Genomic DNA, 60,948 nt, shown 5'->3' with positions numbered 1-60,948 from the left:
TAACTGTATTGACATGATATATTTTTGTTGATGTAGTATTGAATATGATAACGCGATAAGGAGTAATTGTATAATTTAACCTAATTAAATAATTTTGCTTTTCTTCATTTTGATTTGAAGTGGTAACAAGTAATTGATTATATACGAAGATGACACGTTAACCTCATTTAAATCCTTTTATTAAGATTCAATATTTCATATATATATATATATATAAAAAGCATGAAGCCTAAACCAAACAGGCTTTTGTCATCAAGTATTTTTCTATTTTCATTGGTAATTTAAAAAAGTGCATGTACCTATATTTTTTACAAAAAGGAAAAAAACAACCAATAATTTATCTTTTTGTAAGGTTGTTGGTAAAAGGAACAAAAAAAGGAAATAGAAGAAAAAAAGGAAAGAAGATTCAAAAAAGGAAACATAATCAATATTTTACCGACTTTCCTTTTAATCTTACAATTTAAGGATTGACAATGAATCCTTTATAATTCGGTATTGTATGCCATTTAACCCGATTAAGTATATAATCATATACAAATTGAATAATACTTATCCGTTTTTAAATATTATATTTTGATTATATATTTTGTTTATAAGTTAATTCTAATAAATGTAATACTTATTAATTATTTTAACTTATTTGTATGAATTGATTTTAATTTTAAAAATTATTTTTTATTTTATTAATACTAATAACCGAATTCAAATATTAAATATTAATTTTTAATCGAATTGCAATAAAATATGAATAATTACGGACAAAGTCCACTCAATGTTGTACGGTTCGTCGGCACCAGAAAACATTTGTCAAGAGTGGAGCCCACTTTTCGGATCCAACCTAACAGATTTATATAAGTCCGAGTGCTTATCATTTTTTGTTCTTTTTTCAGTTTTTTCAGTATTAATTTGCCTCAGTCTTTCTACTTCTATTCCGTTTCAAACAGCGAAGACGAGTCGCGAGCGAGAAAAGACCTAGGCGGGAGCGGTTGAAGCTAGCTGGATCGCCGTCAGTCAGGGTAAGCCTTTGGGAGAAAGCTTTTTCTCTTATTTACTAGTACAACTTTTCTTTTGTTCCTTTCTCTTTTTGTATTTTTTGCATTTCTTTTTTATTTTCTCACTTTAATTTTTCTTTGTCTGATATATATCCGTTTTAAGCTTACAATAACGGCTCTGATCGGTCAACTTTTATCTTTTTATATTAAATTCCCTTTTATTAATAGTCGAACCTCGGTCGCTTCGGTAATTTGGGATTGGATTAACTTGTTTTTCTTTTTCTTTTTGGTTTATCTTTTGATCTGTCGCTTTTTTTTCTTTGAAAGGTTTTTAATCTGTTTTTTTTATCGTCAATCGAATCCTAAGTTTTGTTTCGTTAATGAGAAAATGGACGGATCAAGGACGTAGAAGACTAGAAGGAGTTTCGGCTTTCGCGGTAAGTTGATCGCTTTCTCTGTTTTCGATCGGAACTGCGTATAGTTTGCCTTTTTTTCGCTGTTTTTGTTGATGATCACTCTCGATTGTTGATCTATTTTACTTTGGATTAGCTGAATGTTTTTATAAAAGCTTTATTTTGTGTGTTCAATTGGCTAGGATTCGAGACGAGATTATCTATTGGAGTTTGAATTCTTGAAATCAAAGGTGAAACTTTACTCTCTTTAGTTGATAACGAAGAAATGAAGGACGAGAAGGAAATCTGAGTCATTTTCTGTTTCCGTTTTGAATTTTTTTTACTTGTTTGTGTAGCATATTTATATTATCAGTTCTTTTTTGTTGCGAATGTAACTCATGTGAAAATTTGGAGAAGTTTCAGAGAGGAGGATTCATGGCTACTGAGAAGAGGTCTACTCTCAATAAAGAACTACTTTTCTTAATCTTACAGTTCTGCAACGATGAAGGATATACAAGAACAGCTCATATGTAAGCTTCTATTCATCTTGTGCTTAAATTCTGATGTTTTTCCATGTATATATTCCGTTTTTCACCGATTTCATCTGTAGGCTTGAGCGTGAAAGTGGATGTTACTTTGACATGGAGTTTGTAGAAGACATGGTGCATACCGGAAAGTGGGACAAAGTTGAGAAATATCTTTCTGGTTTCACAAATGTGGACAGCAATAAGTATTCGACCAAGATTTATTTTGAAATCAGAAAGCAGAATTTCCTTGAGGCGTTGGACAAGTAAGCTATTGAGTTTTTCTAGACATTCAGATAAGCATCTTCATGCAGATATTATGTGTCTAGCTCTTACTTTTCTTGAAATTGGTTTATCGTGGTGCAGTAATGATCGTGCAAAGGCTTTGGATATCCTGATGAAGGACTTGAAAGTCTTTGCTGCAGGTAATGAAGAGCTATTCAGAGAGATGACTCAGCTTTTAACATTAGATGATTTCAGGTATATGTTTTGTACTAGTCTCTTAATTTCAGATTTTTTATAACATTAGCATGATGATACAAAGGAGAGTTAAAAGATCCATCTGGGTTTAACAGGGAACATGAGTCGCTCTCTATGTATGGAGATGTAGAATCTTCAAGGAAAGTTTTGATGGATGAAATTAAGAAACTTATTGAGGCAAACCCCAACTTCCATGGGAAATTGAAATTTCCAAGCATCAAAAGCCAAAGGTTGCGACGTCTCATTAATCAAGGGTAGCAGCCTTTCTCTCAATCTGTTGGTTTTCCTTCTCCTTTATGTTACATTAACCTTTTCTCAGTAAAAAGTTAAATTCATTCAACTCTTTAATTAAGTTAATTGTAATCACTTTTAAATCTATCTGTTGTATCTATTGAATTTTTCTTTATTTCTAGACTTCTCTGTTAGACATTGAGATAGAACTAATTTTTCCTTGTGATCTGACAGCCTGAACTGGCAGCACATTCAATGTAAATATCCTCAGCCAAATCCTGATGTAAATACCCTCTTTGAGGATCATGTTTGTCAATGGCAACAGAATCATTTGTTCATGCAGTCAACTGAGAATTTAGTGGTAAGAAAAGAAGGCAATTTTGAGGCCAGTGATTATCTTTATTATGATACTTATAGAACGTTTGAAATTTTCATGTTTAGCCTTCTCAAGATGCATCAGTGCCAGATTTCCCAGCCAGCTGGATTTCTGGTCCATCTGCTTTAACTCATGCTGTTTCTAATGAGGACATGTATCTCAGTGGTCCAATAACACTAGGTAGTGGTTGTAACACTTTTGTTGGTCTGTTGTTGGATCTCAGAATCGAGGCGATTTTGTGAATTCATTCTGTACATTGACAATGTTTTCTTACCTTTTTATTACCTCTTAATTGGTAGCTACAACTTCAAATAATATTGGGGATTCACATACTATGTCTCAAAAAAGCCTATTGGGAACTGAAGATGAGGTAACCTGGATCGAGTTTACTACAGCTTTACTTTTCACCACTATTTCTAAAATTATTCGTTTACCTGTATGCTTAGGTTACATCTGCTATTCCGCATCTTGGTCGAAATCACAGCCCTTCACCCAACATTTTTGATGACTTGTCCATTATCTCCATGAATAATGATATGTTACAAAATATTGTACCAATCAGCCATCCCGACTTGCCCAAGACTGTTGCACGGATATTGAATGAGGTGAATTCTCCAATGAGCATGGAATTTCATCCTGTATATCAGACTTTTCTGCTAGGTTAGTTGGTCTGCATGTCCTCCCTCCCTAACTTCTTGTCAGTTTTATAGAGAGATTATTTGATTGAATATTCTATTTTGACTGATGTTTACCTACTACGTTTGGTTCTTTCAGTTGGAACCAACATTGGGGACATAGTGTTGTGGGATGTTAATTCAGGGGAAAAATTGCTTTCAAGAAATTTTATGGTTTGGAATATTGGAGCATGCTCAATGATATTCAAGGTTTGTCCCCTTCATGACTTTGTTATATATCTTAGCAAGAAATTAGTTTTGTCACTTGCATGACGATAAACCTGAACCAATTTGAATACATGCAGACAGCTATGATGAAAGATCCATGTATGTCTGTTAATCGCGTTGCTTGGAGCCCTACTGGTTCTCTCTTTGGTAAGTTTAAAGAGATACTGGAAAACTTCATTCAGAAAATGATTCGGATATTGTTTTGATTGAACCACGTATTTTTGCTCTGCCTTTAAATAGGGGTTGCATATTCAAAACATATTGTGCAATTGTATTCTTACCTTGGTGACACTGATGTTCAGCAAAAGTTGGAGGTAGTTTCATGTCTTTGCTCCAATTCTACAATGATTGATTTCGCTAGTCTGGATCTGAAATTAAATTTTATTTTCTTTTTCTTGTAAAATTTAGATTGATGCTCATGTTGGAGGTGTTAATGATTTAGCATTCTCTACACCTCAAAAGCAACTTATGGTCATAACTGGTGGTGATGACAAGATAATTAAGGTAGTTTCTTTTCAATATCCTTTTATCTCAATAGTAATTTTGCATCATGGAGAAAGTGATCAATTAACTAGTTGATTCTTTTTAGGTGTGGGATGCAATTACTGGAGTACAAATGCATAATTTAGAAGGCCACGAGGCTCCTGTCTATTCTCTCTGCCCTCATTACAAGGAAGATATCCATGTAAGAACTACTCTTGATTCAACTATACTGATTTTTTTATGATGATAATGTGGGGCATTTCACTTATGTTTTATTTGTTGGTCATTGTATAAGACAATTTATACTTTTTCCTCCAGTTTATCTTTTCAACATCAGTGGATGGCAAGATAAAAGCATGGTTATATGATAACTTGAGAGCCAGAGTTCATTTTGATGCTCCAGGTCTGGCATGCACAACAATGGCATATAGTGCTGATAGTAGAAGGTTTGATTTGTTTTCCATGAACCTCCATTCATGATTTGTAATGTTATATTTCCAAATAAAAGATGAGCTAAATTTTTGGTGTTGTAAGTGAACTCTTTCACAGGCTTTTCTCATGTGGAACTAATAAAAATGGAGAGTCATTTCTTGTTGAATGGAATGAAAGTGAAGGTGGTGCAAAAAGAACCTACCAAGGACTTTGCAAAAATTCTTCCGCCGTTGTGCAGTTTGGTCTAACCAAGGACAAGTTCTTGGCCGCTGCTGATGACCACGTTATTAAAATATGGGATATGGATAAGGTTGAGCTTTTGACAACTATCGATGCAGAAGGAGGCTTACCAGTAAGTTGTTCAGTCTTTAAATTTTACTTCTTAAGAGTGTTATGTAGAGAAAGAAGGATGATAGAAGTTAAACATCTACTTCTTTTCTAATTTGAAGGCAAACCCGCATATTCGCTTCAACAAGGAGGGCACCTTGTTGGCTGTTGCTGCAAACGAGAACAAAATCAAGATCTTGGCAGCGGATTATGGTCTTCAGTTGCTGAATGCTTTAGAAAAGGATTTTGTTGATATGTCTTCAGATGTCTCTGATGCTTTGAGAAAGGTCAGCTTTTAATCGTTATCCTACTGCTTCTGGTAGAAAATTTATCTTCCCTGATTCATTTTGTTTGGTACAGCTTGTAATAAATCCAAGTTCAACTGTTGCTAGCTCTGGAGAAGCTGATGGAGAAGTCCCAAGTGTGAGTAATCATGAAATGATTCTTTCCATATGCTATCTTATTGTGCTAAATGTCCATTTTTATTGGAACATGTGTCATATGCTAACATATTACCCTTCATGCAGAATTGCAATGAAGAGAGCTTCAAGGATGTGAACAATAAATTTATGGACAATATCAACAACAAAACAGATGTTTGGAAGATTGTCCAAATCAACAGACCTTCTCAGTGCCAGTCCTTGCAACTCAGTGGTCATGGGAAAGCAGATAAGGTAAATATCGTCAATAAGAAGTAGTTTGATGTGTAGGAGAAGAATTTTACAAGTTCAAATTTTTTTTGCAAATAATTTCATCATTTTTCGCTTTCAACAATCAAGTTTCGGAACGTTTGCTTTGAGAGAGTGAAATCTCTAAGATGCAGAACCTTCAAAGCTTAATTAATCAGGTTACAAACTGCAGAGTAATGTTATGATAAGCTCTTTCTTTGACCACTGCAGATATCGAGGCTGATATACACCAATGCAGGTAATGCCATTTTGGCATTAGCTTCAAATGCCACTCATTTGCTTTGGAAATGGCCTCAGAATGACCTCAATTTGAGTGGAAAGGTAACAAAGAACCAAGAAATACTTAAAATGTTTCTGCTTTCAGTTTCTAGTTCTTAAGGCTTGGAAGTTCTGCAAGTGATTTTGTTGAGATGTTCGATGCAGGCTACAACCAATGTTCCCCCTCAATTGTGGCAACCAAGAAGCTGCTCACAACCAATGACCAATGACCTTACAGGCAGAAAGCTTGAAGAGGCTGTGCCTTGTTTGGCTCTGTCAAAGAATAATTCATATCTATTGTCAGCATCAGGAGGGACAATTTCCCTGTTCAACATGTTGACATTTAAGGTTACCTGAAAAATCCTATGCATTATGTTGAGAATTCCTTCCAATTTATGTTTGATTCAAACACGAATAATAGTTCATTAACCAAAGTTGGCCCTCTTCCATTGTCTTACAGACTAATGTATTGACTTGTGCAGACATACTAGTTAACTATAATCACACATGTGCTTGTTGGGTTACATTTATTACTTAATTAACTTCCATATAACAGTTTCTCATAAATTCAATGAGATTCATGCATCTGATCCTTCATGCGCGATCATGTTAGTTTTCATGCTGACCTTTCTCATTCTTTGTTGAGCACAGACAATGATGTCTATCATGCCGCCATCACCGGCAACAACAAGTCTGGCGTTCCACCCTCAAGATAACAACATAGTTGCTATTGGAATGGACGATTGCACTATATTGATATATAATGTCCGTCTGACAAAGGCATGTTTTCCCTCCTTAAACAGACCAATATCATTACCTGCACCTGTTACTGTTCTGAAGAGACATCCATAAAAGCTTGTTGCTCTTATTCACGCAGATTAAAAGCAGGCTTAAGGGCCATTCAGGAAAAGTCACTGGTCTTGCGTTCTCTAAAACCATGAATGTGCTTGTTTCTTCTGGAGCAGATGCTCAGGTTGGTTTTTTTATATTTATGGCATCATGCATACCTGAGACTTTTATAACTATATGAGAACTCATCGGTAAATTGTTGCGAAAACTCAACTCTAACTGCAGATTTTTACGTGGAATCCTGATGGATGGGAGAAATGTAAAAGCAAATCCTTGCAGTTGCCTGATGAGAGAATGCCAGTATTGGAGTCAAATACCCAGGTCCAGTTTCATCTGGATCAAATACACTTCCTTGTCGTACATGAGACCCAGCTTTCTATTCATGAAGCCAATGACTTAACATGTGTACAGCAGGTTTCTCTCTCTCAAAGCTCTGTTCTTGTCAGTATGCTGTTGATGATTCAAGTACAGCAACAATCTTCTCTCTTTTTGTTTCCGCAGTGGGTTCCAGAAGATTCCACAAGAATTTCGCAAGCAACATACTCATGCGATAGCCAGATGGTATATGCCTGCTTTACCGATGGAACCGTGGCAATATTCGGTGCTTCTGATCTTGAACTAAAATGCCAGATCATTCCCACCGCTTATCTTCCTACCAGTGCAAGGTATGTCACGTGGTTCATGCAGCAAACTCCCATTACGAGTGCCTAACCATTCATGTTTATGTCCACGTTTTTCCTGCTAGACAACATTCCTTTTCCCTTCCCCACGATAACATCAATGGAATCTGATTTCCAAGTAATTCTGCAGATTAAACGTATACCCCTTCGCTATAGCCGCACATCCCCAGAAATCAACCCAATTTGCAGTGGGACTGACAGACGGTGGAGTAATCGTTTTGGAGCCTCCGCAACACGGAAAGACATGGTATGTGGGTGAAAATGGGTCTGCAATTGCAAACAGCATGCTCGAAGAATGAAAAATCTTGGTAACTTTTGTATATATTTTGATATTTGCGCTTGGGATCCTATGTTTGAGCGTTGCAAATTATTTAAATGTTAAAAAGTTTTTTACCATATGGTTTGGTTTGATTACCTCAAGGAAAATAATAATAAAAAAGGGCCGTTCTTACAATAGGAAAAAAAGAATTTGTAATTCGGGGTTACCTAGACCAACGATACTACACCCTCCTAACAATTCAAACAAAATCTTTAGGTTCTTATTTATTGTCTTGCCCCTTCGAAAGTGTATCCACTTACTCCTTCGTATCTCTCTCCACAGATCACATGAAAGAGCAGTGGTAGAAATTGCTGCTTTTATACTAAGACAAAGCATGCCATTTTTGTCATGCTTTTCTAAACAACTTCTTAATAAGGAAACATTGAAGTCAGCCTTCTTAAATAATGCATCCGCATCAAACACACAATATTTAAAACTGAAACCAACAGAAAGCATATCCGTAATTTGCGTAAACGAGTAGGATTATTGGTCATGCAAATGCACGGTAATTAAGTTTAAGACATTACGTTCAAATCCGGAAATTCTCACACACCGGCAAGAATGCTGTATTTTACTTCTTCAAGCTTCCACCTTTGCTGCTGCGGATGCATAACTTACACTACTGTCTCTCATAGTTTTGCACTGACTTGATTGCTCGTACCGGAGGAATTTGAGCTTTATTTTTGTTGAGCTGTGCTTCAGCATCTGAAATATCCACAGATTAGCCAAGTAAGGCCATAGGCTGATTGATGTTTTTGGAAGAATAAAATCTTCATTTGTCAAAACCCTTTTGCTAGCTTTCAAGGAAGCTTTAGGTACTTACATGAAGGAAAACACTAATCGGATGGCGTCCACAGATAGTGTTGTCATACTCTAACAAATATTGTTTGAATGCATCTGCATCTCCTGTTTCTATTATATCCATGCCCATCTTGTCTAAGGCCTCAATTGACTTGTGTATGGCTCCATACTTTTTCTCGTAGTGCATGTAATTGAAACTGGCACTAAAACCAAAAGTTAGAAATTTGTGACACAATGTACAAAACCATAATTGGTATCTGTCTAAACATTTAATAAGCTTGGCTGGTGCATATCATATAAAAGAGCCATGGATAAAAAAATTGAACGATAAGATTTGTTTAAAAGAAAAGAAAGTATATATATACTTTCAAGGTATAGAGTGAATAAACATCATCTATGCACTAGCTGAATGAGTGGTGTCTGACACTTTTGAAGAGTAATAAGACCAGAAATACAAATAACATTTCATATAATCAGGATAACTTAACAGTCTCCATCACATGTGTGCTACCTCCCTTTCAGGGGTTTGGGGATGGGATAGGCAGGGTTGCTGGTAACTAGCCCACATCTATATTCTGAAATGTGGCTTGTATAAATGCAACGACATGTTTTAAGTGCATCATTCTCAATGAAGATGAAATTTATGAGGAAAAAGATACCGAATCCAACATACCGGGAACCCCAGTGACAAAAATCAGATGACACAGAGAAGAAATTATTAGGATCATCTACATATTTGGCCAACAACTTTCCGTACATTGTTTCATTTTCAGCACTAAGAGCACCAACCAAAATGGGTACAATTTTCACTGGATGCCTGTATCACAATCACCCAAAATCCGCTTCAATTAGAAACAAGTGGAGAACCTTATTTAATTTATGGAAAAAACTTACCCCTCAAATACTTTAGAAAGATATGGCAAGTGCATTTCCATGCTATGCTCAGCTTCATCAACTCGAAGATCCATCAATTCAAATTTTCCAGTAGCTTTCAGCTCTTCAATGACTGAAAGATGAAACAAATATGATTATATTTGGGTTTTATATGAATGAAAAAACGAAGCTTAGAAGGAAAAAAATAAGGAAACAGAACACGAGAACACTTAAACAAAAACGGCCCTTTCACAAGCCATTCAACAAACCCAGAGGGAAAAAAAATATAACAAAACCAAAAACCGCAGTCAATTAGCTGAATACAATATGTAGGAAATCATGCTGGACTTCGCATCAAAGCTAATCTGACAAGAAAAAAAATTCAGCTACAAATGGAAATGGTCATCACTCACCTTCCAAATCAATAGGTAGGTCCCCTATAGGTGTCTTGTAAACTGTAGCTATTGACAGCTCACATTTTGTAGTGTAATAATGGTGAGATGGTCCGAGAAGGAATACCCGAGAACTGAAATTGTAAATTTTCTCACATATCAGTAAGTTTTAGCAATAAGCGAAGCAGATGAAGTAATTAGTTTTTGTTCAAACACAATAATGTTCAGAAAGCAGTCCGTACAAAATATTTGAACAAATTTAGCTCAAACAATGAGTAATGATTAGAAAACAATGAGGACCTTTCCTTTATACAATATGATATTATACTTTACTTTATACAATATGATATTAAACTATAACAACTAAAAGAGGAGAAGTGTAATAAAATGGCGCACATGTTCATTGGGTCTATGTTTCCAAAAGCATAGGCAGCAGCACGACCTGAATATGAATAGCCCGCATGCCTGAAATTCCCAAGCCACCATCAAAACAGAAACAATAGAATACAATAAAATTTCAGTTTCTGTTAGCAGAGGAACAAGCAATGGGGTGACAGAACAACTTACGGAGCAATTACACCTCTTACATCAGAAGATTTAGCCAAGCCAGCCGCCCTAATCCATCCATCAAGCTCTTCAGCTAATTTTCTCGCTGAGAAAAGAATTAAGTAGAAAGCAAGGATGAAAATCAGCAGGGTAACAAAATTAAGAATAAAGCAATATTTGCATAGCCAGGAACATCAAGACTCTCCCTAAGCCATTTTATTCATCAAATTCTGGACTATATAAAACGATGATTTCTTTTCATTTGCTTTTTCCTAGAAGTTCGGATTGCAAAGGTAATAAGCTACATTTAAGGCATGAATTAACTCGAGCCTTTCGAACATAAGTTGAAATTATTCATCTTCTCAACTTCTGAAGATCAGTCCAGTGAACAATTTTCTACTTCAACACTTAATTCTAATTAAAATCTTCAATTCTTACAGCTTCATTTAACTAATGACTAATTTCATCCGAGAAAGATCACTACTTCAATTAACTCTCCAAAATTACGCAGCTCCTCATTGTTTCTCTCTCTCGCTCTCGAATTAAACGTCACCTTTTGTTTCCACTCGATCATTCGTAAAAGCAAGCAAAAGCACAAATCGGAGTTAGATCATGAAAATCGTTAGGGTTTCGCAAGCGCATGAAAGGACTTACGGTTATCGGTGTACCAAGATCCCGCATGCGATGCTCTTCTGATTTTGTCCATTGAACTCGAGATCGAGCAAAAGCCCCGCAATCTTTCGACGGAATTGGATTCAGATTCAGAATCGGTATTGCGGTTGGGCTCGCCTTCTCGTCAAAGGAAGAAGGATAAAGAAAGAAAGGCCTTTTTTTTTTAAATAATTCAAAAAAGGCACCCTCTCAAACACTCTGCTGAGTCTGGAATCGACCCAAAGTGTTAAAAGAAAAGAGACATAACTTCAACACGTTAAGTTGATCTCGGAAAATATAAGCTGCATTTCAGGTGTATTGCTCTCAATGCTGCACACGTGCATTTACCATCTTAGGATCAAAGTTTGGTTAAGTTGGTAATTTCATGCGCGGAATTATTTCCTAATTAAACCATTCTACACTGTCATTTTGAATGTATAAATACTCCTTCTGTCCCTTTATTTATCCATTTTTTTTAAAAAAAGTATTTTAAAATAATTTTTTAGATATTAATATTCTTAATTTTTTATATTATAAATTTAATTTTTTTAATTTTTCATATTAAAAAGCATTGAATATTTGTACTTTTAAGAAAAAATCAAAATTTAATATAAAATACATCAAAATTAAAATTTTTGAATATAATGCTTGAAAAAACTCCTAAATTATTTAAAAATATTCAAATAAATTTTTATTTTTTATTAAATTTAATTAAATCCATACATTATTATTTTAAGTCGAATAAATATTTATAATTAATAATTAATTAATTATTATTAATTAAAATATCAATTTAAATAATTGCAACATTAAATCACATCAGTACTTAATTGATGACATATCAACTTGATCAATCAATCATTAGTTATAAATAGTTATTTAATTTGAAATAAAAATATCAATATTTGATTAAACGTAATAAATATATAAACTTATTTACATTTTTTAAAATAATTTAAGAATTTTTTCAAGTTTGGAACTTTGCTCTAATCCAACTCCACCTTCCTGTCAAGCACCATCCCTTCATTAAGGATTTTGCCTTCTTATTCTTTGCGGAAAATAGCAAAAACAAAAGGAAATGGAATTGCCATCAAAATTATATATAAAATCAAATCCCAAATTTCACTGAATTCCACTCTGAAATATAACACATGAAAAACAAAGTATCAAGAATGCTACTAACTTGAATACCAAGAAAACATTCTTACACTGTATGAACAGCACAGAATATTACAAGCTACAACTGAGCAAACAAATAGAAATGTACAACAAATCGATGACCTACATGAATAACAAACATGGTGGTCTTGCAACCAATTATTACCCTTTGGAAATGAACCAATCAAATCATATACCACTATCCTCAAACTGTGAAAAATATCTCCCAAAAAAATGACAAAAAATGAATGACCAAACTGGCTACATGCCCAATCACAAACTGCACTTTCAATATGGAAACTAACTCTTGACAAACTTTTGCTCCTTGCTTCCTAATGCAACGAACGTGCCGGACAGAACAGTCCATAGACAAAAAGAGACCTGCAATTATGGAAAAGATCAAACGCGATATACGTCCTTAGTCCAATTAGCAGTATACATGGATTGAAAGGAATCATAAATCAAACGAGATTAAAGACCATGTAGCCAAGGAAAAGAAAAAAGGACAAATGATTGACTTAGAAGCCAGGACCCGTCTAAAACCACATATGTGAGTTCGGTTTGTGACTGATTAAAATGACTGGATCACATGCCATGTTAAAAACAGTTTCTTTTTTCATAAACGACTAGATCACACCAAAAATGATTAACAGTTAAAAGATTAAGGTAATCGTGGAAATTGCAGATAAACAAGCTGAACAGAATTAACCTTACCTATCATAGTAGCACACAAACACTGATCTTGGAAAATGAATTAAACAAAACTGACGGACTTGTCTAATGCCCCAAAAGAATACCCAATCAGCAGAAAACTTAAAGATGCTCCAAGACAGAATGAAGCTTTGGAGCCCGGCGACGGAACAATGGTTCTAGCCGGAATGATGGAACACCAATTTGCCACCTTTTCACATCATACATCTCATTCCATGCCTGTACGATCTCATCAATTTTGAATCCTAACCCTGCAATAAAATTAAGGGGATCAATTTTTCCTAATAAACAATTTTCCTAACGGCAACAGAAGTGACAACAAAACAGGTGCAATAAGAGAAGTTTACAGATGAATGCTTTGTATATACCTTTCAATGCAGTGTTGTTGGAACAGTGGTTCTTTATCATAACAGCTATATCCGTTGGAGAAGCTCCAGCAAGTTCAAATTTCTCAACTGCAACCTCCAAACATTCTTCCCAAGTTGGCAACCCAAGCTTGTACTCCACAACAGAACGCTCATAAAGCAAGGTACCCCATAACAGGTATATCTGTGAACTCATGTTCGCAGCCTGCTCAGCAGCTTCTTCAGCAGAGACATCTTTAAACAGCCCATCTAACCCCATTTTCTGCAAAAGGGCCTTATACTTATCAAATTTGGAGAGTCCATTCAGTCGTCGCTCCTCCATTTCCTCCCACATTTGCATACCCTTCTCCATGCTGTCCTCTGCCTTGTTATAAAGCTGCAGGACTTCCTGGGAAGGCCCAGTCTCTAGATCAATTTTGCTCCCAATTGCATGGTACCAACAGAGTTTTGCTTGCTCAAACTGCTGTTGCCCCAATGCAAGAAGACCTTCATAAAAATCAGGTTTAATTGTCAATGCTTCCTCATACCTCTTTGCTGCCAATACATATTCTTTCTGTGCCCACTCATATGCAGTCTTAATCTGCACCAGTACAGATTCTGTTGAACCATCTTCTGTAAAGAACACATGCTTCCTTGCCCTGGACATGTGAACATTTCCCCAATTGAATAATGCCAAAGCAGCCATCTCTTGGAACTTATCTGCAGCAATTTCAAAAAGCTCCTGTGCTTCTTCACTCGTGACAGCATCCTCCATTGCTTCCGAGTATAATTTCATCCCAAGTTCATGAAGATCCAAGTAAGAATCAGAATCAAACCCAACATGGTTCTTGAACAGTCGTGCAAACTGGACAATCCAATCCTCCACGCATGTTCCCTGGATAGCTTCTACACCATGATCTGCATTACCATTCCCAACAACATTACTCAATTTCTCTTCACTCTTGACGACCTCGTCTTTACTTACTCCTTCATAAGCTGGTTCCTGGTCAGGACTAACTTCAACTATATAGAACCTAAGCGATCCTCCTGAAACACCACTAGATGATTCAGCCAACATAAGTTCATCTGTTGTAGTGATTGTAACCAAATCACCCTCTGGATCCCTGTATTTCACAAGAATACCCTTCAACCCAGGAAACCTATCCCGAACAATATCCCTCACCAATTTAATAGTACATTTGACAGGTAACTGCGCCCACCTAATATCCTCACCAAACACCAACTTCACCGTCTTTGTAATCACTGTTTCTTCCTTAACAGCCTTCTTCTCTTCCTCAATAGTCTTCATAACAATCTCTTCATCCTTAACAATACTAACCTTCTTCTCCTCCACAACGACCTTATCCTCCGCCTTCTTCTCTTCCTTCACCTTATCATCACTCTTTACATCTTTCTCAACTTTTTTCCCTTTGTTTTTCTTCTTCCTCAACTTCTCTTTCACCACTTTTCTCAACCGTGAAGCCCCGGAAGGCTCATTATTAAACAACCCAATTTCATTTTCATTAACAGTAACACCCTTCTCATCCATAGCCTTCTTAACACTCTCTAAAATCTCCAAAGCAGACAAATTATTTGGCTCAATAGTTAAAACATTATAAACATCCCTATAAGCTAAATCCAATCTATTCAAAGCTTCATAACACCTAGCTCTTTTCAACAAAGCTTTGCTATATTTAGGTGAAACCTCCAAAGCCAAATTGCATTCGTTAATGGCGCGTGGGTACTCTCCGAGACCCATCTGCATATAACAAGCAGCCATGTTGCTGCGTAAATAAGCGACATCGATGTGGTTCCTAGGGAGGAGGTTAAGAGCTTTTTCGTACTTCAACATCGCGCCTTCATGGTCGCGTTTTTGGAAGAGTTTATTACCTTCTTCTTTGAGCTCTTGAGACATGTTGATGAAGATCGCCGTGTCTTCATCGAAAGCTTTCGACGTTCGATCGGCAGCGGCCTTGTTTTGCCTGCTGGCCTCGATCGCTTTCTGGGCTGCTTCTTGAATCTTCTTCTTCCCCGTCGGCTTCCCCATTCGAACCAAAAAAATTTCAAACAAAATATTAACCGAAAAGGAAACAATCCGATAATAACAAAAAAGGAAAAAAAAAAAAAAAAGAACAAACGCTAATTTCGAAAGGGAATATTATCAGATGCGATGGCGTTTTCTGGCAGAAGAAATGAAAGAAGAGATTTTTTTTTTCTTTTTTATATTTTTTTCATAATTTTTTTATTATTGTCTCTCTTAGGGTTTGCTTGTCGGGAAGAAACGTCAACGCTTTGCGTAGGCGCTGGGGGGAATGGTGGGGTCACTTTCCAAGTTAGCGCGTTTAGTGGACCGTCCAATATTCTCGTGCAGTTGTCGTGGGTCTCTTTCTTTGGAAAGTCAGGGGTGAAAATGTGGAGTTTTTCTTTGTATATTGTTCTCTTTACAACCAAAGCCGACCAATGCCCAACTCACAAAAAAGTGGCTTTGTTGGAAAATGTCTTAGAAAAAAAGCCATGTCCTTTTTTCTTTTTTTTTTTCTTTTTCTGGTTTTTGGCAATTCCAAGGGGGCATATATCGCATTGGACCAAGGAAAAAAACAGGTTTGTTTTTAACATAAAAAGGAATTAAAAAGTTTTTTTTTTCTTTTTTCTTTTTTAAAATGGTCGTATTTTTATTTTTTATATTATAATTTTTTTTACTTCTTTCATATTAAAATATTGAATATTTATATTAAAAAATAAATTTTAATATTAATATATTAAAATCAAAATTTTTTTTAATTTTTGTTAAATTAAAAAAACGTTTAAAGAAGGAAGAAATATTTGCAGAACTAATTTGTCAGTTAAACTAAATTCTGTAGTTAGTATATAATTTGCTTCTTTTAGCTGGAAAAGGGGGAGATAAATTGGCTTATTATGGTCACTCTGAAGCTTTTTTACTTTTCCTTTATTGTTTGATAAGTTAAAGAATGAATTAATTGGAGCTTTCCGATGCATCTAATGGCTGGTGATGATTTCAGATTTAAGATAGTATGGATGACAAATCTATTTGCTTCTTTGAAAAGAAGAAAATGGGTAAATGAATTTAGTATCAGATTATACTTCAATCAACAAAGGAACTAGATTTTACTGTTCTTTAGGGATTGGAAATGGATGGTAATATCATTAATATATAGCCAGGATTTTACACATTTTTAGCTCTGGGTTTTGCTGGTAATGTGGTGGGCATTTTCTTTCTATAACAAGGATGGAGATTTCTATCCATTCCGATTGGTGGACTTACAGAAACAAGTAGTGATGCAGGCATCAATCAGATGAAACCACTTCTTTCTCCAGTCCATGTTGATGTAGAGAGCAGCAATGAGCGTCACCACCACTGTTACGTAAGACACAAGGAAACTTAACCAGAAAGCCACCATCTCCATGAAACTGTTAGCTCCATGATCATCATGGCCGCCCGGTGATTCTTTCAGGGCTGAGTTACAGTCTTTCTTCAACACTAGCCCACAAAGAAAAGGATTTCCCTCGTAGCTGGTTTCCAGGAAGGTATCAAAGTGCGGTTTGTCAGGTATTTTTCCGGATAAATTGTTGTAAGCTACAGAGAAATATCCCAGCGCGTTCAGCTCTGTGAGCTGCTCAGGAATTGGTCCAGTCAACTTGTTGTGAGATAGGTCCAAGCTTTCTATGTCCTTCAGACCTGAAAAGTTTGTTGGGATTGAACCACTCAATTCATTATGTGAAATATCCAGTGCAAGAATCAGCTTCAGATGCCCCATTTCAGGTGGTATTCTGCCTGTCAGTTTGTTCCAAGAAAGATCAATTCCAGTCATGTTGTATAGAAAGTTGTTCCTGTAGAAGTCAGACCTGTTCTTGGTTGTGAACTCAGCAGAGGCTATTTCATAACCTACAGGGTTAGCATAAGAAGGCCTTTGAGATAACTTTACATAGCCGGTTTGATATGAATAGGCTGGCAACTCTTGATCAATATTCAAGGAAATAGATAAGCGAAATTTTCCGGAACGATAATCTATTTTGAACGGTATCTTGTTCAAGCAAGATGGAATAGGACCTGAGAGATTATTGTGAGAAAGATCTAGTATGGTCATCATGGAACACTGACACAACGCAGCAGGGATTCTTCCTTCCAACTGGTTTTCTTTCAGGAGAAGAATGCTCAAACTGAGATTGGAAATCCAACTGGGAATACTTCCTGTCAGGGAGTTGTTTCTGATGTCTAAAATCACTAAAGATGAGCTTCCAGAGAAGGATTTTGATATTGATCCTGTGAGCTTATTGTCATACAAGTGTACTCGAAGAAGGGATTTTGGGCTAAAGCAAGATGGGATTGAGCCTGAGAGATCGTTTTGTGAAAGATCTAGAATTTCAATGCCCTCAAGTGAACAGAACTCAACAGGAATTGGTCCTTCAAGGTGATTCCCGGCCATCAAAAGTGTTTGCAAATCAGTCAAATTTCCCATCCAAGTTGGCAGCTTACCTGATAAGGAGTTGTGACTAACATCTAGTGTCTTCAGAGCTGAGCTGTTAAGCAAACTATCTGGGATTTTTCCACGAAAGAGATTCCCATTTAAACGCAGAATTTCTAAGCTGGTCAGATTAGAAAGGTTTGGAAACATTTGGCCTGTAAGATGGTTTTTTGACAATAGGAGAGCATGTAAAGAGAAGCAACCTAAGACCAAGCTATCAGGTATGTCTCCTGAGAATTTATTGACTGACAGGTCCAAAACAAGCAGGGTTTTCATGTCACCAAACGAAGAAGGTATGCCGCCTTTGAAGGAATTCTTTGACAGATTCAGAAATTTCAGGTTTGGGAGATAGACACTAATGTTTGATGGGATATATCCTTGAAGCTGATTATTGGAGATATCAACTACTGAGATGAACGTGCTAGGACAAGATGGAAGAGGAAATTGGCCTTTGAAAGAATTATTTTTAAAATGTAGTCCTTCTATCCTTGTATTATTCTCCATCAACCAAGTAGGAAAATCTCCGTCCAAGTTGTTATTGGAGAGATCAATCACTCTAAGATCATATTGGTAAGAAAGAAATTTCAACAAGGATCCTTTATCAACTGAACAGCTTGCAAGACGGAGGATCTTCAGCTGGAAGCGTGGAACCCACATATGATCATCGATTTCAACCACTGATCCATTGTTATTACAGATAAGTTCAAAGACCTCAAGCCTTGAATGGTTAGCAAATGAGGAAAATGAGGCCAAACTTTGGAATTCATTGTGAGAAAGGGAAAGAAACTCAAGGGAAACGAGGCTAGAGATGAAAGATGAACTAATGTTCCCCGAAAACCTGTTCCTAGAGATATCCAAAACTCGAAGGGATGTCAAGGTTTCGATGCAAGGAGGCATTGTGCCTGTGAAACTGTTATAACTGATATCCAACTCTTCAAGATTCTTAAGTTTGCACAAGCCTGCTAAAATTGTCAGAAAACAAAATCAATAATAGTAAATAACTGTTAAACTTAATCCAACGAAAGCAAATCGTTTTGAAGTACAACTAGGGTTACCTAGTGAATGCAGGGTGCCATTGAGACTATTTTCTCGCAAGGATAAGCCTTTGAGAGATTTCATTTGCTCCAAAACCTGAAGAAAACTGCTGTTAAGATGACTGGAAGAGACATCCAAGACCTCCAAGTTTCTCAAACTGTTTAGCTCTAGAAAAAAAGGAAAGAAACAATCAAGATATGAGTAAACATTGATGGTTGGAAGGGGATGAAGAACTAATAATGAACTCCACGTAGTTGCGCATACCTTGAACAGTAATGGATCCTTCCAAGGAGTTTTCATTGAGATAAAGCTTCTTCAGCGAATGGAGATTCCCGAGTGATTGTAAAGTATTCATGTTGAGCTTATACGAGTTTAGATTTAGGACTTTCAGTTTGCTCATATTTCTAAGACCTGAATTAGAAATCAGCTAAACCACAGTTTTGACTAGGAAAACATTAAGTGCAAGACAGAATAACATCATAAACATTGGGTTGGTGTACCTTGAATCTCCATGAAGCTTTCTAACGGATTATTACTCAAGTCCAACTCCTCCAAGTTACGCAGAGCAGCCAGTTCTTCAAAGAACAATAATCATCAGCAAAGTTACATGACAAGAGTCTACTTCTCCTGAGTAATTTTCTAAAGAAGTGAAAAGGGTTCCTGGAGACAGAGTATATGAAGAGAAGAATGAAAAATACCTTGGAAATGAGTCGCTCCGGTCATTACATTGGCAGCCAGAGATAGAGTAGCAAGTGAAGAGATTGCTCCAACATGTACAAGAATGCTGTCATTAAAGTAGCTCTCGCTCAAATCAAGGAATCTCAGCTTGTTCAGTTTAGACAATCTTTCAAAGCCTGTTGAACAACTGAATATTTAAACCTCATTCCAATCTCACGGCAGAAAATCAGAATACTGAAATGATAAACTTAAAAAAGAAAGTTTCTTGTACCATCATTATCAACCAAACCAGAAAACATGTTTGAAGACAAGTTGAGGAAAGCCAGTTCTTTAAATGGAAGAAACAGGGAGGCGTTGAGATACACATCTTCAAATACTTCCATGGGATCCCATGAGCTGTTGAGAAAAAGCTTACTCACTCGTTGCGTCGCCTTGTCACACACCACATTTTCCCAATCACAACAGTCACCATCATCATCCTCCTCCCAAGAAGGAGGAGCATAGCTTTCGTCCGGATAGAAAGATGCTTTGAGGTCCAAAAGAGCAAACCTCTCTTCCTCATGGCAACCAAAGCAATATTTGTAATCATTAAACTGCACCAAGACCAAACAAAGCCAGAACCGGAAAACCCACTTCATGGTTTGAAAATATCTGTCGGTTGCTGCAGCTGAGAAAGAAGATAATCTTTTTTCTGACAGTAGGATTAGTTTATAAAGTGTCTCAAAGTCTTTAGGTGCTGGTTTCAAATTCTCCATTAGTCCATGATTGTATTAATTATATAGACAGAGATGGCCAACAGCTAAAGAGAATATTCAGACCATTTGTTTCCTTAATTTCTTGATAATTATCAGCTCACTGTAAAAAGGCTGATCGGATGATCTTCAATCAATCTCTAGCAGAGACTTGGTATAAGCTTAGACAAGGAGTCGTCGGAGCATTAACTAGAAAATGACGACAAGCTTGCAGTGAATTTCAAGGGTAGGCCGACAGTAGAAGGAGAGGTTTTACAGTTAGAAAACACGACCCCGATAATTAATTCCACACAAAGAGAAGTAAGTCAAAGCATTCCTACTTACTTCTTCGGTTCCTAGGAAGAAGGAAGAAGACACATTGACCTTATCTTCTTTGTTTGTTTAAAAGAGAACGGGGTGTTTTTACTGTAAGTAATATCGTATGGTCGAGCTTCTAAGTTAACTTCAAAATCCGCAAAACAACAAAAGCAAAGAAGTCAACCACGCGTATAAACCATACATTCTAGTCTTTGCCAAGAACTGACTACTCAACATTGTCTCCATATTCTTGAACAAGAATGGGTTACAATCTATCAAAGCTATATTCAAAGGCTTGGACTGGTATGCCCAGCGTCCAGGAAATTTCCTATGCATGTTTACATCTTACAACTGGCATCAACAATTAGCAATTTCCTTGTGGACAAGTAGAATCATTAACCCAGAAAAAAATGGAAAAAGATGAACAATTGTGCAAGCATACTCTTTCAAAGATGAATACTTATTCACTAAAACAATATTTACACAGTATAAGAAACAACTATACAGATTTGTGGTCTGCAGTAACGTGTAAAGGGGAAGGGACAAAAAAAAGGGGTTATAAACTGCATGAAAGGGCATACAAGGATTCGATATCATATCAACCCATGAGACAAGTCTATGCCAGGGAATATACATCATTTGTTAGCCATCCACCTCAACTTGTACAAACTTCTTATCACGATTTTGCAACAGCTTCTGATCACAAGGGATACTGATGACTAAATAGCAATCCAGATGTACCCAGATCAGCTAAGAAACAAACTGAGGCAGTTAATAGATCAGTTCTAGCCACAAGGTTAAGTAACCGATAATGCCTTGATAAGTTAACTGACAGCTATTTTCCCAGCTTCAAATCACAAGCACATTCCATAGTTGCAATGGAAGTCGGCTGATAACAGGTTCAACCTTTCGGAAAGATATCAGAAGCTTCTCCGTTGATGGAAATCCTATTGTGGAGACAGATTATGAGATCACCCGCCCAATGGAGCTATTATTTGAACAGTTCCAGCAGCAAGATAAAAGTCCCAAGATTCCTGACTCTACAGGTTGAGCAATATCCCTTTCTCTTTTAAGTAAAACTCTAACAAACTCATCTGAGCTTAAATGCCCATCGCGATTGGAGTCAAACACATGGAAAATGATCTCAACAACATTGTCAGTAAGATCTATGCCACAGACCTGTATATGCATAGATTACGTCATCATGATGTTTACTTTGAAAATTCCGTCATTTGGCAATTATTAGACATGGCAGGTTATTAAAATAAAAAACTAAATGGAAAGGTTTCTTATCAAGAAAAAGGGAAAGAATACCCAAAAAAATGATGAAACAGGGTAAGAAAATGAAAAGATGTATTATATGAATTCTAAAATGCAAAGTTATAACTGGTCAAAAAAGAAAAAACAAATCATAAACAACAAAAGACTTACATGAGATGCTGCTCGTTTGAAGTCATCCTTTGTCAATAGGCCATTTATTTTCCCATAACTAAAAAGAGCCAAAGAAAATGGCTGCAATTTTCTACGTAGCTCAGCAAAATGTTTGAATTCATCCAAATTAATTCGAATCTCCCTAAGCTGTGGCTCATCATTTAATTCATCAACCTGCTCAAGCAGCCTGCCTAAATGACTCATATCAGCAGAAGCAACCATGGATAATGCAAAATCCTTGGCTGATATGGTTCCTCGGCCTTTGTAGTCATAATGATCAAACTCCAATCTCAGCATCTACAGAATAAAATAAACATCACTTTGAATATGACAATCATCAAAATTTCTTTATGTGTGGGAGAAAGAGAAAAAGGGTAAAAAGGTAAAACACCGAAGATAAGAACAGACATTCAGTGCAATTTGCCATGCATTACAAGCATTCTATAAGTTAAAGGATCAATTTGATAAAAAAAATTCAACTCCTTCAACCATTAAAGAAAAAAAAAAGATGTATAGAAAATGCTTTTATTTTTTGTAAGGAATTTTTGGCTCACTCTTAACAGTTAACACCTATTACTCATGCTAGAAGAAAAAGCTCCAAGTTTCTCAAAACTTGGTATATGATGGACAAAAAGTCCCATGCCAAGTTAACCATGAACCATCCACGATAACCATACACATATTTTTGGGGAATTACACCAACATCAGACACAGTATAAGGACTAAAGACATGCAATCCACAAACATTATAAGAAAATGATTTCAATTTTGTCAGACTTGGGAGAAGGGGGCTCACCTCATCCTGCAATTTTTGCAAAAATTCAACAAATTTATCATGTTGTAGGCGAGCCTTTCCATCTTTGCCAAAAAAGTGCTCCACCAGACCTCCATTCTCCACAGACCCAGTAACTTTCAACCCAATGCGAAGTCCATCGCTATGGACTGCCCCTTGTCTATTATTAGCTCGCATCAAAGCCATCACTTTCTTAAATTCTTCCTTATCAATCTCCCTATGTACAGATATTTACAGTCAAATTACTAACATGTTAAGATAAAAAGGTAAGGGGAGCAAGACAGCTATTTCAAGAATATTCTCAACTAGATATAGAAATACAAACCCACTGTTGTCGACATCAAACATTTTGAATGCGGTAGAGAAGCTTGACTGAGGGATGCTGAGTAATGTAACAAAAAAGATATACCTGTTCCAAAGAAATTATTCAGACCTGTACCATCCAAATAAAGAAGAAAAAGTACATGAAAGTGTCTATTTAAATTGCCAGATATTGGTCACTTACTCTTTGAAAGATATAAGTCCATCACTGTTCGTATCAAAAAGCATGAAAAATTCTGAAGGATCACAACGTAGTTCACCAGGACTCCTTTCCCCTGACAAATAACCATCTCTAACGAGGTTGGATTCTGAAGGAGGAAAAACAGGAACAACTGCTCGCATCAGATCAGCCGGTCTCATGAGTAATTCCCCTTCCGGAGTTCGAAAAGAGGCGAAATACACAAAAACCTGCAAGCATAGAGATGCTATGAGGTAAATAACGAAACATTCATACGATACCTTATCAATACCAAACAAATATTACTAACTCAATGCAAAAAGTTGCGGGGAGTAAATTATGAATCTAAAACAAAAAGGATTGCAAGAACAAACATTATAAATAATCTGAAGGAAATAAACCCAAGATTTTCACCAATTAAATAAAGTCAACTACTTAGCAGTTAGAATTATGAGAAAGGTTACAGTTTTTTTCAACAAATATTCAGTAATTTACCTTTTCCGGTGGACTCCGCAATCTCAACCGCTTCTCATAGTTAAAGAAAACTTTTCTCCTATGCACCTCTGCAACGCTTAAAATGTAAATAAAAATACCAAAAAATATGTTTAACAATTAAAAAAGAAATTAGAACAACAGTAATAACCTCCGAAGATGAACTTCGAGCTGTAGTCAGGGAGGGCCAGTTTACGAAACGCGTTTCTCGAACCATCAACGGTGGATTCAGCAGTGGCCGTCGACCACTCAGCGAAAGACAAAAAGGGTTTCTTCAAGAAAGCAGATCTCCAATCCGAACCCGAGGTTGAGTACCAGTAGACTAATCCTAAGCTCGAACCAACCGCGATCCCCGAGATCCATTTCACGAAAGAGCTGGCAACGGAATCTTTTCGATCATCGGAGTCGATTTTTGAAGCGTTGATCGGAGGCAGCGACGAGAATTGGCGGGTCCGGAGTCGTTGTTGGATCAGGAAGAGACGGTCCGCCGACGGCGAGGATCGTCTGAGAGAGGTCAAGGAAGACATGGTTGTTGGGTGGTGAGAATTTTTCCGGCGTTTCCGAAGGCGGAGAGGGGAAGGGAGAGAGGTATCAGAGTCAAATACAAAGTGGAAAAATGGTTGAGATGGATGGATCGAGGATTTTTGGAGAATTTTATTGAATAAGGGAAACGCTGGTAGTTACTTTTAGTTGGAACAAAGGAGGCCTGAGCCAACGAAAAATCCGACAACCTGAGGCATCGAAGCTCTTTTTCCTGTTCAAGCTCGAGCCCAACCCCGATGGATACTTGGGCCTTGGCCTGACATGGCAGTGGGCATTTGCAGCTGAACAAGGAAAGGAGCATAACTCTATAATGCAATGAGCCCACATTTGCTGCTGCTGTCATCTGGTCATCAAAGGCCGGAGTTAACATTCCTAATCTAGCTTTTGTTAAAGATAATTATATAAATTATTTACTTAAATTTATTATATAATATCATTACCTAATTAGATTATAATATTTAATTAAATTAATACTACAATACTATTAGTTAATTCGAATTACATTATACATAAGATTAGTCTTATATATATAAATACATTCTTTATAATATATATAATTTCATAATATAAAATCAAAACTTCGAATACGTAAAAGAGAAAAATTTTAAAATCACGAGGTCAATTAAGATTTTGTTTCAAATATAAACAATGTTAGGCAATCTATTATTCATCATAATATCATCTAAGCTGCTTCATTTTCAATTCTCGTTGTTACTGCTTCAAACTCAATTGTCATCACTTGATTGGCTCTTTGATTTGCTTTTCACGGATTTTTTTTTTATTTTTTTGTATTTTGTATATTTTGGTGTGTCCTGTTGCCATTGATTGATTTTCCAATCTACTATAACCCTAAACATCCAAATTTCTTGTATGCAGGTGCGTCTTATCTTCAAAATAGTTTATATTGTCATTATTATAATTTTAGCCGCCTACTACACTGTTATAGTTTCAGTTGCTCACTTAAGAGAAGTCCATAAGCTTCTTGGCATCTCATTCGTGCTCTTGTACGTAGTGGTTTCAATGATGCACTTTTCCTTATCATCCTTGGATATTGTTTAAATACTGTAGTTCCAATTATTCCTTCTATGCTTGTATTAATTAAACATGGATCAAGAACAAGCAACTATGAAGCGAGGTAGGGCGAATTTGCAAAGCTAGATAGAATATAATATCATCATCTATACTGTTCTGTCACGTCCTCTTTTGTATCATTTTTCATCACGTCATTACTTACATTATATAATTAGTTTCAAAATTTACTAGTTAAAATTATATTATAGTATTTTTAATTAGTTAAAATTAGATTATAAATAAGATTAGTGTTATATATATATTCATTAAATTATGTAATTGTATACAATTTAAATTTTAATGTAATTGTATTTTAATTTCTTCACCAACAGTGCAAACTCGATCTGAAGGGTCAATAAAAGGATTGCAGAACAGAGTATACATGGAGACCAAAGGACCAGATTAATTGAAGTACATGGGTGGATTCTAATAATAATTAAAGAATTAAATATAATTTATAAAAGATAGTTTAAAATTTAAAATTATATTTGAAATAATTAATGAATTTGAATAAATATTACATTAATTTAAGTAATTTATAAAAAAATAGAATATATAATATTAAAATTATTATTTATAAATCTTGTTTGAATATTGATATGTTATAACCATTATATGATCTCGTGACGTGGAATAATTTTACTATTCAAATCCTTCTCAAACTCGATTATAAGATATTAATTAAGTACAAAAAAGGTTATCCATGGTCTTCCTTAAATATGTAGGTGTCGACGTTCCCAACAAAACAAAATCTTTTAATATCTGGATTTGGTTATGGAAGGTTTTCCATCTCAAAAAAGTGAAGCTTAAATTTTGGGTAAATAGGCCCATTTCATTTATGGGCCTCAACAAGAACTTAGTTGGGCTTTAACGTGCTCAGTCAATCTGTTTTGGTGCTAAGATCTTAGGTTCATTTTTTCAGCCGAACGTCTAACTTGACAGCTTGCAGGATGAACTGGGTTCATGAGTTTATATGGACATGGATGTTGTCAAGCCTACCAACTCCACGCCCCGTCCAGGGATGCATGAGACGCGTAGAAGGCCTGTCGTCGAGCAACCAAGAGGATTCGGCAGCAGGGAAATTACAGAGGATTTTTTTAGTTTAGAACACTTGCCCTTTCCAGACCAGCAGCTCCCGATGATCACTGTAGAAACATCTCTTCGAACCATGTCCCTAGCTAGAAACATAGGATCTCCTTACTGGAGGAAACAAAACTCAACAACCAGCCGTACTTTGCTTTTTCAGCCAGAACTGGATAGCACAACCCAGCCTTACATCCTTTTACAAAGAAAAAAAAGCGCAGCATTGTACCAACAGGAAGTGTCTCGGACAACAGAAACCAAACCAGACTATCATAACAAAGTAATGCTTGTTGAATGGAGAGTATCACTACAAGTTACTACTCCATTTAGCTATTTATCAATTTATATGTAAATATATATGCATGTACTATCTATATGTATTTTTTATACTAAATAAAAGTAGATTCATACAAAAATAAAGATAAAAGATGGTCCCCTTCAAAATACTATCAATCCCTTCCCAACCCTCTCCCATTCCAGTGATCACCCACATCTCAAGCAACCTCCTAATTCCTCCCAACAATTCACACTGCCGTAAGCAGAAACCAAGGACAGGTGATGATGCACCCCCAGGCCCCTTTCATACCCAACAATTCATTGAAAGGGCACCTTCACCCCACCCTTAAGATCTGTGATAATGCTCAAACCATCATCACCCCATCATCCCTAACACCCACGATCACAGTTCCCTCCCCCTTCCCCCCCTCCCTCCTCTCAATAGAAACCGTCCCGCCCTAGCTCACCACACACTGTCTAGAACTAAACATATACAGAAGAGGATTCCATCACGTAGGGAAGGAGCACCGTTCCTCAAAAGAATTGGGATCAAAAAATTGAAACTGAAGTTTCTTCCTTCATTTGGTTGTGGAAAGAAAGTAGTAGCAAGAACATTGAAAGGAATCACCATGGCCATGGCAGAGAATTTTTAACCATATCCACATGTAATGGAAATCCCCCCACAATAATTATACAAATTATTTACTCTTTTTTTTTTGTTAAGATAGCTTTAAATGTGAAACGCCCTCGATTTCGTCATCAAGAACAATCAGGTTTAATAGGGCAATATCCAAATTAAGAATAGGGAGACATCCTTTTCTCTACACTGTTTGCCTGTGTAGAGAAATTTATTGTTGTAGAATTGGGATGACTGTATCTGTATCCCACACTATATGAAATCTGTCGCTCCATGTAGTGGTACTGATATCCACACATCTATCATGCTGCCCTGAGTTTCTCTTTTAATTTGTTTTCCCTTTCCTCCTTTTTGCATCATGACGCAATCAGCTGCCCTTCTGAAAGAATGCGCCTCACTTCATTTGCAAGATCCATTACATGTTTATCTTTGCATCCAAGTAGAAGAAGAGCCTTTTTCTAGTTGGAAGAGGAAGTCTGTTTGGTCCCGGGGGGCCTTCAGCATTAATAATTTGTTTGGCAGTCTCTTCAAGAGAAGCAGGCCCCAAATAGTTCTTATTAAGCTTCTTGTCTGGAGATGCTATGTTCACCCCAGGAATGGCTAGAATTGTAGCTGTGGGATCAGTGAAGAAATCAAAATAAGCTTTCTTGTCATACTGCTTCTCCCTCACTTCTAAATGCGTTATCGCATTTTCTTTATCTTCTTTCTTGGATATCTTGTACGCAGCTCCCCAACAGACTTCCCCATTAGCAGGTTCCAGTGTGACGGTCCTGCCTGGATACTCCGGCGTCCCCATGTGGTCGGTACTCGCTTGGTAGAAGACATGGCGATAATCTTTGATGAAGCCAACAAGACGATCATCATAGTTAAACCCGGCTTTCCAAATAAGAGAGCCGTACCCAAATACCCACATCCCCATTTTCTTCTTTTCTTCAGTATTATTATTATTCTCTCCTTCGAGAGCTCCCACAACAGTGGAGAAAGTGAGATACAAATTATTTACTCGTAATTATTGTACAATATTATTACCTAATTAGACTATAATATCTAGTTAGACTAATACTATAATACTGTTAATTAGAATTACATTATATATAGGATTAATCTTATATATATACAGGTATTTACATTCTCTGTAATATACACAATTTCATAATATAAGATTAGAGCTTCATATTCGAAAGAGAGAGCAATCTAAAGATCACAAGGTCATTTAGAATTCTGTTTCAAATATCAGCAATGTCAGGCAGTCAATTGGTCATCTCAGATTCAATTAGCAGCAGCACATCAGCAACGGCAGGCAGTCTATTGTTCATCTCAGATTCAATTGTCATCACTGCTGCTTCAAATTCAATTGTCATCACTAGATTGGCTCTTTGGATTTCTTATCAAGGATTTTTTTTGTATTTTGTTTTTTTTGGCGTGTCTTATTACTATTAATCGAAATTTCTTGTCCCCATATGCATATACTCTTGAGTTTTTTCACTGTTTTATCCTTAAAATTTCCTAAATTCTAAACCCTAAACCTACGTACCCCGTGAAGCTAATAGCTGTGCAGACTGGATGGCTAGCAACCACAGTAACTTTCCACTGGGTCTTCATATATTTGAGACTCCTCCTCGTATAGGTTCACTACTGTTAGCTGATAAATTAGGCCTTGAGACTGAATGGCCCAGACTTTTGTAATGCTTCTTTATTAATTAGATTTTCCCATTAACCAAAAAAAAATTAGAATAATACAAAATATTATCCATTACCATTTAAGGTGTCGCGTTCCTAACAAAACAAAACCTTTGCATATCGGATATAGGCTGAGTTAGGCTTTGGAAAGTGTCCCAACTCAAATATGTGAAGGCCAAATTTTGGATATAAAAGCCCATTTTATATATAAAGAAATGGGATCAACAAACAGAAACTGAAGTTTCTTCATTCATTTGGTTGTGGAAAGAAAGTAGTAGCAAAAACATTGAAAGGAATCACCATGGCCATGGCAGAGAATTGTTAACCAAACGTCCACATGTAATGAAATCCCCCAAAACAAATCCTTTCAATCTGATTCTCTGCGAGTCTTTTAACATTACAGCATTACATATCCACACCTGAATCTAACTGCCATTTTCAGGCTCATTCCTGTTCTATGAATAGAGGGCCATTTTCCAGTAGCTGTAGCTTGACTCTATCGCGAAAGCCGGAATGTAGAACACCCATTTATGGTCCTGGATTCTTTGTTTTGTGGCGTTGATTGGTCTGTAACCAAAGCAAAGCAAACTATAGAAAAAGGCTTACAACAGAGTGAAGCTGCAAATACAAACCGCACAGAAAGAGTCCTCATTCCAGCACACAAAGTGAACTAAAAGCTTCTTTCAAGAGTCTTTGTCCGCTTCAGGACCCTCACTTAATTGTCGCCCATAGAGGCGATGGCGTCTCTCTCGCCCATAGATTACCCAGAAGATCAAAGAGAGCATAACTGCAGTTGAGACCATTACCAGTCCGACATAGATCCATCTACTATATCGCCGGAGACCAGGGCAGTGTTCGACATAAATGCCCGTAAAAGTTTCCCGCACAAATGTGCAGTCTTGTAGCTGAACAAGGAAAGGAGCATAATTATACAATGCAGAACCCACATTTACTGCTGCCGTCATCTGGTCATAAAAGGCCGGAGTTAACCGTCCTGTCGTGATGCATATTCCAGTTGCAGAAACCTGACAGACATAATTCCTCCATACCTGCAGCAAAAGAACACGAGTTTATATGCCTAATTCTAGCTTTTACCGATTGGGAGAAAGATTCAGTAAAGTTTCCTCTTAAAATAATTATACAAATTATCTGCTTGTAATTAATATACAATATTATTACCTAATCAGACTATAATATCTAGTTAGACTAATACTACAATACTATTAAATTAGTTAAAAAGAGACTATGAATAAGATTAATCTTTTATATATATATATATATACACGTTCTCTAGTATAATTTTATAATATAAGATTAGAGCTTCATTTTTTAGAGAGAAAGAAATCTAAAGATCACAAGGTCATTTAGTATTGTATTTCAAATATCAGCAATTTTAGGCAGTCTATTGTTCATCTCAGATTCAATTGTCATCGCTGCTGCTTCAGATTCAATTGTCATCACTAGATCGGCTCTTTGGTTTTCTTATCACGGATTTTTTTTGTATTTTGTATTTTTTGGCGTGTCCTGTTACCATTGATTAATTTTCCGATCTACTGTGACCTTGGATATTGGTTAAATAGCGTTAGCAGTAATCTTTCCTGCTATTCCTTCGATGCTTGCATTGATTAAACGTGGGTCATGAACAAGCAACTATGAAGCACCGGAGCACGAATTTGCAAAGCTAGATAGAATGTAACGTCATCATTTGTGTCATGTTTCGTCACATGACATCATCTTTTGTGCAGCTAATTTCAAGACTCAAGTTGGCACCTATTTACCTTGTTAGATTATAATAGCTAGTTATACTATCATACTTTTAATTAGTTAAGAGTTAAATTATGAATAGGATTAGTGTTAGTGTTTTATATATATACCTCTTTCACCTATGTAATTACATATAATTTAGATTTCTTTGTAATATATATAATTTTATAATAAAATATTTCTCTTCTTGCAACATACCTTATGAGATGAAGATAATTTATGCTGTAATGGTAATCTTTTTTGTCATAACATAACTTGAGATCAAGCAAAAAGAAGGAAAAAAAACCATATAGAAATTATGGCAACCTACTTTGTGAATGTTAATATTGTAGTCAAAGTTGCTAGATCCAGTAAATTTACCTCTGTTGCGTTATCTGCATTCACCTCACCAGCCGTGCAGACTCGATCTGTAAGGTCAGGAAAGAAAGGATTGCAGAGTATGGGGACCAAGGGACCAGATTGATTGAAGTACATGGGTGGAAAGTTTGGTGAAAAGTTGATGTTCGACACGTTGGTTATGACCTGGTTAATCACTTCGACAAGCTGAGAAGTAACTTCCTTGCTTTTCAACAATGTTTCTTGAGCTGTCGCATTGTCCACACAAGGCAGTATATCATCTAAAGCTGTCTGAGCAGTGGGATTTTGAACCCAATCATGCATTGCAACACAGGTATCTGCAGCCACACTAGCACGTACATCAAACAATAGATCAGTTAGGTCTTCAGATTAGAAGCAGTAAGATGTAGAAATTGTAGGTTCATAAGCTTCTGAGCTATGTCAAAACTTACTTATGGAGAAGAAGGAATGTACCGCAAAGAATAAATGTTCCAGTTACAAGCATCCATCCCAGTATCACCAGGCTGCAACAGATATAATTTTAAACCATTCCATTATGAGAAAACCCGGTTGGCATCCAAATAAAATCAGAGAAAATACCGTATAATGAAATTATATGTTTCCCTCATCATTAACTTACATGTAAACAAGAAGCTGCATCCCGAAAACTGAGAATACTGAAAGAAAATCACATTGCATAAACAAATTAACTTGCAAACTTTATAAATTCTGGAAAAGAATCAACAACTACTTAGTCAAGAAAGCAGAGGGGCTTACAGAATCCAAGAAATGTCAAGAGAAGCATAATAGCAGCTACTACAATAAGAGCCACTCTCCTGCAAGAGCATTGACATACAGCTTTAATGAACAAAGCTTTTTCTGGTAGCACGATAACGTAAACGTCAAATTAAGAATCCCTCACTCACACAGAATCTAGGAGGTCTCGAATGTCATCCGAATTATCCACTGTTTTGTCAGCTAGAGTGCTTGCAGAAGAATTAATTTTTGCTCCTATCTCATCAATATCAGTTAGGACATTAGAAGGTAGAAAGACTTTATCCACTCCAATCTGCTTAGCTGATGCAAGAGCGTCTGACACATCCCTTAGTTTCCCAACAGTCATATCTGCCTGATTTACAACATATTGCAATGTCTTTGTGGTACTATCGTGAAACCTCCCCTGACCAACATATAGGACAATGCAGCCAAGTCTGAAACCACAGAATAAAAGTGTTCAAATTTAGGAACACCGTGAAGCATCACTAAGCATGAAGTTGACACAAGAGAAAGATGCATTTACATTGCAGCAACAGCGAATAATATAAGGAAGATGAGAGAGATTGCATAAGCAATTCGAGAATATCCATATGGCGGCCTTTTACAGCAGAAATAGCAGAGAAAGATGAGCAATAAGCAGAGCCCGAAGCCAACAAACCAGATTGCAGCAATTGCAAACAGGGGAACTGCAGTAAATGCCACAGACTGCATTTAAACAAAAATGGAAATTAAGGATTAGCTAGGACATAAATCTTAAACCGATACTGACCAGCTAGATCAATTACATGTAATCCAACTTTTAGGACATGAAAATGGAGAAAAAAGGGTACGAAGATGAAAAAGTTGAAAAGAAAATTAGTGTCATATGAGCTAAATCCGAGAACAAATATGTTGTACTAATATGAAAGGGTCCACCTATCTCCTGCTTCAATAAGGGAAATAAGAAAAATATGGTATGCCTAAGAATGAGATCTTACAAGGATCAATCAACTTGCTTACATTCTTAACTTCACATCATCCAGCATCAAGAACCTGCCTTGTTCCCCCAAAGCAGGAACCATGTCTCATTCCTGATTTGCTCAATACTTACTAAACATGGAAAATACATAAAAAAAATACAACTCCAAAAGGGAATTGCAGCAGTAATGGCATCCTATTCCTGACACCAGCTCAGCATTTGTGCAAAGCATCAATGTGGCTAACTGGAGTACTTGCTGCGATGGTTATTTGGTTAGAAAGAAAGAATTAGTTTCTTAATCCTATGCTGTAGAATCTCTTGTTTTTCTCCAGATACGGTATTCTAAAATTGAAAAGAAAAAAAGAAGGGTATGATGGGGGATCTCAACCAGAATGTCTGACAAGCAAGTATACCCCACTGGCCTAAATCACAAATTCTAGAGGACCTAAATGTAAAATACCCACGTGCCAACATTGAAAATTTGGACCAGGGCCAAGGGTCGAACCGTAATCATATGCTGGCAAGTGGAAAATAACTGGACATGAGTACACGGCCATGATCATGTCCCAAAAGGAGAGAAAGTAGAAAAAAAAAATAAAACACGGTTCATCTTGGGCTCTTGGGTCTGACAAACTTACAGCCCAGTAATGGCGCTCCCTGATGTTCCATCCTCCTGTGTATCTCTTGAACCCGTTAAGAGGATCTTTCCTGTAAGTCCTCTCAGCAGCCAAAACAAGCGATGAACTCACCTCCACCACAGGAATAGGTTCGCCAACCGGCCCTTCCACCACAGACCTCCTCGTAATCTCCCATGAAAACTCCATTGCATACGTTGCCTCACTCCCATTTACTTTCCCTGAAAATGAAAGTCGAAATAAGTAAATAAACTAACACTCACATCTTTCTCTTTTGGACCCCATTGCTTGAAAAATGTAACGTTTATATATGTTACTGAAACCCCGTGGTTTTGCATTCTTTACCTGGTAAAATTCTGGTAGTAACCAGACAGGAAAGAAGGTTAAGAAAAGACAGGGAACCTGACAAAGAAGCGAACAAGAGAAATACCTGAAGCGGGTCGTACGAGGGGTGTGGGAGACTGAGAGACAGAAACTCCATGAGAGAATGTTGAAAGGAAGAGAAATGTGATCACGAGAGAAAATGGCAGCCAACTCCAAGCCACCATCATCATCATCATTTTTACTCGGAAACAAAGAGAAGTAAATGAAAGAGAGAAAGAGAGAGAGAGAGGGACGAGACAGTAGACAGTGAAGTGTGGTAACTGTTGCTTGAGAAGAGAAAGAAAGGAAAAGCATTGGATACTTCAAAAAAACAATGGCGGACATTTACAGATTTACCACTCGGTACTGTAATCCTCCATTGTATTGGAAAAGATTTCGAGACAGAAATACCCTTTGTGGATTTCGAAGTCTGATGTCCGAATGGTAGATTACTGCTATAAAAAGACACATTTCCCAGTCGAAAACTTAAACTGCCAAGCTGCCATGAAGGAAAAAAAAGACTCTGCTTTTATTTATCGGAATAAGTTTCGAAATGAAAGGCATTTCCATTAATTAATATATTTTAAATTTATTTATTTATATTTTTAATATATATATACACACAATTAAACTAGATATTTAGATTTTATTAATGAAGCAGTATTGAAATCTTAATTAAAATTTTTAAATATAATTCAATCTATCTTTGATTTTTCTAAATAAATTCTATTAAATATTCACCCTAATAATAATAATAATACGAAGATTTCTCGACTCGTAGTGCTTTTGGATGCCACCTAATGCAAACAATTATTTTCAAACATTTGGCGATTGCATGTCACGTATACGTGAAAAAGCTGAGGTTAATAGCAAGAAAGTCAACCAAATGAGAAAAATCAATAAAGCGGTCCCAGTAAACGCGTTAGCTAATAAGAGCTCGCTGCCCTAGGGATTAGCTTTTGGCCGCGGCTTTATTTTTGACCCCAACCAAAAAGCTATCCAAAATGCACCGCAAAGTCCCCGGCTCTTCCGCTTTTTATGCCCACTCCTCCTGTTCCCGCCTCTTCAATTATATAATAATCATCTGTTAAACAGACCGAGTGTCATAAATGTAATTAAAAACAAAATTAATTTGAGGCAATTCATGGAAGTTACAAGAGTTTTTCTTTAGTTAGATAATCATAAAAATTACCTCTAATCACTAGTAACTTAATTTGTAAGATTTATATATCAAATGGTTTATGATTTTTTTTTTACATATTTGTGATCAATTTCATTATTAAAAAACGTCATGTGGTTTTTTTTTTTCTATAAATAATAGTATTGAGAAATTTAAACTTTTAATTATAAACATAAAGAAATATCTTTGTTTTATGAGTAAAATTATTAACATTATGATTAATATTCTTATAATTTTAGTTACCGTAAGAAATAACAATGAGTGAGTAATTAATTCCTCGTTTGAGGTTAATTTCATGAGCGTATCATAAATAATGAGTGTGACACATTACTTGAAATATATATTAGGTATGATCATATATATATTCATATGGCTTTTGTTTTTTAGTTTACGAAATAAGTAATTAAAAACTTTTTACAATCCTCACACTATATTTGCAAATCTAATTAATATTAAAAAGAAAAACAATAGGGATAATATCTTAATTTATCATTTTACTTAAGATAATAAATTAAATTTATCATTTATCTTTTGAACAAATATATGACGATTTTTATAATTTAATCTAAAAAAATAAAAAATTAGGAAATTTTCTCATGAAATATTTTTTATTGTAACTTTGTTTAATTTCAAACTAAATTAAAAATTACTATAATAAAATTGCACATATGAAAAAATATTGATAAACTAAAAATTTGAATTATATTATATTCCAAATTAATAAGAGTCTTAGACAAAACCCATTAATCCATAGGAGGCTCGATCCAAAAGAATCGGACCCCTATTGTTTTTGGGTGTGCAAAGGAAAGGGCCCAAGGCCCAGAACAAAATGTTTGCTTGCACACTATTTTATTTATGATTTCTTAATACCAAATTAATGTTTGATTTGCAGAGCATGAAAAGTCATTTTAGTAATTAAGAGAACAGGGTTTTTCCTTATAAGCTCATTCGTAACCGAGTTTCGCTCCTTCTCTCTGCTTGGATTAGGGTTTATCTTGTTGCCTGCTTGGCTTTGTTGAGTCGCCCACGGAGAAAGCTTTCTTGAGGCAGCCCAAGGTTTTCCTTTGGTATGTAATCGCTCTCCCATTTTCTCTGTTGGTTTTTACTACAAATTAGCTTTTTATTTATCGTAAACAAAATGAATTTGCAATTGGTGTGACGTTTCTTAATGTTTTTGTTTAGCTCGAAGAAGTCGGGGAAGGGGAAGAGGCCGGGGAAGGGAGGGAATCGTTTATGGAAGAGCATTGGGTTGGGTTTTAAGGCACCCAGAGAGGCAATCGAAGGTTTATTCTCTGTTACTTTTTTGATGTTTTTAGCTTAGAATATTGTCGATGTATGAATTTTGGTTACTTGTTTTAACGTATGCTTTCCCGCAGTGTAACATTAAGATAGAATAAGCTTTGCAAAGAGTTATAGTCCTGCGTTAGCTTTTGCTTTTCACTTGGTATTACTATGTTTCTATCATTTGTTGCAGCTGGAGATTTCCACCATTTCCATGTTTAGTGTAAAACTGAAGTTTTTTTTGTCAATAGTATAATAATTCTTTGGCTTTTATATAGAATGTGATATTTGGTCAACTAAAATTATACACTGAAGTTATAATCACTGAACTAAAATGGGTTTATCCAATCTACTCTGATTTTGTCCATATGCTCTAGTTTGAGAGCTTTGCTTCTCTCATTCATAGTATGTAAATGTTCTACATTCAAAACATGTTAGTGGGTGAAGTGAGTTTAGCTGAAATGATGCTCTTCTGCCACAATAATTTGCTTTCAGGGTGCAATCCTGGGATCCTGTGTTTTCTTAGTCATTAATGTTGACTATGATTTTGGTCTCTTATTTCAGTAATAATCTTTGGTGTTCTGTATTTTTAGGCAGAGCATTCTATCTGTCCAAAATCTTTAGCTGTGTTGGATAGGAGATAATTGATTTCTTTTGCTATGCTATGCTTAGGTACTTATATTGATAAAAAGTGCCCATTCACCGACACTGTTTCTATCAGGGGACGTATCCTAGCTGGTACTTGCCGCGGTGCAAAGATGATGAGAACCATCATTGTTTGACGCAACTATCTTCATTATGTTAAGAAATATCAGAGGCAAGACCTTCAAACAAATTTTAAATCTGGTTTATCATTGTTCCTTTTGGTGAATAATAATGTAACGTTTCATGCCATTACATCTAGATATGAGAAGAGGCACTCAAACATCCCAGCACATATATCCCCATGCTTTCGAGTTAAGGAGGGAGATCATGTTATCATCGGCCAGTGCAGGTTCTATTCTGTACCTCTAATTTATCCAGTTTCATGAAAATACCCAGATTCTTATTCATGTTTATAAATTTCCTTTTTTCCACAGGCCCTTGTCAAAGACAGTGAGATTCAATGTGTTGAAAGTGATACCAGCTGGTTCTTCTGGTGGTGGCAAGAAAGCCTTTACAGGGATATGAGTTTGATTCTTCGATTCAATTAGTTGATGGGAGAAATTTTCTATTTATAGTATGTTGTAACTTTGGGTGCATCAATTTCTATTTAAGGTGTGAAGTTGAAACATCAAGAATATGTCAATCATAATATGATATGGCCAAAAGAAAGGAATTTGTTAATGATTCTTTCTAAACAATTTTGATCCTTATGGATTATTTTTCACCATTTTTATCCAAATTATTAAAAAAAAAAACTGACTTGTAGTGTTCCTTGGCTATATAATATTAAGTAAATGTTCATTTACATATACATATGTGAAGTACTTAAATTGGTTGATTAAGTAAATCTCAAACTTGCATTATCTTATTCCTATCCTCGTGATTTGTAACTATCTACGCATCATTATGTCTGTCTTTTATCGATTTTTTTATTAAAAGAATTCAATTTTAATCAATATTTTTAATAAGGTCATGAAGGTAGAAATTTTTTTAAATTATGTTTGTTCGTCATAAATTTCTTTTGTCAATTTTAACTAAATTTAATAAAATCACAAAATAATTAATGATTTTGAAAGTAAAAGAAATTAAGATGGAGTCCGTGTGGAGTTGTTGATCGGTTGATTTTCGTCACCTCAAAATTAGGTATTACATAACACTCAGGGAGTCCATTGAACTTTATGCCGTCGATCTATTATGAGAGGTGTACGTTGTGACTATTTTAATTTGTTAAATAAAATTTTGAGGTATTTATTGGGATTTGTTAATGTATGGAAAAATATATTACTGTATAGGTTATTCAAATAGGAACATATGAATCAAATATTTTGATTATTAATGTGTGTATCAAATGTTAATTCATATTTGAATTTGGGTTATTAATGTGTGTATTGTGTATTGCGTTGAAGTCACTAGCAAACAATTAATTAAAGATTTTGGATAGCATATTGGTTTAGTGCTAATAAATTTAATATTAAAAAAATGTGCATCACGTTAATGTGTATTCGTGAATAATATCATTAATGTGTATCCTGAATCTAATATTTGACAAATTTTCTTATGAATATAACTTTTTAATATCTTGTTAGTATGATAGCTTTTTAGAAACTTTTTAGGGGTAATGCTTCAATTTTATAAAGGGATGTAATGAGAATTTCATCTCATAAGTTATTTTGATATAAGTATACTATTTTTATTTCCTTTAAATAAATCACAATCTTATATACTCATTTTATCTCTAACTATATTTTTTTATTTTTAATTAAAATTTTACATGCTAAAAACTTTTATTTTAATATATTTTATATTAAAATTTATTTTTGTATTATCAAATTTATAATATAAAAAATTAAGAATATTAACTGTTAAAATAGTAAAAATGATTTTATTTTGAGACATGCATGAAGTGTTGGGATTAGGGTTTATAAAAAGGGTAGATAAGCACCAAAATCTAAAGTCAGTACACTCTTCCATTATACTCTCAATTAATTCATAAAGAAAACGGCCACCATGTACAGAGTAGCAAGTGCATCGCAATATTTGGCGATCACCGGCGTCGGCATCGACGACATAAAGCTTGCCAAAAAGTCATGGATATTGCCAGGCCAGAGCTGCACCCGTTTCCATGTCACTCCTGTGAATTACACGTTCGAAGTCTAAGCCATGAGCGCGGAGAAACTCCCTTTTATCCTTCCCGCTGTCTTCACGATTGGCCCACGCGTGGACGATGAAGAAAGTCTCCTCAAATATGCCAAGCTTATGTCTCCCCATGACAAAAACTCCAACCATGTCAATGAACTCGTACAGGGTGTCATTGAAGGAGAAACTAGGGTCCTGGCTGCTTCGATGACTATGGAGGAGATATTCAAAGGAACCAAGGAGTTTAAGCAGGAGGTTTTTGAGAAGGTTCAGCTTGAACTTAACCAGTTTGGGCTTTTGATATACAATGCCAACGTTAAACAACTTGTTGATGTGCCGGGGCACGAGTACTTTTCTTACTTGGGTCAAAAGACTCGAATGGAGGCTGCTAATCAAGCCAAAGTTGACGTGCCGGAGGCAAAGATGAAGGGAGAGATGGAGGCCAAGCTAAGGGAAGGGCAAACGGTTCAAAACGCTGCAAAAATTAATGCAGAGACGAAGATTGTATCGACGCAGAGGCAGGGTGAAGGGACAAAGGAGGAGATAAAGGTGAGGACTGAGGTGAAAGTTTATGAGAACCAAAGAGAGGCTGAGTTAGCGGAGGCAAATGCGGTTTTGGCGAAGAAGAAAGCGGGGTGGGCTAAAGAGACTCAAGTGGCGGAGGTGGAGGCTTCCAAGGCCGTGGCGTTGAGGGATGCTGAGTTGCAGAAGGAGGTGGAGAAGATGAATGCTGTGACCCAGACCGAGAAGCTCAAGGCCGAGCGTCTTAGTAAAGCCAGCGTTGAGTATGAGATAAAGGTAAGTAATTATGTTTTGTAATTTTCTATGTTGTTTTTGTTGTGGTTTCTGTTGTTTTCTTTTGGAATCTTTGTTGTTTCCTTCCTGTAGATTTCACTGCAACTATGATTATGTGCTGTCCTATGATTATTCTGATATGATGATTGCCTTTAACGTTTTACTGCTCTGCTGCATTGCACCTGGGAGACTTTTGTTGCTCTCTTGGTTTGCTTTTAGGCATACCGAGCCATGCATCAACTAGGACAGGACTTGAAATACTGTAACTCTAGACAATATTATAGTAGATCATAAGTGATTTATGGCTTGGATCAAGAGAAAGATATGCTTCAATTTTAGGATGAACTTCAGTACTGTCCATGAAACAACATAATTGTCTTCCTTTTTCCCAGTTGTCTGTGGTGATTCTTGCCATTTTTGTTGAAGGATCTTCCCCTGTTCATAGACTTGGTTTTATCTCTACCTTTGAACCTTGATCACGCCATGATCTTTCCCCATTTTTTATAAAAGTGCGAGAAGCAAATTGGGAGCTCTACCAGAAGCAGAAAGAGGCGGAAGCTGTTCTGTATGAGAAGGAAAAACAGGCTGCAGCACAAAAGGCACTTGCAGATGCTGCCTTTTATTCTCGACAGAAAGTTGCTGATGGTGAATTGTATGCAAAGCAAAAAGAGGCAGAAGGACTTGTGGCACTTGGAAAAGCTCAAGGCCTGTATCTACACAGACTCTTAAATGCACTGGGAGGCAACTACGCAGCCCTCAGGGATTACATGATGATCAATGCTGGAACGTTTCAAGACATTGCCAAGATTAACGCAGAAGCTGTGCGTGGATTAAATCCCAAGATTAGCATTTGGACTAATGGCGGGGAGGCAACAGATGGGACTGGAGCTTCTCCTGCAGGTGGTAATGCCATGAAGGAGGTTGCTGGTGTTTACCGGATGTTGCCACCATTGTTTCAGACGGTTTACGACCAAACTGGGATGCTACCACCACCATTCATGGGCACATTATCTGCCTCAAAACAACCTACAATGGATTAAGACATGATTTCAAATCATGCTGCTTTGCCTTTGTCATGTTTTGGCAGTGTCTGAGGTTCAATAATCTTATCATAAACGAGCTGGAGACTGAACTGTTCTGTTTGATTTATAACTCAGGACTTTTTTGGTGCTTTGTTTATCAATGCAGAGGTTTGATTTCTGACATGTTGATGTCATTTTGTCCCATGGATTCTGATTTTGTAAGTGATGGAAAGTAAACCAGTAACTTTCACTTCCCCCCCATCGTTGCCTGCTATATTCTGCTGCTATTAGATGCTGTTTTCCATTTCCAGGATAAAGACAAATGCTAATTCCTCCAAAAAAGACAGCATATATACTAGTACTAGTTCTGTCTACGTTTTTTCAAGTGAATCTAGAATCAAGACCCAAGCTTACTCCACCATGGATGATCATTCAAGATGATATATAATATATTAAGTTTAGTATTAAAAATTATAATTTATAATCAAATTCGGGTAATGAATATCTTATAATTATTATTCAAATTTTACTTAAATTGACAAACTCGTGATGAATAGTAATTTTATTAGTAAAAAAATCCATTATCACTGCTAAACATAGTCTATGATGATATATAATTATATAATATAGTTATGTGAGTGGCCTATTTTGGACATAATAGCTGAACTACTATTGGGTTTATTGTAATCATCATGTTAAGAAGCTTTTATTAGAAATTTCACTAGGCCCAGCCTTTGCTGTCAATGGACCCGAAACCAAGAAAGGAACAAATAAAAGAAGACAAAAGTCGCCATCCAGGAGCAGGACAAGGTTCTCCTCCCCAAACCTTGGATAAAGGGTTTTTAATGTACTTAGCAATTTGGGAATAAGGCTATACTATACCCCACCTCATCCAAACACAACTTTTTTTTTTCCGGTGGAACCCACCTCATTTTCCAACCACTCCTGACCCCACCCAATTCTTTTCCTCCCCATTCGCCCAAAATATTTGGGTCCCACACCAACCTTTGGCGCGCATGCCCGGAATTGCTCTCTCACTCGCTCTTCTTTTTGCAATCAACAATCCCGAACCCAGCTGTATTAGAGATCGACGGCCCACGATCTCCCATCTCTCCACCTATCAATCACCAAATCAGAAATCTGACGGTAGGCATTCATTTTAAGAGTTACACGCGTCAATATGTCAGTGACCGGTCAACGTTGCCTCGAACTAATACATTTCAGATGCTCTCTCTCTCTCTGTCTGTGTTCCTCTGTCTGTAAAGTAATGCCTCTTTTTCTTTTTCTCAGTTTCTGAACTCCATCAATACCCTTCCTTTTTTTTCCCCCCTTTTCTCTCTTGTTTTTCTTCTTAATTTAGGGTTTTTTTTTCATTTATTTCCTTCATTGCCTATGTGATTTTTGGTTGGCTTGTTTACTGTGTAGTTGCTGTAAAGCTGAGCTGTTTGGTTGGGGGGGGGGGGGGGGGGGGGGGCATTGTAGTCTTCAATCGCTGAGAGTTGTTCTCCTGGTTTTTTTCTTTCGTGGTGATTTCGATGGTTTTGATAGGGAAGGGTTAGGTTTTTATAGAATATTGAGAGATGGATAACTCTTGGCGGATCAAATTTGATTCTACATTGCAGTCGTCTATGCCTTCAATGGCTTCATCGGCATCGCAAGAGCCTCAAAATCAGGTAATCGATGCATCTATTTAAATATATGTTTTGAAATCATGGTGAAGAGGCACCGGTTGGAGCAATGCTTATTTACTTATTTTGCAGTTGATTAGCTTTTTTTTTTTTAAATTACTGTTGTTAAGATAATCTTGATGTTAGTATTTCTGTTTGTGATTGGGGCATTTCTATTGGTTGTTGGGGATGATGCTACATCGGGATAGAATGATATAAACTGGAATATGATATTCCTGCAATGCTGGTAGTTTTTGCTGCTTTAAGCTATGTGCAGTGAAACTCATGATGGTCATGCAACAATGTCTGCTTGTGTGTTGAAACAACTGGTGAAAGAATTAGTGTTTCAAATGAATGCAGACAATCTATTAAATTTGTGGGGCAGCTCTGCAGTGTTTGAAGTTCTCTGGTACGTTAGTTTTCACTCAGGCAAAGTATAAGGACTCTTAGGCCTCTGTTCACGACCAAAGGGAACTAATGGCTGATGTTTTAGATTTAATAAATATTGAACTTAGGCTGCTGATCAGAATTGATAGTGTGGCTGAAATCTCACTGGTGAGAGAAGAAGTAATGCCCTTAGAATCCAAGTTTGGTGGGAGGGGGAATATGTTGAATGGACAAATGTAGGTTGTAGAGTAGGAAAATTGCATGTAGAATACTACAGGGATCTTATTTCTACTTACAGAGGTAACATATGCATTGCATTCATGTTTTTGTTTACCTTTTTCTTGGTATTATTTCTTCACAGTTTAGAGTGTGCAAAATGCTGAAATCTTATTCCTGATTTTATTGTTTGATTCTGTCATCTTTGATGAAGAGAACTTACTCGTGTTGTTACTTTTGAAGTTTTGACTTGTGAGTTTGATTTACCTTACTCACTTGTGCTTTTTTTTTCCTTTTTACTTATCATTATTTTTTAAATACAGATGGTGATAAATTCTGGCCAGTATTTTCACCAACATGTTGCACAAGATTTAAGTTCAACATTGCATGGAAGAATGCGTGATCCCATGCCTCCCAACAGTTCAAACTTATGTTCCATTAAGTCTAATCATTCTGAACAGGCAAATTCATTTCTAGCTCTTCTATCTGGGTCACCATCACTGTTACAGTGTGATTTTCAGGAATTGTCAAGTCGAAAAGTATTCAATGCCTCTAGAAGTGTCAATATCAATGATTTTGGAAGTGAAATTCCACCAATTGCTGGTGCATTGCTATCAGAAACTCTGAGCAATCAAAACACACAAAATGGGGCAAATTCTGTTGTTCCATCTAGACTGGTATTAAGTTCCACTGGTAGTGGTGTTTCATTTTTGCATGGTAGCCTTCATGCATCTAACTCAAATCTCCAGACTTCAGATCTGGCCAAAGTAGTCAATCATCTCAGGCTTCCTGGTACTGAGAAAGTAAAGGACGTACCCACCCTGAATGGGGATTGGTATGGTACCAGTTCTACTACAAAGGCTGGGAATCTCTATAGCAAAAATATCCAGATGTCAACAAAGAGAGCAGAAGAATTAAACTCTTCTACATCAGATCAGTCATCAACTAATTTAAGTGGGTGCCCTCGCGTGTTCTGTTTGGGTACAGGTCAGTGCATGATATGTAATTCATATTCTGGTTAATAGTCTTTCATATTGGATATGGCTAACATCTTTTCTTTTTAATTTGATGAAAAAGGTGGGTATCTGCTTCTCAGCAATACAGGACTTCTTGGTATTGTTTGCTCATGTCATTTTTTTCACACATCTGTCTCCAAATTTTGTGAGGTAACTTGCTCGTGTCTGTTGTCTTTACTATGTTTTCTAGCCCTCCTACTTGTAACGCATGTTTTCATTACCATTTGGAGTAGATTCATGCTTACAAGTTGTTGCCACTGCTGTCATGTTGCAGCATTCAGGATTATGTGATGTGAACCCGGGGGATGCTGTTCGTATGGAAAGTGGAGAGACCATTGCCCAGTGGCGGAAACTCTACTTTGAGAAGTTTGGGGTAGGAGTTACATTGCCCTTGTTCTCAGTGTTTACTTCAAATGAACTCTTGAGTGTTTGCTTCATTATCCCAAACATGCATGTGGTGTGCAGTGTGCATATGTTTCCATATATCAATAATGTGATATTCAGAATTTAAGGTAATCCTCTTCCTTTGGGGAGCATTTTGATATATAAGAAATATGACTAGTTTAGAAATAATATTACCTCTATAAGATGATTAATCAATCTTCAGGATAGTGTGTTCAAGGTAGGGTTATGCTCAGGGGTGAGCTTTAGGGGCTGGCAGGGGCCCTGTTACCCCCTTGGCTTGTTAAAGCTTCCTTGAAGACGTTGAAAAATATTCTTTTTCATTCAAATAAGAGACAAAATCTTATTTGCCCCCACCCCTCCCTTTTTTTCTCGGAATTTGACCCCCTTCATGAAATTTTTGCAATGATGGTAGTAAGTTCTTAACTTTTATTCAATAAATAACTTGATTTTGTTTGACCCTTCTTAAATATAGCCATTATTATACATATCTTAATTTTTTAGCTCCTTAGCTTATGAATTTGCCTCTTTAATAACAAGCATATTGACATGAAATATTAGGTGAAATAATTTCTCTCCTTGTTGATAAAGAAAATACAATTAAAGAAAGTTAGTTCCTATATATATTGTGCATACAAAATCAATTGTGCCTTTTATGTAATAATTGCATTATTATTTCAATTGAATTTAGTGTTCATTTTACTCTTTTTGAAAATATTTTCACCCCCCCCCCCCAACCCAAAATGAAATTTCTGGCTTAGCTTTTATGCTTTTGTGTAAATCTAGTGCAATTCCATAGGGAAAGTTGAATATCAGGGTGGGGACACGTAGAAGCAAACTCATATTAGGTTTCTCCTGGCAATAGTTTTGTAGACCTTTCATACCACTATTATAGCAGTTATCTTTTCAATTTCTCTATCTTTTACCTTTGGGATTGAAAGTTGTATTTCTTATTGGCATGTGTTTGAAGCAACGAGAACACTGGATGGTGATGTTTTTATGATGCTTTAGATCAGGGTTCCGGAAGATCATAGTGGATGGGACTGGCCTGAAGGATTGTTACCAACTGCTGGTTTGGTGAAATCTAGTGCGACCGAGCCCAAAATATCTAAAACTTCTCACTTGGTTAATCAAGTTGGTTCATCTCAAGGTTTGTCAAGGTGCATGGACAATACAATGTCTCCAAGTAATCCACAGACTGGGCAGAATTCTGCTACTGGTCTTTTACATAACAAGCAAGAGCAAAAAATTGAGGGTAGTAGTAACTTTCTTCTCAAGCACTTGATTGGTGCTTCGCAAAGTAATTTGCATGATGTGGCTGATGGCCAGAGAATGGAGTGTGCTGTCACCAGGAGTTCAACAATGTCCACATTTGTTGGTAGGGATTCAGATAATGGTTGTCAGTCCATGTCCGTTTGGATTGATTCTATATTGAAGACCGGAAACTCATCCCTTGCCCACTCTAGTTTGCAAAATTTAAGAAGCCTTGGTCAAAATTATGATGTCAGTGCAGCTAAAATTGCAGATGATGGTGTAATTTCTGACAGAGATGCTACTTCCTCAAATGTGGAGTTAAAGCTTGGGCAACCATATCAACAGAATCAGCCTATAGGAAACACTGCTCTACCATTCATTGCACGCAAACGTTTTGGCACAGTTGTTGATCCTCCTAAGTCATGCTATCCTGAGCCAATGATTCATCATGGTGGGTAGATAAATAATTTTTGCCTGCTAGATCTTTATTTGTAGCATATAAGTTATAGGCCATTTTATATTTATGTGTTGGTTTTTTGGTGTTATGGCTAAGTGATTATATTATGATTAGTCCTGCAATAATGCAGCTAACTTTTGCGGGGAGGAGGAATCTAGGCAATATTGTCATCATGATGCAGACTCATCCAACCGCACTGCAAGAAGACAACAAAGCCATTTGATCCTTGGCAATCATGCATTTGGTGTCAGCAGTGTCATGGATGCCACCAAACTAGACAAATGCAGAGGTGATGCCACCAAGAGTTTAGTAGTTCCCCTACTTCCCCAGCTACCACTGGAGGGGAGTGCACGCTCTAGAGGTGCTAGTAATATGGCCGGTGAATTTAGCATGCCGAAGACATTTCATTGTGAATCTAATACTACAAAGTGTGACCCACTAAATACTCCCTTGACAATTGGAAACACTTTAGGGAGACAGTTGAATATGCCTGAGTTGGGTTTCTGCAGATTAACTGACAAAGGTAATGCAGGATCAGAATGTGTTTCCTTTTGCACTGCAACAGATCCAGCATTGAGAATTCATCAGCAGGTAGAAAATCCTAGAAATGTCACAGGAGTTGTGCCTGGTTTTTCAGCAGTGCATGGAATGGATTCATGTCAGTCATCCAATATTCATTCAGATAGATTTGATGAGAGAAGCTGTCTCAACCTTCCTGGGAACTCTTCTTTCATTGGAAGTAGTGGATATACTGATCAAGCTTATCTTAGGATGATGAGTTCACATTTGGGCTCTGGACAAATTTCACAATCCTCTGCTGCTTCAATGGGCTATCAATTAGCTACTTCGACCTTTATACCAGGTCCAACTTCCACCATTTCACAAGAGAGCCCTTGTTTGCTTGATGACAGTATGAGACTGCTTGCATTGAGGCAGATATTGGAGTTGTCAAAGCAACATGCAACTTCTTCAGTTGGAATGAGCCATGAGCTAGGGAGATTTGATCGAACTTCTAATCCCAATGTACAGCATTGTCTTATGGAATCATCAAAATCTAGGGAAGATAGGCATGGAGCTATTGTTCCCAGCAAGCTAGATGTTTTTGAAGGTGCTGCAGCATCAGTTCCATCTCCTGCTGCTGAAAAATCAATCCCCATGACAGGCAAGTGAGAATATAAAGATGTTGCTTTCCTCGTGCATGTATATGTATTAATTGTTGTTTTCATCATCCAGGGTTGAACAGCCGCTGTGATTTCTCAACATTGACACAAGGGCTTTCACTATGTTCTAGAGAAGTTGACATACCTTGTCAATTTTCTAATGAGCCTTTTCCTAATCAGTCTACATTGAGGTTAGCTTTAAACTGCTATGTTATATTTGCTGACACTTGAAGCTTTCTCATATCCCTTTCCCTTCCTCTTCTTTCCCTTGTTAAATAAAATATTTGCTCACTGGCTACACACCCACAGACCTTATGTTTAAACTTCATAATATTTTTAGTATATGTTGGCTGGTTATGTGTGTTTTTTGAAACATATCTGAGTGGTGAATTTAGTTGTGGATGTTATCCTTCCTAGCTTTAATTTTCTTATTCAATGTTTTTAGGCTCATCAGAGGTGAGAGCATCACGCAATCAAGTGAGCATGCAAAATGTTGTCAGAGAGTACCTTGTACATATTTTCAGGGCAACTGCAACTGCTCAGCCCATGCAAAGTGCTTAGAAGGATATTCTGAGTGTAGGGTTGGAAGATCTCATGTTACCTCCAAGGAACAGTTTGGTGTCTGTCGTGAAGCACCTATGTCAGTTACTTCTGAATTTGTTAGAGATCATGTTATTCCGAAGGAAAGAACTAGTTTATTGTATCAAGGAGGAAAAGTGAAGGGGCAACTTCCTGTGAGAATTGCCTGTCATGCCTCTCAGTGGAGAGATGTTCCAAGCAAGCAAAAGGAGGCTTGCAAAATGACACGTATCAATCCATCAGCTGAGGTGTTAGATGCAAGTGGATGTGCTGAAGATCAGCATGGAGATGCAGGTATGCGCTGTATTGGATCTGCTGTAAACAGAGCTGCCTCATTCAAAGGTCAAGACATGTCCAATATTTCTTCTGGATGTTCTGCCCCTGATGTCACCCAGGCATCAATTGAGGTTAACAATATGGATTCTTCTACCATTGATGCTGAGGATAATGGATATATGAATGATCTTGTAGTTGACGAAGGATCCGGTATTGATAAATGTTGTTCATCAAATGATGCTCATGAAAGTGAAAGAAGTGCTGCATTTATAGGTGTTTCTTGCAGGAGTAAGATAAGAACTAAAGGATCTCCCAGAATTCCGAATGGACAGCCATCTTTTAGTCTGCTTGATGAGCTTAAACTCATAGATTCCTTGACATGGAAAAAAGGTAAAAATCAAATTTATACGAGCATTACTGGTAGTGGGAGGACCAATCATTTGAAAAAAATTAGGAGAGGCTCAAAAGCTGGAAAGAGAAAGAGAACAGTTAAATTTAGGACACTGGATGCAGCCTTTCCTCCTAAAGTTTCTTTTAGACACTGTTCCAGCAATAATGGCAGTCCTCAGTTGCCCTCTCGTTCTTCCAAAGATTGGCAGACCCTCATTCCATCAGGGTTAGAACCACATGGGGATACTGATTTGATTCAACCAGGAGAATTGTTTTCAGCCAAAATAGTTTCTCAGAAAAGAGATTTGCATGGTGTGTATAATGATCAGGATGGTGAAGAAGATTATCAGCCTGAACTGAAAGGTGATGCTAGGTTTGGTAAAATTCCTGAAGTTTCAGGTAGAAAAAAGTTAAAGAGGGCTGGGGCTTTTGATTCCTTTGAGAGTTTGGGGACATCAAAATCAATTCTTAGAACTGTTGAAAAATCTTATAATAGCAATGCTGTACATTGCATAAAGGCATTTTCGAGTCTTGAGGTGACATTTTGTGATAAGAAAGATAGGCCCATAGTTTGTGGAGAATATGGTGAAATATGCAGCAGAAAGTTTGCCACAGATGAATTGAGGCCTGCAAAAATTGTTCCTCTAAGTAGGGTTCTTAAAAACACAGAACAATGTACCCTCCAGAAGAGCTGTAAACCCAAAAGTACTCTGAGGAAGTCAAAGAAGAAAAGAAGACCTAAGAGCACTGTATACTTTGATTTGAAGAAAGCAGAAGAAAATGGAGGCAATCAATTTTCAGTCTCTCATGAAGTGAGTGGCTGTCATGTTGAAGAAGGCAAGAAGACTTGTGTGAGTGGAATTAAACAATTTGATAACAATTCATTCCTCTTGGAGAAAGGGAAGGATGACAGAAGTGAGAAATATTGTTGTATTCCAGATGGTATTGCTTATAATCGATCAAACATAAAATGTAAGGAAATACGAAAACGCAGCCTTTATGAGCTGACAGGAAAAGGTAAATTTCACCTATGTTTTCATAGTAGTTGCATTCCAATAATATAAATTTATCCTTAAAGTTTGATAGGAAGGGTATCATGGGTGTTATTAAGGGTCGAGTCAAATGTGTCTTGTGGATGTGGCCTTCAATAGTTTTACCTTTTTAATGCCTGGCATTACAAGGAAAGCAAAAGCTTTCGGCTAGACCTAATACATTGAATTTTGGGCTGTATGCACATAACACTGCTTTTAGTATACACTTATAGTTGTTCAACCTATTTTGGTGGTTTGCAATTGTATTTTTTACTTTTATCTGTATAGTTCAACTTGGATGCAATTTGTAACTAGCTTATTTGTATAGGTTTCATGAAATATCAACTACCTAGATCCATCCCATCCTCTCTTCGTTTTACTTACCTTGTCTCGTTTTTTCATTGTGGTTATCATTTCCATTTCTACTGGCTTTATAAAGAAATTTGAGTAATCTTTTCTACTCTTGTTTTACTTGACACCATAATAGGTGTTGTTTCCTATTGCTAACAGTTGACGGTTATTGAAACCCCTTAAAATTTTGAAAATCTAGCTGAAGAAGCCAAGTACATAATCTGTTCTGTTTATGTGTCTCACGTGATGAAGTGATGAGGTATTCCCTCCATTAGTAAAGTGGGTGTCTATGGACCATGATATGTCTGATGTTACATTTGGTGTGCTTAGTAATCTTTGGATGTTCTGCAAGTGGTAAACTTTCTTAAGTATTGGATAAAAAAGAAGCATTTTAGAATCCTCTGTTTAACACTAAAGGGGCTACTTTTGAATGTGCTGCAAGTGATGAATTTTGGATGTTGTGAACATGTGCATGGCAAACATTTTTATTTGTGATGTTTGGTATTGTTGAGGGTTTACATCATTGATTTCCTTCTTCAATTGTCAGGAAAAGAGTCTGGTTCTGACAGTCATCCCCTTATGGAGATCTCAAAGTGCATGCCTAAGATGAAAGTGAGGAAAAGTTTGAAGGAAACTGGTGATGTTGAAAGTCATGGACATAGATCATCCAACATGAATGCTGAAAAGTAAGCAAGTGAATTGATTTCCGTTTTCAGGGAGAGTTTCACCTTTATTTGATAGATACTTTCAGAGCTTTAAAAAGATGATAGTTTTGATTATGTCTAATTGCTATGGAATTATAAATTATGTTACAGATCTATCATGCAGACTAGGTGCTCATCCATTGTTGATTCAGATGTATTCTGCTGTGTTTGTGGAAGCTCGAACAAAGATGAATTTAATTGCTTATTGGAGTGTAGTCGATGTTCAATCAGAGTATGTACTCATTTCAAGTTTGTGCCTAATTTGTTAATTTATCGTTATCTAATTCTGTTTTCGTGATACAGGTGCATCAAGCTTGCTATGGCATTTTGAAAGTGCCAAGGGGCCACTGGTATTGCAGACCATGCAGAACAAGTTCTAAAGATACTGTAAGATGTAGATTTAACCCTTGAATAGTTGCTGCTCTTTCTTTTTATTTGAGTTTTAATGTGTCGTTCTTGCATTCTTTCATCTCATTTTTTTTCATCATTTAGGTGTGTGTTCTCTGTGGATATGGTGGTGGTGCCATGACTCAAGCATTACGAAGTCGTGCGTTTGTAAAAGGCCTTCTGAAAGCTTGGAATATTGAAGCAGAGTGTGGGCCTAAGAGTACAAATTATTCTGCTGAAACTGTGCTGGATGATCAGAGTCTGGTTGTCAGTAATTCATTTTGTAACTTGCAATTTAAAGATCTTGAGCTGTCAAGAACTGCTTCATGGAAATTGGATGTGCAAAACCAATTGGACATTATTCGGAACTCTCCTTGCCCTGATAGCAAGTTAAATTTGTATAATAGTGTAACAGCAGGAGTACTTGATTCTACTGTGAAACAGTGGGTTCATATGGTCTGTGGGCTCTGGACTCCTGGAACACGTTGCCCAAACGTTGACACCATGAGTGCTTTTGATGTATCTGGTGTTTCACGCAAAAGAGAAAATGTGGTAAGTTTATGATACTTGAGGCAAATATAGAATACCCTAAACAGCATTGCCTGTACTTGCACATTGATATATCTTTGGTCATGCATGTCCCATGGAAGTTTTTTGTCATGTTTTATAAATGTGTTATGCTACTGATACTAAAACAAGAGCTTTAAACAGATTTTATTTGTGTCACCTTTTTGTATATTATTTGCTGATTTCATTGAGGTGGCTTGAGTGTATTTTTGGATTAACTTCTCCTGGAAGTGACCATCAAGTTTATTTCTCCCAGGTTTGCTCTATATGTAATCGACCAGGTGGCTCATGTATACAGTGCAGGGTTGTGGATTGTTCAGTTCGGTTTCACCCTTGGTGTGCTCACCAGAAGGTCTCTACTCAAGAAACTGAAACGTTAATTGCATTACTATGTTATTATATGCATAATCACTTATTATTTTAGGTATTACTTCTGTAGTTGCTGAAGCAATCAATTCTTTCCCTTTCTATATTGTAGGCTGTGAGCTAGATGTTCATCACAATTCAATTATCAGTCTGCTCACTAATTCATGGGAAATACTTTGGCTAATACTGGCTAATTGCAATATAACTCAATATGTTTACATATTTAATTGCTTTAACACCTATTTCTACATTGTGCTTAAAATTGAAGTAGCATGCAATTGTGTTTTCTGCTGCTGCCATTTTTATATTAATAGCATGAATGCTAAGGGGCATTATCTGACCCCCTAGCTGTATGCTTCTCATGACCTTAAATTTTCAAAATGTCTTTAGCATTATATTTTGGTTATGCTAATAACACGTCTCATAGGGCTTTTCTTGAACCTGTTATTACTTCTATATGTTTTCCCAATTAAACATGGAAGGGAAGACTGCTAATCACAATTCGGTTTGTTGATTGTCCCTAGGGGTGTGTGGCATTCCTGATTCACTTTGTTATATTGCTTGCAGGGTCTATTACAAAGTGAGGTTGAAGGCATTGATAATGAAAATGTTGGATTCTATGGAAGATGCATGCTTCATGCCTCACACTGCACATGTGAATCTGGTAGTGAGCCCACCGATGCTGAATTGAGTCCTTCTAGAGAAAGGGAATCAACCTGTGCTCGAACAGAGGTACTTTATCTATTTTTTAAGTGTGGGCAGGAGAGTGGGGTGGGTTTCTTGGGTTATCTAATCACTGGGGCACTCATATTGTGATATATTGCTACCTCTTTTAGGGTTTCAAAGGCCGCAAACAAGATGGCTTTTGGCACAACATCTATGGTCAATCAAAAAGAAAGACTGGATGCTTTGTTCCTCAAGAGCAGTTAAATGCTTGGATTCACATTAATGGGCAGAAGTCATGCATGCAGGGGCTTCCAAAGCTGCCAACGTCTGATATGGAATATGATTGCCGGGTACATTAAAGTTGCTTATTTACTGGTTGCTTTTATTCCTAGTACTATTTGCCTACATGCAAGCATTCTAACTATAGAACTTCTTTTGATAATTATACCATAATTAGTCCTTGTAAGCCTAACTGTTCTGCTTTCCACATTACTTGCAGAAAGAATATGCTCGCTACAAGCAAGCAAAGGGTTGGAAGCATTTGGTAGTTTACAAGTCTGGCATACATGCACTTGGTCTTTACACATCTCGATTCATTTCCCGTGGTGAAATGGTTTGACCTTCTTGACCTTAAGACAACCAGATTTTCTTTATAATTGGAAAATATGACATAGGTCATGGTTTTTTTAGGTTGTTGAGTATGTTGGTGAGATTGTGGGGCTACGTGTGGCTGACAAAAGAGAAAATGAGTATGAGTCTGGCAGAAAAGTCCAGTACAAAAGTGCATGCTACTTCTTCAGGATAGATAAAGAGCATATCATTGATGCAACCCGCAAAGGGGGGATTGCCCGTTTTGTCAACCATTCATGTCTGGTAATTACTTAAATTTGTTTAAAGTTTTTTTCTTGTAAGAAGTGGTAGGAACCATGGCCAGGGGTACGGGGCTGACCTTGGGGGTGCAACATGGCACCTTTTTCCCAGGTCTCAATGTGGATCAATTTTGGATAACCTTAGGGTAAAGTTTGCCAAGACCCCTTCAATTAGTCACCAAACTTTACCTGAACTTCAAGGCTCCAAGCATGGTATAGTTTTAATGGATCATCCGAGTATACTTGAAATCCATTTGAATGATAAGTTAAAATGTACTAAATTAACATGATCATGTGTCTACCTAGGAAATTGGAATGGAAGGGTTCAAAATCTATTTAGAAACAAACTATTAGAGTTTAACAAGTCATTAGCTATATTTTACATTATTGTTTTTTTCTTTTTTGGCCACCCCAATGGCACTTGGGCTTCTAGCAAAGTTCTCAAGTTTTTCTCTTTCTACCATCATTCAGCTTTATCCAGGTTTCTCACTTCATGCTCAATTTCTTTGACAGCCAAATTGTGTTGCCAAAGTGATTTCTGTGAGGAATGAAAAGAAGGTAATTCCAAATTTAATTATGATACTTAGTATATGCTAATGAGATTCAAAACTACTACTTGTTCATGTACAGTGTACGGAAGAGAGTACTTGTAATTCATTCTATCATTTAGTTTGCCATTTTCTTAGTAATGCCAAGCTGCTTTACTTGCATAGTATGTTTGGAAAATATGGTTGATCTGAAAACCGTGATACAAGGATACTACAATATTTACCATCTTACCATTTCCTGAAAATAACCTTCGATGGCACTTAGAGTTCAAAAGTTTTAGGTATCTAGAACTTATAAGACTGGGAATTACAATGGCATTGGCTTAGTTATTGGTTTGTTGGGTGCAGGTTGTCTTTTTTGCAGAGAGAGACATATATCCAGGTGAGGAGATAACATATGACTACCATTTTAACCATGAGGATGAAGGGAAGAAAATTCCTTGCTTTTGTAATTCAAAAAATTGTAGGCGTTACCTCAACTGATTGTACATAAAAAATGTTAATTCTTTTTGTTGTATTACTGTCGATCCCAATGGGTTGTTAAATTTTGTCCTCTTTGCTTTGCCAATTAATATCAACTGGTATTAGCCTGCACGTTTTTGTTGGTTCTAAGTTTCTTTTCTTTGCATACGGCCTATACAAGGAAGCCGGAAGGTTTCTTGTCGTCTACGGACAACGACGACGACGGGGACGGGAAGGTTAAAGTCCAAGCTACGGATGTATATCTTTTGTTCCAACGTATAACATTTCCAAGAACATGAGAAATCTTGATCGATCATTTATGAGATAAAACCCTTGAAATCAACATGCTTTTAGAAGTGAGAACGCCAGTTCTTAATAAAAACAAACGATGCAAACAGTAATATACTTTGGTTAATTTGTAAAGCAACATGCATTTTGGGATCATATTGACCACATGTATATATAATCTAGTTTTCCCCCTTCGCTCATCGTCATTCATCAGGGTATTTCCAAATTTAACTAGCAGGATAAACATGAACTACAACCAAACCCCACACCTCTCCTCCCCAAGGCCAATATGCAGCAGTGTCAGTGCGTATGAAGCTTCTATGCTGACGACTGAGTGAAGCTTTTCACATACGGCATCTTGCAGCCTGACTTTTCTTCTATGAACCCCAGTTCGGAATGTTTGATGTGGCTTCGTTTACCATTTTCACCAGTGTCACCTGCCACAATGTATATGATTAGAACATTCTACTGAATAGGAGAGGAGTTAACACTCGCAACCGCGATTTTACTCCCGAGAAATATAGTTTCAAAATTGTAAAGATGTTCTCTTTTTGCTTTGCATGTGTGCTCAAGAAGGATATGTGTTGTTAAACATACCACACTTTGCGCAACACCAGGAGGAGGAAGGGGAAGGTTTCTTGGCGGTGCTACAGTATCGAAAGATCTTTTGTCAAACCTCCATTCTCCAATCTTTCCATAGGTTAACCTACCCTGAAATTGGGGCAGAAATTCTCCCACTATAAGCAAAAGAGAAGACATCTTTTTCTTCCAACTCAGAAACAGATATGTTGGTAATAAATGAAAAAGTAAGAACTCAGAAGTGATTTCATTCAACTAAATGATTGGGATTTCAGTACAATAGATTACCTTCAAATCATAGTCGCACCCATATGTGTAATGAATAATGAACTTGTTACCGATTTCTGTATCCCAAGGAGGCTGATAAATGTCATAAAGCAGGCAACTGCTATTATGGAGAATTCAGGAAATAATTGGCGCATAGAAAACTCAAATCAATTTTAAAATCTAAAACATAATTTATACTTTTTGGGGGAGGCAGGTTGGAGAGAGAAGATTCTTTGGCCTTTCTCAAACTAATCAAAATTCAAGGATATTATAAAGAAGAGTGTGAAGAAGGAGAAAAGTCGCTGTTGACTAACTACTAAGTTACCAAATTATAATTAAACAACATAGACAAGTTGCATAAGTCCGATATGTTTTGCTAAGAATGCTTATCCTGGCATTCAACTTGGCTTGCTCTTAGAAGCATATCATAGGTGGGTCCTAAACTAAAAAGCTCATCCCCAGAGTTTAGGCAGGTGCGGACAGTAGCAAATGGTTGAAAATGCTAGCTACAGTTATCAGGTAGATACAGTTGGCATCTTGTACTGTGTGAATAAAATGTTATGGGAAAGAATAACGGCAATCTCATCAAACCTGAATCATGAAATCTTTGTATAAGATGTTACCAACACCATGCAAGGCAGAGGAAACAGCATAAGCGTACCTACAATTATGAAACAAGAAAATAATGCCATGGTCAACACCACATGCAATGTTGTAAAAGAATAGAGTAAATTGGTTAACACTCACATTTCAAGCACCCAACCGAAAGCTTTATCTGTTTCAGGATCTTTCTTCATCGCCAATGAAACATTCATCCAAGTCGGAGCAATCTTTTTAAGAGACTCCTATATAATGTTCAACGAAAGTTCAAGGGAAGGCAAAACAAAAAAGAGATCGCCGCTATAGTAACTAAGCAACACCAAAATGCATACCTTCCCAACAATGACAGGAGAATTTCCTATGGGGTCAATGTTGGTTATTGGACCCTTTTCCGCAGGGAAGTACTTTCTCAGAACTGACTCATACTTTTTAGGTTCTATATAAAAGAAAGGAAATGCAGCTCCAAGCCCATCTTTTGATAAGTTCGGAATAGGCTTGACAATAATATGGTCTGGCTCCGACATCAGTATGTAACTGGATACATGGTAAGAATGGGATATATATAAATCAACCAAATATGGAAACAAATTGATTCAAGACAGAAACACGGAAACCAGGAATTTCATACTCTTCTTTTATGTCTGCTTTTTCAAGCCACTGTACAAATGCCCAAGGTCTGTTGAGGACTATATAACCCTGTGATTATGGACATAAAAGGACAGAATGAAGTACAGAATGAAGTAAGTAAAAAGAAATATGAGAACCATCAACTTTAAAACTTTACAGGTTTACATTGTCATAAGCTGAAAATACAATTTATATCAAGCAAGTAGCTTCTTTGACATAGTTCTGAATTAACGCTAAACCGGAAGAGCAGATACTACTTGTAAATTCATTCAATTACGAGTAACCTGACCCAATTTCCTAAAATTTCGATGCCCTTTTAGGGAAACTACAAATCGAAAACAATCTATAAATTGATTAATACCAGAACCTGTTCTAGTCTAACCAAAGCAGTTTCCTTATTCTGCCTGATTGAAAGATGAACTAAGCCCCCCCACCTACCAACAAAAAACAAAAGTTAAAAGGAAATACCTGATCCATTCCAGCTGGTAAAGGCTGAGCAATGAAAGTGGGAATCTCATCCATATACTTGTCGGGTTTACCAGAGTGCAAGATCCTAGTAAACCCACCCATATCTGAATTTGGTCCCTTCTTAAACTTCTTGAACCAGTAGTACATAACCCGACACTGCCACGTGTTGTAAACCGAGTCTGAAGCTGTCACAGCCGTGTGAAACAACCTCTTCTTTGCAGTTGACCCATACCTTCTCGATCTTTCTACTGGCATCTTGATTACGGGGTCAACAATTGATGTTCTTGACGGTCCCGGAAGCTCTTGCTTCAGAGGAGCATTGGCCGAGATGAGGATGTTGTAGGTGATTAGAGCTATTGAAAAAGTTATGATTAAGGTGTAGAAGACATTCCCACAGCCCATTTTTCCACCCTATGCTCAAGGCTTAGGAGCTCTTCCTGTTTTCTCTCTTTCCAACTATGGAACTCGGCTAGGGGCAGTCTGGGTAAGTGGTGGAGCCGCTGAATGGGACAGGTTGGAAGCCGCCGAGAGCGGAGGCGATTTTTGGGGAAGGTGACGTGACAGGCTGTCGCTGGAAGTGAATGGAAGAAAGTCGTCCGGGTCGAATATCGACAGACGCCAGAGTAGTTGAATAAAAGATCTGCCTTCCCTTGTATACTTGAGCTCACGTTGCTTCTAATTTTTAAATCCTATTTTTTTTTTTTTTTTGTTTACTGAGTATTTGTTAGTAGTAATATTTAATTGAACTGTTTCAATCTCTTGTCTTGTCTTTCTTGGAAGCTTTTAACCCTTTTATCTTGTTTTTAGGGTGAAAATTAAAATTTTTTTGTCATTAAATGTTTATTTTTATTTAATACTTAAATCAATTAAGATAAAAATTTTAACCTAATACATTTTTTTTATAAATATAGATATTTAATATTTTTAATACAAAAAACATAAAAATATGACATGTCTAAAAAGAATATTTTCAAAATATATCCAAAAAATAGACATTAAAAAAAAGAGATGGGCCAGGCCAGGATTGTTGAGATTATGATTACCACAAAATGAAATGGCCCAGCCGTAATTAAAACATGAGTCCTAACTTGTCGTAATGGAGGACAACTTTAGTGAATGAACTTTATAACATCACCTTCAATGCTACGGCCACCGAAGCATTCGATCGTGCATGGTGCTAGGTCAAAGTGCTTTGTTTATATTAGCCATATGCAGCGTCTGGCTTTGCCACAAGAATCGTTTCACATGCCAACCCTGGGACATACAAAGTCAAATTCCCATCCACCAAACCACGAAGTAATCACAGATACATCATCGGTCTATAATTTCTATCTAAGAAGTGATAGATATTGAAATCAATGTTAATGAATAAAATTTATACATCGACAGTGTATCAAATATAAACCTAATACATAACAAAATTTATACATTAACAATCCGTTATATATAAACCCAACACTGTGTTTTATTTCTCATCTTCCGACCTACTCCACACACAAATGTAATGAATAAAGTCTATACATCGACAATCCTTCAAATATAAACTCAACACTAAATTATACTTTATGTTTTGTTTCTTGTCGTCGTCCAAGCAATGTATGTTATTACACATTGATTTCTAGTAAATTGTAAACAGTGAATTAGGCCAGAGATGAAAAGGTGTTAACTAAAAAATGGGCCACTTCCCATGATTATAACCCCCCCTATCTTTTTGCCTGTTCATATTTACCCGTCAATTTTAAGGAGATGCGTGTAACTGACCACTGAGAAGCTAACTAAAGAGGAGGGGTAAGCTTGGCGTGAGGGTTGATCATCAACTCATCATTCAATAAACAAAGCTGTATTGAGAGGAAAGAAGATAGAATTATGCATTCGTCTGCTGTGCTTTTCGTGTGGCCCTCATTTGTTGGGCCATCAAAGGCGCATGGCGTCAGGGTAAAGATCCCTGTACACGCAATTCAACAATGCCTGAGAATTACTAGGAGAAGAGAAACTTCATTCAGAGTTAACCAGGTTACATTAACTGATTGGAGGTACTTCAATCGAATTACCATGATACCATACAAACTATACAGAATGACCCGTATTAATAAGGTTATTACCCAGATTAGCTTTAATGAATTGGAGGATATTCGTTTTAAGGGAAAATTACCAGGATAACATATTACCTCCAAAGAAAGTAAGTCCTAACAAGGTCAACTTTGATTTCCATTTGAGTTATCTCTCAACTGCATTTCTTATGCGAGGGAATCGATTCGCCCATCGAGAATATCCTGCATCAGGATCAAAAGGCAGCATGTCATAAAGCCAGTTCAGAAAAGATCTTAAAGTAATTACACTGTTAACAATTAAAAATTGGGATCTCTGTATTGCAACAAGAATAGTTAAAGCTACTTAAATATGGAAACTATCAGAAGAAACAAACCTGCGGTAACAATCTCTAAAAGATCCATCTCTCCTTTAACAACATCAGACATATCCTACAACAAAGAGACATCCAAGTTTTAGTCCCACAATTTATGAAACAAAAAAAAAAAACTAGCAAATAACATGCATATACACATAGCATCAGCATTTACCTGCCCCCATGAAGCCAAACTTCTTGCAATGAGCCGTGACAGACTATTAAGACAGCTGCTACTAAGATCAGGATGATTCAAAAGAGCTTCTTCAGATGTAAAATCAAATACCAGTGCACAAATACTTGAAGCCATCATAAGAACAGATAGGTCATTAGTGTTCTCTGCAACCAAATTCAGGAAACATTTATGATGTACACATGCTTAGACTAAGCATTTGAACACAGAGGGAAAGTTAGAGCACAAGTTAGATGAAATAACATTGAATGCTATTCCATGAAAATTCTACACTGAAATGTAAAGATAAGACAAAGTGATTGCATGAATGTTACTCCACAAATGGTTCACTCTGTAATCTAATCTTATAAGTTAGCGCTTTCCCTAGTAGTTCCAATGAGATAACATTTTGTCAAGAGTCAATTCAACCTGCTTTTGTAACTCTAAAACATTTAATCATGCAACATAAACAAATCATTCAAATGAAATTTGGCTCCAATTAATGACTGAAACAGTACCTGTCCATATTGCCAATGCTTTCAAAAGATTAAAAAACGTTAATTCATCCTCTGGAAAGCAAAATTGCTCTCTCTGTTGATAAAAAAAAAATGAAGTTAATACATTACACAAATAACTAGTATTTTATTACAATATGATAAAAATCACCACCTTTAAAAGAAAATTCATGATTGTATCACAAGCCAAGAAAATGCAACCATTATCCTCTACACCATG

General features: G+C 36.6%; 9 protein-coding genes and 3 pseudogenes across 19 annotated transcripts in view; 4 read left to right on the top strand and 8 right to left on the bottom strand.

Annotated features, from left to right (window-relative positions):
* Positions 1–902: 902 nt before the first annotated feature.
* On the top strand, positions 903–8,011 carry LOC18587753 (topless-related protein 1-like). 5 transcript variants are annotated; one of them, XM_018127658.2, is made up of 28 exons: positions 903–1,016; positions 1,320–1,429; positions 1,588–1,635; positions 1,808–1,914; positions 1,995–2,174; positions 2,275–2,388; positions 2,484–2,642; positions 2,854–2,980; positions 3,061–3,175; positions 3,295–3,365; positions 3,442–3,655; positions 3,770–3,879; positions 3,975–4,044; positions 4,138–4,211; positions 4,306–4,401; positions 4,487–4,582; positions 4,699–4,826; positions 4,915–5,164; positions 5,262–5,426; positions 5,500–5,562; positions 5,667–5,813; positions 6,039–6,149; positions 6,252–6,434; positions 6,738–6,866; positions 6,964–7,059; positions 7,161–7,349; positions 7,437–7,600; positions 7,746–8,011. In XM_018127658.2, exons 2-28 carry the CDS (start codon positions 1,373–1,375, stop codon positions 7,912–7,914), a joined length of 3,432 nt encoding a protein of 1,143 aa, XP_017983147.2. In that variant the 5' UTR covers positions 903–1,016; positions 1,320–1,372; the 3' UTR covers positions 7,915–8,011. The 5 variants fall into 5 exon arrangements, with proteins under 5 accessions (XP_017983147.2, XP_017983148.2, XP_017983146.2 ...); XM_018127659.2 differs by having other exon boundaries at positions 1,802–1,914; positions 4,930–5,164; XM_018127657.2 differs by having other exon boundaries at positions 1,802–1,914.
* A 288-nt stretch (positions 8,012–8,299) lies between these two features.
* Positions 8,300–11,463, bottom strand: LOC18587752 (AmmeMemoRadiSam system protein B). 2 transcript variants are annotated; one of them, XM_018127660.2, is made up of 8 exons: positions 11,201–11,463; positions 10,568–10,652; positions 10,397–10,465; positions 10,022–10,134; positions 9,630–9,741; positions 9,409–9,552; positions 8,758–8,938; positions 8,300–8,639 (listed from the first exon to the last, which is right to left on the bottom strand). In XM_018127660.2, the coding sequence occupies exons 1-8, from the start codon at positions 11,250–11,252 to the stop codon at positions 8,514–8,516; spliced, it is 882 nt and encodes a 293-aa protein (XP_017983149.1). In that variant the 5' UTR covers positions 11,253–11,463; the 3' UTR covers positions 8,300–8,513. The 2 variants fall into 2 exon arrangements, with proteins under 2 accessions (XP_017983149.1, XP_007011798.1); XM_007011736.3 differs by having other exon boundaries at positions 8,758–8,932.
* Positions 11,464–12,361: 898 nt separating this feature from the next.
* LOC18587751 (protein PHOX1) lies at positions 12,362–15,637 on the bottom strand. The gene is made up of 3 exons (XM_018128477.2): positions 13,435–15,637; positions 13,070–13,317; positions 12,362–12,736 (listed from the first exon to the last, which is right to left on the bottom strand). Exons 1-2 carry the CDS (start codon positions 15,455–15,457, stop codon positions 13,169–13,171), a joined length of 2,172 nt encoding a protein of 723 aa, XP_017983966.2. The 5' UTR covers positions 15,458–15,637; the 3' UTR covers positions 12,362–12,736; positions 13,070–13,168.
* Positions 15,638–16,553: 916 nt separating this feature from the next.
* LOC18587750 (uncharacterized) lies at positions 16,554–20,671 on the bottom strand. 2 transcript variants are annotated; one of them, XM_088809455.1, is made up of 6 exons: positions 19,879–20,671; positions 19,628–19,783; positions 19,430–19,504; positions 19,194–19,340; positions 18,950–19,096; positions 16,554–18,856 (listed from the first exon to the last, which is right to left on the bottom strand). In XM_088809455.1, the coding sequence occupies exons 1-6, from the start codon at positions 20,360–20,362 to the stop codon at positions 16,668–16,670; spliced, it is 3,198 nt and encodes a 1,065-aa protein (XP_088665581.1). In that variant the 5' UTR covers positions 20,363–20,671; the 3' UTR covers positions 16,554–16,667. The 2 variants fall into 2 exon arrangements, with proteins under 2 accessions (XP_088665581.1, XP_088665582.1); XM_088809456.1 differs by having other exon boundaries at positions 16,554–18,853; positions 19,879–20,670.
* Positions 20,672–21,100: 429 nt separating this feature from the next.
* Positions 21,101–24,546, bottom strand: LOC18587749 (calcium-binding EF hand family protein). The gene is made up of 7 exons (XM_007011732.3): positions 24,023–24,546; positions 23,875–23,942; positions 23,386–23,609; positions 23,206–23,289; positions 22,884–23,097; positions 22,088–22,384; positions 21,101–21,835 (listed from the first exon to the last, which is right to left on the bottom strand). Exons 1-7 carry the CDS (start codon positions 24,396–24,398, stop codon positions 21,620–21,622), a joined length of 1,479 nt encoding a protein of 492 aa, XP_007011794.3. The 5' UTR covers positions 24,399–24,546; the 3' UTR covers positions 21,101–21,619.
* A 3,291-nt stretch (positions 24,547–27,837) lies between these two features.
* Positions 27,838–28,408, bottom strand: LOC18587748 (gamma-glutamylcyclotransferase 2-3 pseudogene; annotated as a pseudogene).
* Positions 28,409–29,382: 974 nt separating this feature from the next.
* Positions 29,383–34,421, bottom strand: LOC18587747 (uncharacterized). Its single transcript, XM_007011730.3, has 9 exons — positions 34,062–34,421; positions 33,635–33,852; positions 32,562–32,743; positions 32,188–32,472; positions 32,039–32,097; positions 31,902–31,938; positions 31,714–31,785; positions 31,286–31,610; positions 29,383–30,210 (listed from the first exon to the last, which is right to left on the bottom strand). The coding sequence occupies exons 1-9, from the start codon at positions 34,189–34,191 to the stop codon at positions 29,845–29,847; spliced, it is 1,674 nt and encodes a 557-aa protein (XP_007011792.3). The 5' UTR covers positions 34,192–34,421; the 3' UTR covers positions 29,383–29,844.
* A 408-nt stretch (positions 34,422–34,829) lies between these two features.
* Positions 34,830–37,781, top strand: LOC18587746 (small ribosomal subunit protein uS17-like; annotated as a pseudogene). The gene is made up of 6 exons (XR_016028621.1): positions 34,830–34,856; positions 36,162–36,241; positions 36,357–36,457; positions 37,128–37,272; positions 37,360–37,449; positions 37,535–37,781. The product of XR_016028621.1 is annotated as a small ribosomal subunit protein uS17-like (transcript).
* Positions 37,782–39,107: 1,326 nt separating this feature from the next.
* LOC18587745 (flotillin-like protein 3) lies at positions 39,108–41,071 on the top strand (annotated as a pseudogene).
* Positions 41,072–42,539: 1,468 nt separating this feature from the next.
* LOC18587744 (uncharacterized) lies at positions 42,540–54,940 on the top strand. The gene is made up of 19 exons (XM_007011726.3): positions 42,540–42,726; positions 43,647–44,310; positions 44,401–44,489; positions 44,614–44,712; positions 45,753–46,446; positions 46,583–47,614; positions 47,686–47,803; positions 48,058–49,874; positions 50,787–50,925; positions 51,055–51,175; positions 51,247–51,330; positions 51,436–51,882; positions 52,154–52,249; positions 52,831–52,995; positions 53,100–53,279; positions 53,429–53,542; positions 53,620–53,802; positions 54,312–54,356; positions 54,695–54,940. The coding sequence occupies exons 1-19, from the start codon at positions 42,634–42,636 to the stop codon at positions 54,827–54,829; spliced, it is 6,315 nt and encodes a 2,104-aa protein (XP_007011788.3). The 5' UTR covers positions 42,540–42,633; the 3' UTR covers positions 54,830–54,940.
* Positions 54,941–55,156: 216 nt separating this feature from the next.
* On the bottom strand, positions 55,157–58,299 carry LOC18587743 (hydroxyproline O-arabinosyltransferase 1). The gene is made up of 8 exons (XM_007011717.3): positions 57,638–58,299; positions 57,171–57,238; positions 56,875–57,076; positions 56,690–56,787; positions 56,534–56,603; positions 55,964–56,035; positions 55,694–55,807; positions 55,157–55,533 (listed from the first exon to the last, which is right to left on the bottom strand). The coding sequence occupies exons 1-8, from the start codon at positions 58,037–58,039 to the stop codon at positions 55,474–55,476; spliced, it is 1,086 nt and encodes a 361-aa protein (XP_007011779.3). The 5' UTR covers positions 58,040–58,299; the 3' UTR covers positions 55,157–55,473.
* Positions 58,300–59,077: 778 nt separating this feature from the next.
* The window catches only part of LOC18587742 (neurochondrin family protein), a 6,066-nt gene continuing 4,195 nt past the window's right edge, over positions 59,078–60,948 (bottom strand). For 2 of the 4 annotated variants that reach the window (XM_018128479.2, XM_007011713.3), the window contains exons 14-19: positions 60,883–60,948; positions 60,732–60,804; positions 60,217–60,380; positions 60,063–60,117; positions 59,806–59,910; positions 59,078–59,582 (exon numbers count right to left, since the gene is read on the bottom strand). The exon at positions 60,883–60,948 is cut by the window's right edge and continues 39 nt beyond it. In XM_018128479.2, the coding sequence (XP_017983968.2) occupies positions 59,855–59,910; positions 60,063–60,117; positions 60,217–60,380; positions 60,732–60,804; positions 60,883–60,948 (414 nt within the window). In that variant the 3' untranslated portion in view covers positions 59,078–59,582; positions 59,806–59,854. Of the gene's footprint in view, positions 59,616–59,805; positions 59,911–60,062; positions 60,118–60,216; positions 60,381–60,731; positions 60,805–60,882 lie in introns of all 4 variants that reach the window. The other 2 variants (XM_088810435.1, XM_088810434.1) reach the window with 2 other exon arrangements.

The sequence above is a fragment of the Theobroma cacao genome, chromosome 9, assembly GCF_053813885.1.
Source record: "Theobroma cacao isolate CCN51 chromosome 9, ASM5381388v1, whole genome shotgun sequence".
In the NCBI taxonomy this organism is placed as follows: Eukaryota; Viridiplantae; Streptophyta; class Magnoliopsida; order Malvales; family Malvaceae; genus Theobroma; species Theobroma cacao.
Note: the sequence above shows the minus strand (reverse complement) of the source record. Positions and strands in the feature narration are given on the sequence as shown.

Bases quoted from the DNA above. Each gene is read 5' to 3' on its own strand.
- LOC18587743 (XM_007011717.3), bottom strand. From the start codon at position 58,039: ATGGGCTGTGGGAATGTCTTCTACACCTTAATCATAACTTTTTCAATA. The intron at 56,788-56,874 runs GTATGCATTTTG...AACATTATATAG, and splicing joins CTCCTGTCATTGTTGGGAAG to GAGTCTCTTAAAAAGATTGC. The intron at 55,534-55,693 runs GTATGTTTAACA...ACATTGTGGCAG, and splicing joins CTGGTGTTGCGCAAAGTGTG to GTGACACTGGTGAAAATGGT.
- LOC18587744 (XM_007011726.3), top strand. From the start codon at position 42,634: ATGGATAACTCTTGGCGGATCAAATTTGATTCTACATTGCAGTCGTCT. The intron at 51,176-51,246 runs GTATGTACTCAT...TTCGTGATACAG, and splicing joins GTAGTCGATGTTCAATCAGA to GTGCATCAAGCTTGCTATGG. The intron at 52,250-52,830 runs GTCTCTACTCAA...TATTGCTTGCAG, and splicing joins CTTGGTGTGCTCACCAGAAG to GGTCTATTACAAAGTGAGGT.
- LOC18587749 (XM_007011732.3), bottom strand. From the start codon at position 24,398: ATGTCTTCCTTGACCTCTCTCAGACGATCCTCGCCGTCGGCGGACCGT. The intron at 22,385-22,883 runs GTGAGCCCCCTT...TTTATTCTGTAG, and splicing joins TGCAAAAATTGCAGGATGAG to ATGCTGAGATTGGAGTTTGA. The intron at 21,836-22,087 runs GTAAGTCTTTTG...ATGCATATACAG, and splicing joins TCAAACGAGCAGCATCTCAT to GTCTGTGGCATAGATCTTAC.
- LOC18587751 (XM_018128477.2), bottom strand. From the start codon at position 15,457: ATGGGGAAGCCGACGGGGAAGAAGAAGATTCAAGAAGCAGCCCAGAAA. The intron at 13,318-13,434 runs GTATATACAAAG...ATTTTATTGCAG, and splicing joins CAACAACACTGCATTGAAAG to GGTTAGGATTCAAAATTGAT.
- LOC18587752 (XM_018127660.2), bottom strand. From the start codon at position 11,252: ATGGACAAAATCAGAAGAGCATCGCATGCGGGATCTTGGTACACCGAT. The intron at 10,653-11,200 runs GTAAGTCCTTTC...TTCTTTTCTCAG, and splicing joins ATCTTGGTACACCGATAACC to CGAGAAAATTAGCTGAAGAG. The intron at 9,553-9,629 runs GTAAGTTTTTTC...ATTGTGATACAG, and splicing joins CTTTCTAAAGTATTTGAGGG to GCATCCAGTGAAAATTGTAC.
- LOC18587750 (XM_088809455.1), bottom strand. From the start codon at position 20,362: ATGGAGAATTTGAAACCAGCACCTAAAGACTTTGAGACACTTTATAAA. The intron at 19,505-19,627 runs GTATTTTTCATT...TGTTCTTTGAAG, and splicing joins CGGAGCGACTCATTTCCAAG to AACTGGCTGCTCTGCGTAAC. The intron at 19,097-19,193 runs GTATGCGCAACT...CTTTTTTTCTAG, and splicing joins AGGATCCATTACTGTTCAAG to AGCTAAACAGTTTGAGAAAC.
- LOC18587747 (XM_007011730.3), bottom strand. From the start codon at position 34,191: ATGATGATGATGATGGTGGCTTGGAGTTGGCTGCCATTTTCTCTCGTG. The intron at 31,939-32,038 runs GTAAGCCCCTCT...ATTTTCTTTCAG, and splicing joins CTTGACATTTCTTGGATTCT to TATTCTCAGTTTTCGGGATG. The intron at 30,211-31,285 runs GTAAATTTACTG...CTTTTGCTGCAG, and splicing joins ATGCAGATAACGCAACAGAG to GTATGGAGGAATTATGTCTG.
- LOC18587753 (XM_018127657.2), top strand. From the start codon at position 1,373: ATGAGAAAATGGACGGATCAAGGACGTAGAAGACTAGAAGGAGTTTCG. The intron at 3,656-3,769 runs GTTAGTTGGTCT...TGGTTCTTTCAG, and splicing joins ATATCAGACTTTTCTGCTAG to TTGGAACCAACATTGGGGAC. The intron at 7,601-7,745 runs GTATGTCACGTG...GTAATTCTGCAG, and splicing joins TATCTTCCTACCAGTGCAAG to ATTAAACGTATACCCCTTCG.